Source organism: Cnephaeus nilssonii, assembly GCF_951640355.1.
Source record: "Cnephaeus nilssonii genome assembly, chromosome: 19".
Taxonomy (NCBI): Eukaryota; Metazoa; Chordata; class Mammalia; order Chiroptera; family Vespertilionidae; genus Cnephaeus; species Cnephaeus nilssonii.
Genome location: NC_137090.1, coordinates 42,638,880 through 42,709,935, shown reverse-complemented (window position 1 = coordinate 42,709,935; position 71,056 = coordinate 42,638,880). Strand labels below are relative to the sequence as shown.

At 52.0% G+C, this 71,056-nt stretch overlaps 2 protein-coding genes across 4 annotated transcripts; both read left to right on the top strand.

Moving 5' to 3' along the window:
* The first annotated feature begins 21,295 nt into the window (after positions 1-21,295).
* On the top strand, positions 21,296-39,292 carry PIRT (phosphoinositide interacting regulator of transient receptor potential channels). 3 transcript variants are annotated; one of them, XM_079798335.1, is made up of 2 exons: positions 21,296-21,432; positions 33,789-39,292. In XM_079798335.1, the coding sequence occupies exon 2, from the start codon at positions 33,822-33,824 to the stop codon at positions 34,227-34,229; it is 408 nt and encodes a 135-aa protein (XP_079654461.1). In that variant the 5' UTR covers positions 21,296-21,432; positions 33,789-33,821; the 3' UTR covers positions 34,230-39,292. The 3 variants fall into 3 exon arrangements, with proteins under 3 accessions (XP_079654461.1, XP_079654462.1, XP_079654463.1); XM_079798336.1 differs by having other exon boundaries at positions 21,296-21,436; XM_079798337.1 differs by lacking the exon at positions 21,296-21,432 and adding an exon at positions 21,624-22,139.
* A 7,863-nt stretch (positions 39,293-47,155) lies between these two features.
* TMEM238L (transmembrane protein 238 like) lies at positions 47,156-55,610 on the top strand. The gene is made up of 2 exons (XM_079797042.1): positions 47,156-47,903; positions 54,369-55,610. Exon 1 carries the CDS (start codon positions 47,540-47,542, stop codon positions 47,777-47,779), a length of 240 nt encoding a protein of 79 aa, XP_079653168.1. The 5' UTR covers positions 47,156-47,539; the 3' UTR covers positions 47,780-47,903; positions 54,369-55,610.
* Positions 55,611-71,056: the final 15,446 nt, after the last annotated feature.

Here is a 71,056-nt window from a genome sequence, read left to right as displayed (position 1 = left end):
AAGTGGGGAGGACCTAGCAGAAGGGGAGGAAGGAGGGGGGAGGGGGCACAGGGCTTCCCTGGAGCCAGGGCAGGGAGTGTGGTCGACTTCAGGGTAATCCAGGGAGCCGGGTTCAAGTCCAGACGCTGCCCGAGATTGGGAGGTAGGCTTAATGCTAAACCCAGGCAAGTGGAGGTGCGGGAGCTACTGACGAAATGTGTAGGGCCTCCGTTAAAGCTGGGACAGGATAAACATTTGCGTTATGACTTTTGTAAATATAAACACACATGTATGTGTATGTATTTAGCAAATGTGGGTCATTCTACACTTCCCATTGTTTAGTAAACTGTGTTACTTTTTTTATTTAACAGCATATCATGAACCTCTCCCCATACCGATGTTTTTTGTCACCTGGTGGCTGTATAATCTTAAAGTGCATTGCATTAGTTTCCCATTGTGGGACCTTTGTTTCATGTTTTCACTGTAATAACACGGGTGGGCTGATCACCCGCCTTCCCCCCTGCCTGACCCCCTGCTGTGATCGCCACCGCATCCCGCATCCCCATGCACACCCGGGCTTGTTCTATTGCCTTGGGCCCTCAGGCTCCTTAAACATCAATCCCGTGTTGTTCCCATTATTATAACTTTGTTATGTATTCTCCGCCCCTCTAAACTGCTGATTCCACTTTTAAAATGTCTAGGCTGTTTTTGTATATTTTTTTATTCCAGATGAACTTCTTCCTTCGGCTTGGAAAATTCCGGCTTTCGGCTTGGAAAGCTCTGAGGGCTCTTACCGGAATTTCTTTGTATTTATGGATTAATTTTATAGAATTGACCTGTTAACAACACTGGGACTCCCCACCAGGGACACAGCGCGTCTTTGCTGAGTCATGGCTTCCTTTGTGTCCTTCTGAGCCTCTTCCAGCTCCTCCTTATTGAAAGCCTGGCGTTTCCTAATTGCTTGCCCCTAGTCTGTGAGGCCCATTTTGAATTTTAATGTTGCTTTTTTTGTCCTTCCTCGGTTGTTTCTATTAGAGTGTTTATCTTTTCATATTGGTTCGTGAATTAACTGGGCTTCCTCGGGGTCCAAAGAAGCAGTCATTTTAAACACGTGGATCTAATGGGAGGAAAGAAATCGACAGAGAACTCAAAATTCCAGGTAATTCAAACGACCCAATTAAATGATTTTCCCCCAGCGGTAGGTTCCGTAACTGAGTCTCGCTCCTCGCCACCATCATGTGGCTCTGGTCCTCCCTGACACCCCCAGCTCCCCTGCCCCTGTGTGGAGCGTGGGCTCCACACAGCACTCGCTTCCCAAGGCTTTCTCTTACTTCCCACTTAGGAGGCCCTGGCACCGTAACTGCGAAGTTTCTCTGTGTGTTCTGCAGCCCTGCGTGTTCTGGGAGAAGGCCACCGGCTTTGTTTAATCATGAGGCTCCCTATGGAGACATCACATCCCACACTCAGTTGTTATTCGGCCTAAGGATGGGCCGCCCCAAAGCCATCGCTGGGACCAGGGCTTCTCAGGCAAGGAAGCCACCCCAGGCCTCCAGGTGTCCTGTGCAAATGCAGATTCTGGTTGGGTGGGTCCGGGATGGGGCCTGAGACCCTAGGATTTTTACAAATTCCCAGGCAAGGCCTGCAGGACTGGGCCAGTGCCCACACTCGGAGTTGCTGGACGTAGAACAGGGTTTTCTCGCCCTCAGCAAAATTGACATTATCAGCCAGATAACTGTTTGCTGTGGGCATTGTCCTATGATTGTAGGATGTTTGGCACAATCCCTACGCTGTGCCCACTAGATGCTGGTACCACCTCCACCCCAAGTTGTGACAATTAAACTGTCTTCTGAAATTGTCAAATGTCCCCTGGGAGCAAACTCACCCCTGGCGTGGAGCATGCGTGCTCGAGGTAAGATACAGCCTAGAAAGGGGCTCTCGGCGTGGCAGGCTTTCCAATGGCCACCCAGTGCCCAGCAGGCAGCCTGCCGGTCCCGAGTAACTTATTAGACCCCTTCACACATGAAGCATTTCAAGTCTTCGCTTCTACATACATTTCAAATTCTTCCCTCTGTAACAACCTGCCTTGCATTTATGTGGTGCATTAGTCAGAGGTTAATCGTCCTTCCAAACGCAAAACCAAAACTCTCACTCTAGCAGTGTTACATTTTACCCATAGAACTGTCGTCTACTTGGGAATGTGGGACAGATCATCGTCTGTAATAGAAAAACACAAACTCTTGCTATTGCCTTCATTCAAATGACTGCAAATTGCATCCCCTGAGGTAGCCCGATGGCAGAACTATTTTGAGGGAACATGGGGAATGCCCTTTGCAACAGACTTTAAATCCCATGACGTGATAGCCACCTGCTGCACCTGCACAGGCGAGCACCGGGATGTGGCTTCACCTTTCCCACAGTGATACCTCCCCCTCCCCACGGGGCTGTGAAGACCAACGGGCAAGCACCTTCTTCACCTGCAGTGTCCGTGCAGTAGCCACTTGGGTTAAGCGGCCGCTTAAATTAAAATTAACTAAAATTAAACCAATTAAAAATTTACATGAGCCACATGTGGCGAGTGGCTATGTGCTGGACAGAGCACATGGAAGACATTTTTGTTATCATAGGAAGTTCCAGCCACAGCCATGCTCTCCATGATAACGCCTGATACAAATAAATAATGAGTTGTATTATCATTGCCGCTGCTGGAGTTTGGAATTCAGACACACACACACACACACACACACACGGAGAGGCACTCACGCACAGGTGCCCACACACCAACGTGCACCAGAGTGTGGGTTTCCCTAAGCATTCATATTTCAGCTGCATCGAAAGTAATTACAAGAGCAATAAAAACATAATTAAACCCTTGAAAATTAGAGGCAAGGGTCAAATAATTATGGGTGCACTGTTTTCAACAAATGTCATTGTCTGGGCCACAAATAGATAGCTTCATGAACTTTCTAATTATAGCAGCAAAAAATAGGAGTGCTATTTTCCTATGAAATTACTACGTCAGATTAGCCATTTATAAAAAGCAATGTTGTCTTCTGGATTCTGAGGTCCTTTCCTCATGTCCTACAAGACTAGGACCACGGAGGAGAGCAGGAGAGAGTGGGGAGCAGCTGGAACCATGTGCAGGGACGCCTGGCCAGCTCTGTGACACAAGGAGAGGGTGATCACGAAGAACATGCAGCCCCCGAGGACTCAGAACAGCAAGGACAATAAAATCCAACATGTGTTATGTGCCAAGACTTACACTAAATGCTTTCTATACCTTACTGCATTACTCTTGCCAAAATACCAATGAAGTAGGTATCTAGCAGGGTTCCAACTTTGCAGATGCAGGGGCTAGGCTCAGAGAGGTTGAGTAACTTGCCTGAGGCCACTCAGTAAATATGTATCAGAGTCAAGGATCAAACGTATATGGTCCTCCCCCCCTTATTCCCGGGGGATACATTTCAAGACCCCCAGTAGGTGCTTTTTTTTCTTATATATACATACCTAAGATAAAGTTTAATTTATAAATTAGGCACAGTAAGAGATGAAAACAATAACTAATAAAATAGAACAATTATAATAATACTAGAGGCCCAGTGCATGAATTTCGTGCACGGGGGCAGGGGTGTGTGTCCCTCAGCCCATCCTGCACCCTCTCCAATCTGGGACCCCTCGAGGGATGTCTGACTGCCCGTTTAGGCCTAATCCCAGGGATCAGGCCTAAACGGGCAGTCAGACATCCCTCTCACAATCCAGGACTGCTGTCTCCCAACTGCTGGCCTGCCTGCCTGCCTGATTGCTCCTAACCGCTTCTGCCTGCCAGCCTGATCACCCCCTAACCACTCCCCTGATCGACACCTAACTGCTCCCCTGCTGGCCCAATTGCCCCTAACTGCCCTCCCCTGCTGGCCTGGTCACCCCTAACTGCCCTCCCCTGTTGGCCTGGTCACCCCTAATTGCCCTCCTCTGCCATCCTGGTCGCCCCCAACTGCCCTCCCCTACAGGCCCGGTCACCCCTAACTGTCCTCCCTTGCCAGCCTGGTCACCCCCAACTGCCCTCCCCTGCAGCCCTTGTCCCTCCCAACTGCCCTTCCTTCCCTGCAGGCCTGGTCCCCCGCCCCAACTTCCCTCCCCTGCTGGCCTGATTGCCCACAACTGCCCCCCCCCCCAGCTGGCCATATTGTGTTCACATGGAGGCAGCCATCCTTGACCACATGGGGGCGGCCATCTTGTGTGTTGGAGTGATGGTCAATTTGCATATTACCTCTTTATTATATGGGATACTATAATAAAAGTTCTATGAATGTGGTCTCTCTCAAAATACAGATGTGGCAAAAAGTAGGTTTACAGTTGTGAGTACACGAAACATGGAGCGTATTTTTAAATTATTATTTATTAACTATTGTATTATTTTCCATATGAGCAACTGTAAACCTACTTTTGCCTCACCCTGTATCTTGTTGTACTGTACTCACCCTTCCTCTTATGATGATGTGAGATGATAAAATGCCTTATTTAATTGACTCTCTCCTTTTCCCTTAAAGGAAGCACATTGCAGCTTCGCTGTGGCATTTTCCCAATGGCCAGCCTCAGCCAAGCACTTGGAGCCATTACTAAGTGGAATAAGGGTGACTAAGCACAGCCCTGTGGTGCCGTGGCAGTAGATCTGATGACTGAGGCAGCTATTAAGTGACTGATGGGTAGGAGTTGCTACAGCGTGGAGACCCTGAACAACGGGATGGTTCACGTCCCAGGCGGGATGGAGCGGGACAGCAAGAGATTTCATCACGCTGCTCAGAACGGCGTGCCGTTTAAAACCTATGAACAGTTTACTCATGGAATTTTCCATTTAATATTTTCAGACCACAGTTGATCGCAGGTAACTGAAACCTGGGAAGGTGAAACCACAGGGAAGGAGGGACCACTGCATGCCCCTCGTTGTTTCTGCCTTTGGCCCTCAACAGGGGGGTCCCGAGGAGAGGAAGCAACGCCACCTGCCCCTTAGGGAGGCCTGTTTGGGCTCTGGTGCCAGCCCCTCGGTCCTTCTCAACCCTGGCTCCACCCTGAACTGCAGGGGCTCACATAGTGTGCGGACACCCCAGTCTATGCATCCATGCACTCGCCTTTCCCACGCCCTGTGGATAGGCGCCCGCAGGCCCTGGACACCGGCTCAGGCTGCGTGGACAAGGGGCTCTGAGATCCTGGTACTCGGAGTACAGTCTGGGAGCAAGGAGGATGGGCTTCGGCCCCACGGACTCTTTGCCTGTGGGGAGGGGCCCAGCTGGCAGAGGGTCAGGAGAGGGTCCTCCAGCCCCGGCCGGTGGATCAGGTGCTTGGAGTGTTGTCCTGTACACCAAAAGGTTGCGGGTTTGATTCCCGGTCAGGGCACATACCTAGCTAGGTTTTGGGTGTGCACGAGAGGCAACCAATTAATGTTTCTCTCTTTGTCTCCCTTCCTCCCTCTCTCTCTCTCTTTCTCTCTCTCTCTCTCTCTCTCTCTCTCTCTCTCTCTCTCTCTCTGTCTCTCTCTCTCAAATAAAAAATGAAAACATATCCTCGGATGAGGATTTTTTTAAAAGGGAGAGAAGGTCCTCCAAAGAATCACTGCTCAAAGGGGTGTCCCAGGACCAGCCGCACCAGCATCCCCGGGAGCTTGTAAAAAACGCAAGTCATCAGGCCCCACCCCAGACTGAATCACGCACTCTGGGTGCGGCACCACAAGCCTGTGTTTTAACCGGCCCTCCGGCGGTGCTGATGCTGATGCTGCTGAGGCCTGAGAACACTGGTCCAGGACAGCTCTCCACACCCACTGCGGTCCATGGCCAGCAGCACCTGCCTCACCTGGGAGTTTGCTAGGGATGCAAATTCCGGGCCCACCGCAGCCCGGCTGGATCGGAACTGGTGATTTGCTGCAACATCCCCTCCAGGTGGCTCGTGCACAGGGACGTGGGGGAAGCCTGCTCCAAAGCAGGCTCGTCTGACCCCCACTCTACTGCCATGTTATCCGTAAGGGCTGGACTGTCCCCAGAGACAGAAAGTCCTTTGGTATTGGTTTAAGGGGAAAAAAGGAACTTATTAGCTTATGTCATTGAAAAATTTGTGAGTAGATCTGGCCCCACTGATTTTAGTGGCAAATGATAGTCCTTGGCCGACCCCGCCCACTGCCTGTTTTTATAAATACAGTTTTATGGAATCATGGCCACACCTATTCTTTTAGGTGCCTTCACACTAACTGCAAGAGCAGAGTAGACTAGTTGTGACGGAGACATCGGGGCCCACAGAGCCTAAACCATTTACAGGGAAAGTGTGCTGACTCCCGCTCTCCCTCCTGCCCAGATGTGAAAAGGATGGGGGAGGTGAGTGACACTCAGCCTATGGGCTTAATACCGCCTGTGGGCTGTTATGCCTTGTTTATGAATATATCTACACAAATGTGTGTATATACATGCATACACATATATGTATACACACATGCATACACACATGTATATGTGTATATAAATACTTATTATATATGATTAAATGTATACTAAAACATCCCTCTATGCTCCGTTAATGAATCTTCTGGGGCAGATTTATGTAGCAATATTTGAAGCACTTTACCACCCCTGGAGTGTGGACTCCTAATTAAGGGGTGTGGCATAGTAAGAAATAAAGATTTGGTCTTTTCCACAGTTCCTGGCACACAGCTCCTAAAACCCTTGGGATCTCCACAGTGATGAAAGGATCTTTTGTATGCTAATGAGATGACTGTGGATGTTCTTCCCCTCCCCGACTCCCACCTGCCACCCCAGCTTCAGGATGAGGGCTGGTCTCCAGAAAGAGCCTGGCATGGTTCGAGGATTGGAACTCCCTGACCTCCCGGGAGGGAAGAAGGGCTGAAAGTTGAGGTGCTGGGGGAGTGGTGCACCTGTGCCCCCCCACCCCTAAACCCTGCCCTGTGCTGTTCCTAAATTGTATCCTTTATAATACACTGGTAAATGAGTTTGTTTCTGTGACTTCTGTGATCCACTCTAACTAATTACTGAGCCTGCGGAGGGCGCTGTGGTTCATCAGAAGTATGGGTGGCTCAAGACTTATGACTGGCATCTAAATTGTGGAGGATCTAGTGGGAATGAGCCTTAAGTCTGTGGAATCTGACGCTCACTCCAGCTAATTAGCGTCAGAATTAATTGAATCGTTGGACACCCAGTTGAGTGTCTAGAGAGTTGGAGAATTGGTGTTGGAAAACACCTCCGAAGGTGCCTCCAATAGGAATTTTAATCTACATTATCCCAGGGTAATTTACTTATGCACATATCTACATCACGCTGCTAATTGAGAAGTATTTGAGTAAGTTGTAAGGTGCCACCACAGTAGCTAAGGAACGTGTAAGAATGGTCTGAAGTCACCGGCATCGTTCAAGTGTATCCAACTCACTGACACTGTGGGGATGTAAGGTCTGTCCTCTGCTTCGCCAGAGCTCTTCTTGTGGAAGGCGAGAGAGCTGAGTTCACAGCTGCGTTGGTGCAGAGAGGATCAGAGAGAACGTCTACTGGCAAGCACTAACCCCACCAGCTCAGTCAAGGCAATCCCCGGTGGCAGGGGCAACCTGAGATCCTAAGCCACACCCAAGCAGAAACAAAGCAAATAGCAGAAATCGTAGGCAGGGTTTTGAGTTTCCACAGGATTCTAGAATAATCTTACGTGGATTTCAGGGAGCAAGGAGACCCAAGGCCAATTTAGGACTTTCAAAGGGCCTTTAGATTTGGAGGCTCCCGATCTTACATCATATTAAACATATTAAAATAGGCCAAAATTATTTTTAATATATATTATTGATTTTTTACAGAGAGGAGGGGAGAGGGATAGAGAATTAGAAACATCGATGAGAGAGAAACATTGATCAGCTGCCACCTGAACACACCCTCTGGGGATGGGCCCACAACCAAGGTACATGCCCTTGACCGGAATCGAACCTGGGAACTTTCAGTCCGCAGGCCAATGCTCTATCCACTGAGCCAAACCGGTTAGGGCCTAAATTAATTTTAAGTGATTAACATCATTTGTATATAGCAATCTAAGTGTTGAGTTGTGTTTTAGTGGACTCGATGGAGCATTGTTATCCTGGCAAGGCTTTAATTAACGTTTTCCTTTCTGTGTGTGGAGGCATTTATTGAACCCCAGTTATTTCTGCAGACCCGGCGAACCTTGCAGGGTCCTGACTCTGAGGAAGGCCGTGGGCATCTGTCCCAATGCCAAGTCCACCTGTCTAGACTGGATGGAAAGGGACAGTGTGTGACAATTGCTGACTTGGCAAATGCAGGGGTCGGGCTCCAAGGTTGTGTCCTCTGTAACTTTAGGGGGGAGAAGCAGGACATCATAGCTATTTTATTTCATCCTTATTCTTAGGACAGGGGCTAGGATGCTACAAACACTGGCTGAAATTGCGCAATCCATTCGAGAACCTCAACAGAGAGGACAGCTGGAGCCAAACAGGCCTACATAGAAATGAGTGTGAAGGGACAAGTGAGTGTCAATTAAAACCAGCAATTGGCATTGCAGAGCTTGATGGGGCCTCTATGCCCTACACAGAAACGTCCCTCCTTTGGGGGTACCATCCTCTGCAAGGCCCTCCTCAAAGGCCTTGGTGAGATTCTCAACAAAACAAATGACCTCATTAATTAAATGGGTTAATGCTCTCCCCTGCCTTCTTTAATTGCTGCTCTGACTTTTGGGAGAGGCATTTTCAAGCCAAATTGAGCACTCGGAGCCTCCAGTAATCCGCGCCACAATAAGGCCTGTGTGCTTTGAAAGTGATTACAAAGATGACTGCGCAGGATGTGCTGCCCACCCTGCCTCCACCTCCCGGGTGCCTGTGTGCCCGGGTCCCTGTGCCCTGCCTCATTGCTTTGTCTTTCAACCCACCTAGAAATCCAAGAAGTCCATCACCATCCTCTCTCTACAGAAAGTTTCTTTTCATTTGAAAACATGCTCTATTTCATTGAATATGTTATTATTTTAATACCCTTGGTTCTGTTCTAAGTACTGCTTATGTTCTAAGCAGTAAACGTAATAGGCCAAACCAAGGCTCCATGGGCTACATTCCACTTGGTGAGTTTCTTCTGTAACCTTGTTTGAGTGTTGCCTGTTTTGTATGAGGAACTGTCCCTTTTCTGTCCATGCCACCCAGCACTTCTCCCTGTCAAACTTGAGGACAGGAACCCTTTCTCATTCTAATGTGTTTCTCCAGAACCTAGGGCAGTACCTGGCATATGTAAGTTGCATCAATTAGCAATTTTGTTGTAACAGAGACACCTCCTGCCCCACCCCACCCCCACACACAAAATACACTGGTTTAAAACAGATAATTATTTATTTTTCCCCATTCTGGAGTCCAGAAATAGAAAGTCCAGGGCTGTTGTAGTCTCCACATATCGTCAATGTCCAAGCTCCTTTTGTTTCTGTTCCAGTCTTTACTGCTGTTCCCTCCTCACGCCTCTCCATTGCCCCTGGACCGCCGCTGCAGCAATAACAGTCCTGTTCACAGCTAGTCATAGAGAGGAAGGTGGGAGGGCAAACAAGCAAGTGTGCCCACCCTTCAAGGAAGATCTCCTGGAAGTCCCACTACAGGTCTTCTCCGTATTCCATTAGCCTGGACTCTGTCTCAGGGCCACACCTTTCTTTTAGGGTGTAGTAACTTTAAAATTCAGCAAGCCCACACTTAATGTCAGTGATAGGTTCTGCAACTTTAAGCAAACTGACATATAACAACCAATTTTATCAATGGCTAATTGACATAAGAATTAAATTCCTACATCATCTCATCATGTTATAACCAAATAATATTGAATGAAACAACATCATTCAAAGACCTGCTATATGTCCACAAATTTTTGATAAATCTCCTTTGGAGAAGTAGAGGCTAATTTCTCTTCCCCTGAGTAGATACTATAGTTAGAGATTTATTTCCAATAAATAGAATGTGACAGAAATTATGGTGATTTCTGAGACTAGGTCATATATGGGGTTATGGCTTCTCTCTGGGATCATTCATTCTGGGGGAAGTAAATAGCCATGTTGTGAGGACCAATAAGCGGCCCTAAGGAGAAGTTCATGTGTGGAGGAGCTGAAGTCTCCAGCCAACAACCAGCATTGATTTCCTAGGTCCTTTGGAGCTAGAAGCGAACTGCTCTGGACCCACATCCTCCTGCCTCAGGCAAGCCTTCAGATAACTTGCTGACATCTTGACCATGACCTCATGAGTGGCCCAGAGTCAGAAACATCCAACTAAACTCCCAAATTTCTGACTCACAGAAACTCTTTATTGTGCTAATCTGCTAAGTGTTGGGATGCTTTGTTACACGGCAATAGATAAGTAACACAGAGGGAGACTATTATAGAATGTAGACTTGGGCCAGCACTGTAGCAGAGGTGCTAGTGTTCCACCAGAATCTAGTTAGTGCTTCTGTGAACACATGGCTAGACTACATTTCTCATCCTCTCTTGCAGTTAGATGCAGCCATGTGACCAAGTGCTATCCATTGGAATGTGAAAGGAAGTGATATACACTTAGAAAGGAAATCATTATCCTGACAGAATAAGTTAATAGAATATTTTTGTGTTGCTGTTGCTTGGTGGCTGAATGAAGCCTGCCCCTGGCACTACATTGCAGGGCTCCAGAAGAGGGTGGGCACATTTATTTCCACTGCAAGCTACAGAAATGCTCTTTTGAGTGGCTTAAACAATAAGAACAAGAAATCCAGGGGTAAGTTGGCTCCGGGCCAGTATGATCTGCCTCCCACTCCACTTTTTTGTAATTCTCTGGGCTCTGCCCAGCACTGGGTATCACTTCTTCCTTGCCCAAGCTCCTCTGCGGTCACTGACTGGTCCTCACACATGGCAGTTTCAAGAGTTACCAAGGTCTAAGATCTTTCCACAGCTAAGATCCTGGTCCATAGCTTTGCTTAAGTGAAAGAGAATAACACTGTTTCTTTTGCAAATGCAAGGCCACAATGCCCCACAGAGTGAATGCTGTGTTCATCTCAGACCAACAAGGATCAAAACTCACTGTAGTACTCCTCTACTGATGTGACTCTTCCAGGGGTGTGTCCACTGTGTGGTTAAAATCTGTCTTGGCTAACAACCGTCGGCCCTGCCAAGAAAGGTGGACATTAGTCCATGGACAATGGCAAATCACCAAGGGACACTGTTCATGACTTAAGAACAAATACTTTCTTAAGAGAATAAAAAGATTAGCTATAAATTGGGAGAAAAAAACTTGCAAACTATATATCCAGGAAAATACTTGTATTCACAATATATAAAGAAATCTCAAAACTCAACAATGAGAGGCCAAACTATCCAATTTAGATATGGGCAAAAGACATCAGCAGACATTTCACCAGAGAGGATACATAGATGCCAAATAACCACATGAAAGATACCCAGCATCATTTGTCATGAGGAAATCTATACTAACAAAAGGGTAATATGCAAATGGTTGGGACGCCCTCAGGCGTAACGACCGATCAGCAGGCTGAGTGTGCAGCAGGCACGGGTGGGCGGGGACTTGCAGTATCGGGAACTTGTGTCATGCCATCATAATCCATCACCAGGAGGCCTGGGGCCTGGCAGAGGCCTCCGCACGCCTGTGCTGGGGGTCCCTTGGCTCTGCATGGCAAGGCCTGGGGATCCCACGGCTCCGCATAGCATGGAGGCGGGACCCCTGGCTCCAGCCTACCACTTGGGGAAATCCATTGAGGAGCCCTGGATGGGTGGACGGGGCCTACCTCTTTGAGGCGATGGATCGCGGGGCTCCCACACTGTGACAGGGCACAGGCCAGGCTGGGGGACCCCCTCCCCAAGTGCATGAATTTCGTGCACCGGGCCACTAGTGCAAAATAAAAACACAATGAGATACTACACACCTGTTTGATTGGCTAAAACTAAAAAAGAAGCTGATAATACAAAGTGCTGATCCGGATGCAGAGCAATGGGAAGTCTCACCATTGCTGGTGGAAATGCACATGGTACAGCTCCCACCGAAACTGGTTAGCATTTATAGTTCATTATGCATTGACCATAAACTCCAGAAGTGCCACTCTGAGAGGAAAGAAATGTACGTTAACACAAAAACCTGCACCATAGTATTTCTAGCAGCTCTGCACAGTTGCCAAACCCTGGAAACAACTCCAATGCCCTTCAACAGGTGAATGGCTAAACAAACTGGTACATCTTCCCAATGGAATGCTATTCAGCAATGAAAAGGACAAAACTACTGATATATGCAACAACTCGGATGAATCTTGAAATCATTATGCTCAGTAAATGGAACCAGTGTCAAAAGTCTGTATTCTGTCTGATTCCATTTAAACGACATACTTGAAAGGGATTGCTGGGGGAAAGAGAATAACTGTCAAAATGGTAGCACCAGGGAACCCCTTGTGGTGAAGGGATTGGTCTGTATCCTGATGATGGTGTTGGTGAAACAAACCTATCTATGTGTGAAAAGTCACAGGCCTGTACATCAAAAAAGAAAAAAATAGCCAATTTTATCATATAATTTGTTTTTAATGCAGATACACTTGGAAAGGGGTTAGCCTTCTTTGTCAGCCCAGCTTGTGTTTAAGAAAATTGTTTTGAATCAGAAAAACAAACACTCAATTAAGTGGTTCCCTGCCTGGAAATCCTTTGCTCCCTCAAGCTTGGAGTAGTTTTCTATAAAACTCACGCGCCCTGTTGGTGGAGCTTTGGGAGTGACCAGCAGCAGACTAGAGGCCAGAGCTGGACCTGAGACAAAGGGAGGTGGAGCCAGAGTGCAGCAAAGGGGAGCAAGGACTGGCCAGCTCGGGAGCCCTCTCCCCAAATATTCTAGCGCAGTGGTTCTCAACCTTCCTAATGCCGTGACCCTTTCATACAGTTCCTCATGTTGTGGTGACCCCCAACCATAAAACTATTTTTGTTGCTACTTCATAACTGTAATTTTGCTACTAGAGGGAGGTGACTCCGGAAAGAGGAGGGTAAAAGACTAGATCCTTCTGTTACCTGATCCTTCTGTTGACAATTGTTCACACCTACTTACCTGTCAGCCTCCTGAGGACAGGAACAGAATCTTATTCATATTTGAATCACCAATATGCCCAGCCTGGCATATAGTAGGTAGATACAACAATTTATTAAAAAATAAATAAATAAAAATAAAGGAAACAAGGAGTAAAAAAGGAAGGAATGGAGAAAGGAAGGAAGGAAGTAAATCTGGTTCTTCATGTGTAATGAGGTCAGATGAGGGAGCCAAGGCTGGGAGGCCTTTGGGCAGGCTGTTACACAGGTCCACACTAGACTTCACCCAGGCTCCATCCTAATTGCCCAAGGCACAGGAAGGCACTGCGTTTTACCAAGAAAAACTGGGACTCATTATACATAGTAACAGAAAAATTGCTTAAACACATTAGACATAATATCTTTGCAATCCCTTCCAGTTCTAAAGTCTATAATGCCAGTACTATTAAATTGGATTCCTTCTATTTACACATAAATGCTTGGAAATCATTAAAGGAGAAACTGAAAAGTTTCTGCTTCCTTATGGTCTGTTTTCCGCTGACTCCTGATCAACGGCACCATCACCAACTTTGCCTCTTAAACCAGCATTACCCCCACAACCATCTCCACCACCACCACCACCATCTCCACCACCATCTCCACCACCACCACCACCATCACTACCATCTCCACCACCACCATCTCTACCACTATCACCACCATCTCCACCACCACCAGCACCATCTCCACCACTACCTCCACCATCACCACCACCACCTCCACCACTACCACCACCACCATCTCCACCATCTTCTCCACCACCACCACCTCCACCACTACCACCACCACCATCTCCACCATCTCTACCACCACCATCTTCACCACTACCACCACCACCATCTCCACCATCTCCACCACCACCACCTCCACCACTACCACCACCACCATCTCCACCATCTCCACCACCACCATCTCCACCACCACCATCTTCACCACTACCACCACCACTATCACCACCATCTCCACCACCTCCACCACTACCACCACCACCATCTCCACCATCTCCACCACCACCACCACTAACACCACCACCAAAACCTCCACCCCCTCCAGCATATTTTTTCGGGCTCCATTTTCCTTTCAAGGCTCATTGTTGCCATCCCTTCTTCAGGAAGCCTCTCCCTTCCATCCCAGCTACCAGTCTAGGTCAATCTGTTTTTAAAATGACCTTCCTTTATGGTCTCAAAGTATAGCACAGACGTATCTGTATTGAAGATCATTTCCTTCTGCATGGAAATTGTTAGTTTCGTTGCCTTTCGTTGGCCACAGAAATTATATACTTCATCCAGGTCATCACTTTTCCCAGGGCCTAGACTAAATCTGTGCCTGGCATATAAATATTTGATGATGTGTTGAATACACAAATCTTTTAAATTATTCAAAATATAATCGTAATTCCTTGAAATCTCAAAACTGTGGTGACTATTTTTGTGAGATTTTATTTATCAGCAAACATTGTGAAGTTGACTTTTCCATCTTAAGGTCCAGTGTTAATTACCAGGCCAGAGCCTGATTATTGGGCAAGGAGCACTGAGAAATAATTGAAGTAAACTTCAGATAGCAACGCTACCTACATTTTTCCACTAGGTGGCAGCCATATCCAAGGAGCAGGCCACCTGTGCCCTGTGACCACACCCCCTGCCCAAGCAGTTGGGTCCTGGACTGAAGACCATCCCTCCACCCAGCCCTGGTCCAGCTCCTTTGAAGGACACAGACCACCCAAAAAGGAGGCAGGTCCTGGCAGGTATTGCTCACCCTGGGAATATAAAAAAGATGTTCCTTCCTCCCTGCTCCACTCTGACCTGTTCTTGTAAACTCTACCAGTCCCTTCACCCTTCATGCCCTGCACTCCCCCATCTCCTACCAACCCCCAACCCCCATTATAAAATTCCCCATTCCCCATGCAGGACCCAGCCCAGCTGCCATCTCCATAACATCTGCTCAATTAATATGTAGGAAGACAGAAAAGGGCAGTATCTCCTTACATGTCCCCCAAGGAAATTAGGACATCTTGAGAGCTGTCATGTATGTGAGGCACAAGTAGACAAGGAGGAAGATAGACAGAGACAAGACAAAAGCTCATCAGGAGAGACAAGAAGAAAGGGAAAAACAAAGACAGAGGTGGCTGGAGGAAATGGCCTTAAGGACATAGCTTTGGCCCCATGTGGCTTGGAGAGGAGATGCTCCACCCAGCCAGAGAGAAAGGCTAGGGAGAAGCCTTTACTTAACTGAGTTTCTCAAAATGAACACGCAAGGAGACACTTAGGGCCGGAGAGTCCTATCTCCTTGGCATAACACCCCTCCTTGATGGGAAAGGAAGGAGACAAAGATTAACAGGGGAGAAGAGCAGGTGGCCGGTGGTGGCTCCTCCCTGGGGCTGCTGATTTGAGTAATTGCTTTGCATGACTCTCTTGGGCCGTGGAAACAAACAGCTTCTCATCCGCCTTAGAAGGAGCCTGGGAACTTTGGACCAAGGTGCCTCTTCTCTCCCATATCCACCGGATCCACAGGAGCAGAGCCCTCCCCTCCACGCCTGCCTCCCTTACTTCTGTCTCTGTGGTGAGCTCTGCCCTTGGGCACAGTCTGGGACAGAAGCGTCATTGGGGTGGAAGCAATATGTTCACTCTGAACATATTCTCCAAGGGTGGTGGTGTTTTGGGGGTTTTGTGATTTTTGTTTTGTTTGTTGATGGTGTTTGTTTTTTGTGTTTTTTTTTTTGTTTGTTTTTTTCAGATTATAAGCTGCCAATGGCATTTTTTAGGCTATGACAAAAAGTCATAGGAGCAAACACCGTGAAAGACAAGCGTGTCGATGTAAACACCTCTTTATTAGACCTGTAGCCCCACAGCCAATAGCAACGCCTCTGCTCACTCCCTTGCTGGTAGCCAGGCCCAGACCCCCTCTCCACAGTTAGAACTGGCCTTGGGAAGAGATACCCAGGGCCCTGTGGAAACTCCTGCTCAGGGAGACCTCCTCTGAAGAGGACTCAGAGATCTACAGTTCATCTGAGAGTCCCTGTTTGTGAATTCCCATGACTAGACATTGGAGGCAGAGAGGGGAAGACAGGCATGATCCCTGCATGTAAGTCTTTAGTCCTAGTGACCTGTCCCAGCAGTACAACTGAGAAGCATAACAAAGGATGGCCCTGCCTGTGTCACAAGGCTTTCCTGAGGAGCAAATGGCATGCAGGCAAACGGCTTCTGTTACTTGTAAGGTAGCTAGTGAATGTGCACTTGGCCACTCATTCCACATCAACTGGGTACCTCTTCTGGCCCAAGCACTGGCCCAGAATCCCAGGCTACAGTGGAAATCCAGGCACGACAAGGTCCTTGCTAAAGAGAGAAAAATGTAAAATGATCCATGAGGAAGCAGACAACCAAATCCATAATGTGGGAAGCAGCCAACCAAGTCCAGAATGTGGGAAGCAGCCAACCAAGTCCAGAATGTCCTAAGGCATTATCAGTGACTAAATAGTGTGAACAGTGGAGGGAGTGGCTACCACAGATGAAACGAAACTTAAATGTGGCTACTAGGAGGAAGGGCTAGTACTTGTAAGGATCCTGTTTTATGGAAACCTTGAGACAATCAGGAACATGTAAATCATGTATAATGATTATGGTGATTATGATGGGGCTGTGGTTGCTTTTTCCGAAAAGAGAAGAAAGGAGTCCTTATCTGTTAGAGATACACGTCTTCACTTGCAAGGTTGAGCTAAACATCTCATGTTTTGGGGTTTGCTTTTGTGAACTCTGAGAAGAAGAAAAAAAAACAAAGACACCTACTAAGAAGGGCTCCTGGTGGCTAACTGAGCTCAAAGTTTTAAAAATAGAGCAGCCATTTTTGCACAGGGACCTCTCCTGAAAACTGCACTTCACAGAGAAGCCTGCATTGAATTGCCTGCCTCTGCACTGAACTGCTGGCCTTTGTGCTATATTGCCTGCCTCTACTCTGTTTCTGCCATCTGAGCTGGCCCTTATCAGGGTTTCCTGGAATCCTATTTCAACCAATGGGATTGAAGCTTTCCCCATGCAATCAGAGCTATGTAGTTCTAGCCAATCAAAGTGGCTCTATTCTAACCAATCAGGCCAGTGCCTTTTGGGCCAATCAAACTGCAAGGATTCGGAGCCCTCATTTGCATGAGGACAGACCAATCAGGGATCAGGGCCAGAGACTTCTGTCCATATCAGCCAGCTGCCCTCTGGCTAGCAGAGCACATTGTCCCTTTTCACCAAAGAAGGAAGTCTGCATCTCCCTGGCTGAGCTGAATCTACCCAGGGCAGAGTGAAGGAGACCACCAAAGAGCAGAGCAAGGCTGTCTAGCCAGAGAGGGGCCTGGCCCCAGGGCCGCTTGGCCCCAGAGCTGTTTTCACAGCTGTGCTGTATTACTGTTGAGCTGTGCACTAAGTAAAATCTCCTTCTTCATCACAACCCAAATTGGGGATTTCTCTTGGCATTGAATTGGCACCAATGACCATTGGTTGACACTTTAAAATGCTAAAAAATAAAAATGTAGTATGGGGGGCACGGGGGAGACAAATGAAAAAGAATAAGCATTGATAATTACTGAAGCTGGATTGTGGTTATATGAAGGTTGATTAAATATTTTTTTTCGGGGCAGACAATCATTGGGAAGTGTAATAGAGCAGAAGAACAACCAGACTGCCTAGGGAGGAGCATTGAACTCAGCCGGCCCAGGGGAGGGTGCAGAAGGCGGAAGGCATGATCGGGCGGGTCAGCGAGACATGAAGAGGGCAGAAAGGGCAGTCCAGGCAGAGAGAGCCGGAGTGCAGAGGTGTGGATGCTCCACAGTTTTTATGAAAGTAACCAGTTCCCCTGGGTTCACTTGGAACTGGCCTGGTTTTACCACCAAAAGTCCTGTGTCATGTCCCAGGAAACCCATTCGTCGTGGGCTAACCCAGATGGCTGGTCACCCAGCCCTTCCATTGGGGCATAAAACATTGGACTAGCGGGTAAGGGGAGCAGAGCTGAGCTGGAGCGGCTGTGGCACTCTGAATAAGAGGCCAGGAGTCCCCCCCAGGCAGTTCTCATGCTTGCTCACTTCAATACCCCCACTGCAGCAGCAGCCCTTCCTCCCAGGACATTCAGAGTCCACTGCCCAGGGACCCAGCAGGCTTCTCATGCCCCCTGCTCTGTCCTGCTGGAGAGAAGCCTGAAAGCATCTACCCTGGACACTTTCTCCTGGGCCCCAACCCCTCTAATTTGCATATATACTTATATATGTATATATATATACACACATGTGTACATATGTACATGTATAATATATACATACATACATACATACATACATACACTACATATATGTATAGTTGTCTCTCAGTGCCCTCAGGAGATTGGTTCCAGGACCCTTGGATGCTCAAGTCCTTTATATAAAACTAGAAGTCTAGTGCATGAAATTCATGCACAGGTGGGGTTCCTAGGCCTGGCCAGTGATCAAGGCCGATCGGGGCCAGGCCAAACGGGGTTGGGCTGATAGGGGCCCAAAGGCCCCAGCAGGGTGGGGAGAGGAGGTTATTGTCTCCAGGCCAGGCGTGGAAGGAACAGATGCCAGATGCCAACGCCGCCATCGTTGGTGCCCTGCCACCATGCGGTTCTCCGCCTTCCCCCTTCCCCCCCCCCCCCCCGCTTCCTTCCCTCACCACCGCACTGCCACCACGGCAGGCAGCCGGTGGGCCGATTGGAGCCTGCTGGCCAGGGGGAGGGACGGGGCACAGGAGGTTAGCTGCTGGTCCCAGGGAGGGAGCCAGCCCTTGGCCCACCTGGGAAAGGGGCCGCATCCACCACCACCCACCTCCAGTTCCCCATTCCAGCCTAGGGCCTGGCCCCAATCAGGCAATCAGGGCCTGCCGGCCAGGGGAAGGGACCGCGGGAGGTTGGCCAGCTGGGGGAGGTTGGCTGTGGGAGCGTACTGACCACCAGGGGCCAGCTCCTGCATTGAGCGTCTGCCCCTGGATGGTCAGTGCACATCATAGTGACCGGTCATTCCAGTCATTCTGGTCATTCTAGTTGTTTGGTCGTAAGGGTAACTTAGGCTTTTATATATATAGATAGATGATGCAATATTTGCATGTAGCCTATGCACACTCTCCAGTATACTTTAAACATCTCTAGATTACTCAGAAAACTTAACACAATGCAAATGCTACATACATAGTTGGTATACTACATTGTTTAGCGAATAAGGGCAAGACAAATGTCTGTACATGTTCAGCACAGATGCAACCATCGTGGGCCTAGCTCTGCACAGCACATGTCAGCACATGTCATACACCTTTTAAAAATATTTTCATCTGTGGTTGGCTGAACTCACAAATGCAGAAACTGGATATGAAGCGTCACTTCCTACCACTGCAGTGATTTACATACAATATATAATATATAGAATATAAATATACTCATTAAGCACTTACTGTCCTCATAAAAAAACCTTCATTTTATTAAGTGGATGTGGTCATTAAGGCTCAGAGAAGTTAATTTGTTTAAAGCCAAATATGAGGATAGCAATCTACCTCACATACCCATCTCATAGGGTTTCTGGGGGAATGAATGAAGTATCTATAATAATAAAAGCATAATATGCTAATTAGACTGGACGACCTTCCGGATGAAGCCAGGGCTGCAAGAGAAGCCCGGGTTCCAGGTGCCAGAGGGAAGCCGGTGCCGGCAGCCGGGGGAAAGGAAGGCCTACTCTTGCACGAATTTCGTGCATCCGGCCTGTAGTTATGCATATAAAGTGCTTAGACTAGTGCGCGCTCTGGAGGAAGTGCTACATAAGGCTTTGTCTCACTGATGGCTACTTCTAGACCAGCCTGCCACACCCTGCAGAGTGGGGAAAGCACAGAAGTCTAAACAAAGGAGAAAATAAATGATTTGATTATTTGCATTGCAAAATAATTCACCCCAGGTTCCTTCACAAGCCAGCCCATGGGTTTGACAAACTGAGTGAGCATAAAGGCTGAGGCACCTACAGCAAAGCAAGCAACATCTTCGAAGCTTCCAGCCACAGTCTCTGGACTCGAGCCCCTGAGCAGAGGAGGCTCAGGCTCCGCTTTCACAGAGGAGGACACAAGAAAACCACTCAGCTTGACCCCTCACGGCAGCTCAGTGGACAGGCCGGGCCTGTTAGCTGTCTGCTTCTCTGGCCATTTATCACACATCAGCCTCTGCAGAGCCTTCCCAGTCTGGAAATTTCCTGTTTGCTTCATAGACATGGAAATCAAGATGCCAGAGATGGAAGCAGCTCTCTCCCTCCATAGCCCCTGGTTCCCCAATCACTCCTGGGGGAACCTCCCCTACAGACCACAGGGAAGCCCCCAGTGACTGTCCCCACAGCCAGGACCTCCCTTGCCCCTGGCTCACAGCCAGTGAGCAGCCACAGCTCCTCCCTTTCCCCAGTTACCATGGAGAAGGGCAGAGCCAGCCTGGTGCAGGATCTTGGACAATTTTGTTGGCTTCAGGGTACCCATCAGCATCTTGAGAATGGGCAACTCAACCCCTCGCACGCAGCTCTACAAGCACAGCTCGAGAACTGTTCATAGAGATGGGAGTCCCTTCCCTACCTGGGCAGCGATGACCTTATTCTCTGTCACCATGATATGAAACCCCACGGGGGAAATCGGGATGGCTGGGAGAAGCAAGGGGAGCATGCGCTGTGCCCCAGGTCAGAGCTGTCTGGGCGTGGGGTCTGAGGGGCCCTGTGCGCTCACCTTCCCTCCTGCTGTGGACCCCTGGTATTTGTCACTTGTGGTGCCCACCTATCGCATTGGGAAGTTCCCGGGGTTGCCACCTGGGAACCAAGGGTGTCTAATATATCTACACTGTCCTCTCCAACATCCAGAACCAACAGAGCGCCTGACCCCATTGTCAAGGCCACCTGGGCAGCGCCGCATAGCCTCTGAGTAGCCCACCCCTGCCCCACCATGCCCACCACACACTCCACCGGCCCGGAGGCTCCGGGGCTCCCGGTCTCTGAGCCGGGTCAGGAAAAGCAGCCCTGCCGGCATCGCCCTGATGCGCACTCCCCAAAACTCGAAGACACACTGCAGAGATGCTTCATTAATTTTTCACAAGATTCCTCTAAGAGTGGCTGAGCAGAGCTGAGCGAAGCCACATCCCCGGTGCCCGTGCCAGCAGCCCGCAAAGGGTTAAGCCATTAGCCCATATCCTGGTGAGCTCATCCCCGCCGGAGCCTGCTCAGTGGCTGGACTCGCTGCACACCAGCTCCTGGGCCGGCCCAGGGAGGCTTTCTCGGCTGGGATGAAGAACTTGAACAGAAACTCATTGCTGGCTTCCTCCCCGTGCGAGCCGCGTGCGACTCCCCGGTCCCCCATCCTCCCCGGGGACAGCAGGACAGTAAGTAAGGAGGGATTCGCCCCTCTGCCCTTCCTCCCGCATCCCAAAGGAAGCTGGTTTTCACTTTGCTTTAGAATGTGTTGTCTTTGAACCGGAGTCAGAAGGCAAAGTGAACGACAGGCGGAGGAGAGGGGCCCTGGGAGGGGGAGCGGCTGCCAGCGGGCAGAGGGGACGGCCCAGTGAGAGTCCTGGCAGAGCGGTGGCAAGGGAGGGGCTGCCTGGCCGTGCACCTGGCAGAGGGGAGCAGGGTGGTGTGGCATCCAGCCTCCACCCTTGGCCGGCACTGAACACATTCCCAAACCTGGTCAGAGGCAGGAGCAAAACAGGCAGACACTGACGTGCAAGATCACCCTCAGATCCCAGAGTGCACGGCGGGACTCAGACCCGGACAGCCTCCTGGGCATCCCACCTCAGACCTCAGCATCTGCCCACCCTCCCGCTGCAGGTGCCAGGCGCCCGGGAGGCGCCGGGAGAACAAAGTGCAGCGCTGGCTGGGGCATCCCCATCACAGAAAAGCGAGACAGGCGGGAGCTTATAAACACGTGTAGGTGAGCGTGCTGGGACCAGACACCCGGTGGAGCAGACATCGCCACCTGAGCTAGCTTCCCACCTCGTTACCTGGCAGGGCCTGGGCGCGGCCGCTTGGAGACGGAGGTGAGCGGCACTGTCTAGGCTGAGTGGCCTTTGGCGAAGGTGCTTCCAAGAAGGTCTGTGAGCAGGTGACAGATGGTGGCTGTGCCCTGGTGCCAGGCAGTGCATTCAGAAATGCCCTGGCCTCTGTTTTATCAGCGCAGGCACCGGGCCCCACTCACCTTTATCAGAGAGCGGCGGTCACCACTGCACGTCCTGTTGAGGGCAGGGCAGACACCAGCTGGGACAGCCTGCGGGGCGCCGTGGGGACTCCACGGGGACATCTCAGGAATTAAAACAAAACGACCTTGGGTCTCCCTCAGGAATAATAAGTCATGTGACTTCCACCCCAGCATCTGTGGCCACCCTGCCTTCTCCAGCAGCTGACCTGGGAAGCAGGGTGTCCCACCCACCCCCCTGCTCCAGTCCTTGCAATTCCCAGAATAGTCCAGCCGCTATCGGGGAGGGAAGCTTGGAAGGGGCAGATAACGCGGCCCCAGCACAACAGGGACTCTCGGATATCGGCCGCCAGAGACATGACAAGGAGGCCAGTTAAATGTGAATTTCTCATCAACAACAACTAAGCTTTAACATAAGTGTGTCCCGGGCTTTGTCTGGAATGTTCTCACACGAGAAAAGCATTCGTTGTTTATTTGAAACGCAAATTTAACTGGGCATTTTGTCATTTTATTGGCCAAATCCGGCAACCTGTTAATATTGATGGTGTTTCATCAGATTCAAGGGAGGATGAGCTCAAGACGTGCAGACAGGGGGTGGCGGGACGCTAGGAAGGAGGGAGTGGATAAAAAGAGAGGGAAGGCAGAGCTCCACCCTTGAGAGAGCATGGTAGATACGGTGTGTAAAAGCCCAGGATTCGGCCGCTCCGAGCCTCAGTTTCCTTATCTGGGAAATGGGAATGATCGTAAGAAGACCGCCCTCTTAGAGCTCTGAGGGTCACAAGAGATGCGCCACGTGAAGGGGCTGCTGTGTGGGGCTCTGTGCGCTCCGCGGGGTGGAGGCACTCAGGCCGCTCCGTCCAGGCCTGCTGCTGCTCCTCTGGCGTCAGCTCCAGGCTGCAGCGTCAGCCCTCGCATCTTTGGCAGCTCCACGCAGCAGCGCTAGGCCTAACCCCACCCAAGGGGTTCCGTTCCGTTCACGGCCAGGGCCTGTCCCAAGTGTGTTCTCCATTTTCTTTGATTTGAAAAGAAAATCAAAACCGTCCCACAGGGGAGCAGGATAAACTGGAACAGACAGGCTCCAAAACTCCCCTCAGATCCTGGCTCGCTACTCACCTGCTGAGTAGCTCTGGGCAAGTCACTTAACCTCTCTGATCCTCAGTTTCCAAGCCTGCAAAATGGGGTACTAACCCTCCCTTCCTCGGCGCCTAAAGATTAGACGAGGCCACTCGGAAAAAGCAGGCAGCATGGCTCCCAGCCCATAATAAGAGTCTGACAAGTGGCAGTTATTATTATTGTGGGACATGTCAGCCCTCCCCAGTACACTGTGTCTTCTGCTCACGAAGGGCTGCTCGGGTAGTTGGAGACTTCGAGAATGTCAGGCAGAAGGCAGCCATTCTTGGCGAGGTGTCAGTCCATTAGAGGCCAAGGAGGGGAAGAGGAGGGGGCTGGCCAGAGGGTTCCTCCTGGCTCCTTACAGCTGCCTCTCACACCCCCTGGATAGCCAGCCCCTTCCTACCACCCTCACTCGAGAACAAAGGGCATCGTGGACAACTGGGTGAGAAGAAACAGGAGAGGTGGCGCTGACAGTGGCATTGATGAGCCCTCCTGCCACAGCCCCCTGGTTATTGACTCATTTAACAAGCGTTTGCTGAGTCCTGGCCTCAGGAAGGCACGGAGCTGCCTGCTGCAGAGCCTGGGAAGACGAGAAAGCCAGCCCGGCCCACCAGCCCAGCCCCTTGAGGAGTCTGGGAGGGAACGAGGGCTTCTGGTCCTGTGAGGACAGACAGACACCAGACACACACGGTCACCTCCAGGGCAACAGTTCACTTACTGCACTTCCAACTGCCATTTCCATGAAGTGGTGCCTTTCAGACACTCAAGAACCTACCAGAGGGAAAGTGTTCCCTCCTCATTATCTCCGACACTCACTGTGGCTCACCAGCTTGCATGCTCCACACACCACCAGACCCTGTGTTGGAGGATGAATATATGAGTGCGTGAGAAAAAGCCAGGTCCCCTGCCAGCTCTCTCCCTTCTCATTTGAGACATCTCATCGCCTCATTTCTCAGAGACCCCGGTGGGTGAGTGAATGTGGCTGAGCGAGGACGTGTGCACGCCTCGAGCTCCCCTGTGGAGAAGGACGCTGTCCGGCTTGCCTGTGAGTCTGTGTCCGGCAGAGGCACACGGGCGTTGCTTGACAAGTGTCTGTGGCCGCGCTGGTGAATGCTCTTAGCTGGGAGCAGAATAGCGACCTGGAGACACAAACACTAAACCGATATAAGTAGGCAGGCTCTCCAAGTAAGCCAGCAATTACAAACACGTAGATAAGTAGACCAGTGATAACAAGATTAAGGGACCGTTCCAGGGGTTCCTCCCTTTGGATGTGTTTCTTTGCCTACCAAACCCAGTCTTTGCTCTGGCCAGACCCCTCTGGCTCCCTGAAAGTCTGTGTTTTCCTTCAAGGGATGGAATCTGTCCAGATTCAAGATAGAAAAGGTAAAATTCTTGTCGTTCTTGCCCCTCTTTCCTCCCCCTCTGCCTCGCTCTCTCCTCTGTCCATTTCCATCTTCATCCCATCCCCATTCCCACCTCCATTTCCATCTCTATCTCCATCCCCATCCTCAACCCAAACCTACCCCTTCTCCACCCCCACCTCCATCTCAATCTCTACCTCTATCTTCATCTCCACCTCCATCCCATCCCCAGCCATAGCCCCGTCCCCAGCCCGCCTCCATCCCCATCTCTATCTTTATCCCCCTTCCATCCATCTCTATCCCATCCCCATCCCCACCTCTATCTCCATCTCCATCTCCATCTTTTATCCTCTGTCCCCAATTCCCAATTTCTACAAGATGCATCTCTCTTCCTTTCAGAATCTACTCAGAATCAGTTACACAGTCTTTCCCATAAGAGCCAGGTGACTCCTCACCCTACAGATTTCCCTTTAATGCCTCGACCTTATTCTGAGGTCACTTCACCCCTACCCATACCCTTACTTTCCTTTTCTGGGTTAAGATGTTCCGTGCCAACACCCCTACCCTGGATCCCCATGTTTCATCATATGGCTTCAACCATTATCAACATTCTGCCATCTTGGTGTAGCTAGCTATACTTCCACCTGCTCCCCAGCCTGACCCACTCGACTATTAAGACTTTTACAGTTATTTTTTCTGGGGTGTAATTTACACCCATAGAAATGCACAAATTTTAGTGTTTCACATTGACAAATAGCTCCTCCATGTATCCCACATCAATATCAGGAGATAAAACATTTTCACTCACCTCAGAAAATCCCAGTGAGTTCTTCCCCACATTTACAACCATTGTTTTGAGTTTTGTCATCTTAGATTAGTTCTTAGAAGGTTCTAGGATGTTGTATAAATGAAAACATCTATAATAATAAAAGCATAATATGCTAATTAGACCAGTCAGCTGAACAACCTTCCGGATGACCTTCCGGACTAAGCTGGTGCTGCAAGGGCCAACCCCCTTGCACAAATTTTGTGCATCGGATCTCTAGTATAATATATGTACTCTTATATGTCTGACTTCTTTCATCCAGCATGAGACTCATCCATGTTATGTGTGTCCCAAATGAGCTCCTTTTTGTTGCTTAGTAATATCCTATTGCATTGTTTATCTTTTGTGTGTGTGTGTGCATACACATGCGGGTTGTTTTCTGGTTTGGGCTATTATGGGTAAAGCTGCTATGAATGCTTAAACTAGTCTTTAACGGACATAGGTTTTCATTTCTCTTGGATAAATAAAAATTTAGCAGTGGAATTGCAGGATTAATGGGTAGGTGGATGTTTAACTTCATAAGAAACTTCCAATCTTTTTCCAAAGTGGCTGTGCCATTTACATCCCCACCAGCAGTGCACGAGACCTCTCACACCACCGCTCACTGTTTGGTATTGTGAGGTTTTAAGTTTTAATTCCTCCAGTGAACGTGTGGCTATATCTCATTGTCATTTTAATTTGCATTTTTTCTGTTGAATATCAATTTCAAGCACTTTTTCTTGTTCATTTATTTGTCTTCTTTTGAAATGGGCTTGTCCAAACCTTTTGCCCATTTTTTAAATTAGGCTGTTTGTGTTTTTATTAATCAAATGTAGTAGTTCTTATATATTCCAGACACAAATCCTTAAACAAATACATATTTTGCAAAAATTTCCTCCGAGTCCATAACTTGCCTATTCATTTTCTTTTTAGTTGCTTTTGAGGAGCAGTTTTCAATTATGCTGAAATCTAAATTATTGATTTTTTTTTCTTTCTTGGTTATTGCCTTCTCTGTCCTGTCTAAGGAATTTTGCCTGCCACCAGGTCACGAAGATATTTTCCTATATTTTCTCCTAAGAGTTTATAGTTTTACATTTATGTTCAAGTCATGTTTGTGATTCATCTTGATTAATATTTGCTGGTCGTGTGAGGTGGAGTTTTCCCATTTCTTCCCATGTGAACATCCCGTCGTTCTAGCACATTTGCTGAAGTGACTTTCCTTTCCCCATTGAATTGCTTTGGTGCATTTGTCAAAAGTCAGTTGTCCTCGGTTACTGTTTGGTTTGCTGGGCTGGTTGCTAGAGACAGCAGCCTGGCTTCCTACAGGTCTGACTACGGACAGAGGCTGGCTTCCTACAGGTCTGACTATGGACAGAGGCTGGCTTCCTACAGGTCTGACTATGGACAGAGCCTGGCTTCCTACAGGTCTGACTACGGACAGAGGCTGGCTTCCTACAGGTCTGACTATGGACAGCAGCCTGGCTTCCTACAGGTCTGACTATGGACAGAGGCTGGCTTCCTACAGGTCTGACTACGGACAGAGCCTGGCTTCCTACAGGTCTGACTATGGACAGAGCCTGGCTTCCTACAGGTCTGACTATGGACAGAGGCTGGCTTCCTACAGGTCTGACTATGGACAGAGCCTGGCTTCCTACAGGTCTGACTATGGACAGAGGCTGGCTTCCTACAGGTCTGACTATGGACAGCAGCCTGGCTTCCTACAGGTCTGACTATGGACAGAGGCTGGCTTCCTACAGGTCTGACTATGGACAGAGCCTGGCTTCCTACAGGTCTGACTATGGACAGAGGCTGGCTTCCTACAGGTCTGACTACGGACAGAGCCTGGCTTCCTACAGGTCTGACTATGGACAGAGCCTGGCTTCCTACAGGTCTGACTATGGACAGAGGCTGGCTTCCTACAGGTCTGACTATGGACAGAGGCTGGCTTCCTACAGGTCTGACTACGGACAGAGCCTGGCTTCCTGCTCTGGTGTCTGTAGAGTAGGAGTTGGTTTCCTGGGCTGGTTGCTGCAAATTGTGGGTCAGAATCCTATTTTTATATATAGTTTGACCATCATCTATTTGTATATTCAGCCTCTAATTAATATAAACATTTACAAACGGACATAAAAGTAGAGATAGTAATATAGTGAACTTCCATACATATATCATCTAGATTTAATAATTTTATTTTGTCATATTTGATTTAAAGTTTGGTTTTTTTTTTCATGTGGATCATAGCATCACAATATGTCATCCCTATATTTTGTTTCAAGATGCATCTCAATATTTATAAAGATGTTTTCTTATGTGTCCAAATATCATTATCATACTGAATACAAATTTTAAATCCTTAATGTCATCCAATTCCCAATCCATATTCAAACTTTCCTAAAAATATCCCAAAATGTCTTTGTACCATTGGCTTGTTTTAGTCATAATCTAAAGAAAGGGAAATGTTGCATTAAATCATATCTTTTAATTATCTTTGTTTAAACATTTTATTGATGTTTAACATACAGAGAGGAAAGCAGTCAATTAAAAGTCTGCAGCTCAAATAGAACACACCCATGTCACCAGCTACTATCAGATCAATAGTCAGACCTGCACCCCAAAAGTCTCTGTGCACCCCTGCTTTCAGACACTGCCCCACCCGCCAAGGGTAACTATGATCCTAACCTCCAATAGCATCCATCGTCTTATAGCTTTTTGAATTTTATTTAAATGAAATCTCATTTTATGTAAATGAAAATGTGTCTGGCTTGTCTTGGTCAGCCTCCTGTTTGGAGATTCCTGCATGGTTTTCTGTAGGGAGATTGTCATTCTTTCCTACCTATGGCTGCATAGTCCCAGACCAGCCCACCCGCTGCAGGTGCCCATTCCTGGTTGTGTGCGACAAATAAGTTCCACCACTGATCTTCCTCCTGACCCTCCAACTGTGGCCTCCAGGGGAGTAGGACCTATTCTCCCTTTGGAAATTGATGCCCAAAGGGCCGAGCCAACATTCAAATCTGTGGTTAGTCCAGGAGGCCCCAAGTCTTTGGCCTTCCACTGTCTCTCACCTGGAAATCCTTACCTTAATTACACCTGCAGAGACCCTTATTCCAAATTAAGGTCACATGCTGAGGCTCAGGTGGTTAGGGACTCATTCAATCCAAGGCCCCAAAACTTAATCCAAACCTGAAAGCGTGGTTCTTCCCAGGGGACCAGCTCCCAGGTGTTGCCAGGTCCCTCACAGAGCAGCAGCGTCAAGGCCAAATCCTCTAGCACCTGCCAAGTGCCAGGCTGTGCTCCGTGAGACACTGTTGGGTGGAGGGTGAGGAAACTCAGCCTTACAGTTTGCAAGCGATGAGGCTGGGAGGGAGGGAAGGCCAACCTGTGGCACTGGTTCTTCACCAGCTTGGTTTTGCCCCCCAGGGGCACTTGGCAGTGCCTGGAGATGTGTTCAATTATCATGACTGAAGGGGGAACCGCTGCTGAAAGGTGGGTAGAGGCCAGAATGTTACTAACTGCCCTGCAATGCACAGGACAGCCACACCACAAAGAGTTATTGGGCCCAAACATCAACAGTGCCACTGTTGAGAATCCCTGGTATCAGAAAAAATAAAATAAAATAAGGAATCTTTTAGGGTTTTAATAAAAAGTTATAAGGCACATACTGCCCCCCAGGGGGTGATTTCCAGGGAGCCTGCATTCTCAGAATTCGCGTGTGATTCACCACCCGGGGGCCTGTCTAAAACAGCTTTGGAAGTCTCTCAGCCCAACCTCTTCTCGAGACCGATGAGGAAACAGGGACCAAGAAAGACAATACTTTTATTAGCAACAGGGCCTTCTCTTAGACGCAGGGATGTGTCACACACACAGCAGGGTTTTGTGAGTTGATAGTCACTCCACCCCTGGGAGACAGGTACTCTGTTATCTGTATCTCAAGCATGGCGCTCGTAAGCCTCAGGGTGGTAAGTAACCTGCCCAAAGTCCCAGTGCTCAGGAAGGCAAACTGGGTTCAAACGCAGTCTTTCCAGATCTTTCTTTCACATGCAGACCCTGCAAGTAAGTTAAGTGCTTGCTGGGCCTGCGAAGGAGTGATTCTTCCCAGTACAGTGTTCATCCACGGCCACACCCTGCCTGCCCTTCACTATCCACGGCTCACCTCTTCCTGAGTGAGTCCCCTAGGTTTATTTTCAATCCTCACCTGACTCCCGAGGGCATGTTTTTCATTGATTTTTTTTCTTTTAAGAGAGAGAGGAAGAGGAGGGGGAGAGAGAGAGAGAGAGAAACATCACTGGGCTGCCTCCCATACATGTCCCAACCTGGGATCAAACCCACAACCTACGTTTGTATCCTGACTGGGAATCAAACCCCCAACCTTTTGGTATACGGGAGGACGCTCCAACCAACTGAACCGCCCGGCCAGGGCAGTAAGTAAACTAAGTCAAAGGTTCCCATTTGGGGGGTTTCATGGGCCATAAGAATTTAGATGATAGATGATAGCTAAATAAATGTAGATAGATGATAGATGATAGATAGATAGATGATAGATAGATAGATAGATAGATAGATAGATAGATAGATAGAGAGATAGATAGAGAGATAGAATAGATAGGCAGACATCTGCACAGGCTAGCCAACCTTCTACCTTGGCAAATACAGATACTAACAAAACCAATGATCATCTTCCATCATAGTCATTTCATAAAATGAAGCAGTGCCCAACAAGGAAGGAAGAACAGAATCTCAGAGTAAAAATAGTCCTTTAAATTAAATGAATGCAACACTATGAAAAACAACAGTGACCTTATTTCCCTGCTGTATGCTGAGTCAGTATTCAATTACTTATCTACGGCACTCATCTTCAGGAAGAGGTAGTTTACTGCGGAAAGAAGCCCCAAAGTGAAAAACTCAGACGTTGTCAGCGTTGAAGGACCCTCCGGACTCATCCAGACCAGTGTGCTCTGTGCAAGGAGCTCTGAGTCCAAAGACGGTGGCCTGAGTCCCAGCACAGCCGCAGAGGAAGCGGGGGGCTTCGGCCTCCCCCCTGAACCTCTCTGGGCCTCAGTCTGCTGTTAAAAACTGGGAATACTTCAATGAGCTCCTCACAGGGATAAAGAGCGTGTGTGAGGTGCTTCCAGCAAGGCCAGGCAGTCCCTCCAACTCCCTCAGAGTCCAGGAACCCGCTGTCCCTGGCAGGGGTCTCACCTTCAGTTGCCCACTTCCTGTTCATGATGCAGTGGCCACCTCACACCCCGAGGGTAGCTCAGGGGAGCAGTCCTTCCTCCTCCAGCCCAGCTGTCCTCCGGCACAGAGGAGAGCGGCCAGATTCCCCACTATAACCCCTGCAGCGTCTGAGCAGCGAGCCCTTCAGCCCTGGGCCTTCCCCGCCAAGTGGTGGAAATGGCGACCCAGAGAAAAGCCCGTGAAGGTGTCAGACTGCCCGCCTAAGGAACCGGGTGGCAATGACCAACGCAAGGTTCCCGGCTAAGATGTCCTCATAGCCTGTGACCCCTTTCCTGCCTCCAGCCCACGGGGGAAGAGGTCACTTTAAAATGACTGCTTAGCCTAGCTGGTTTGGCTCAGTGGATAGAGCATCAGCCTGCAGACTTGAAGGGTCCCAGGTTCGGTTCCAGTCAAGGGCACATGCCTGGGTTCTGGGCTTGATCCCCATTGCGGGGCATGCAGGAGGCAGCCGATCCATGATTCTCTCTCATCATGGATGTTTCTCTCTCTCTCTCTCTCTCTCTCTCTCTCTCTCTCTCTCTCTCTCTCTCCCCCTTCCTCTCTGAAATCAATAAAAATATTTAAATAAATAAATAAGAATAAAATGACTGCTTAGCTTTGCAAGTACTCCGCAGGGCTGGAGGGAGTGAGCACCTGCCTGCACTTCCGAAGCACGTCAGCACACTTCTCAGTCTCTGGAGGCAGCAGCCCCCGCTCCTCCTCCAGAGGAGAGTGTAGGAGTGAATACCGCGTGCTGAAGGCCCGGCAATGCTATCATTCCCCTTCCTCCCTGTCTCAGAAGGCGCCTACACTGCTGCTCTGGACAGTGGGAACATGTGCTTTGGGGGGGGGGGGGGGGGGGGGACACTGCCCTGTGGTGGCTCAGGGGGTGGATGTTGAGGCGATTTGTCTGAAATTAACATTGTGGGAAGTGTTGAAGGACAACCCAGTCACTAAAGGGACCTTCTATGGAAGTGCCTTGGTAAAGAAGAAACTGCAGGTGCAGAGGGTTGGGGCTGCAGACACCATCTCCTTTATCCCAAGCTGTCTTTCACCAGGGCTGGCGCCACAGTTTCCAAAAATGCACCCCCCTCCATATGTGGGTCTGGCTCTCACTCTGTTTGGGGTGGGTCAGGGGGACCCATTGTAACTGGGAAGAATAGCCTACTTCAGTGGTCGGCAAACTCATTAGTCAATAGAGCAGCAAACCCAAGCTGCAGTTTGCCGACCACTAGCCTACTTTCTCTCCCAATAAACTTTTTGCTGTGATGAGAAATCTCTCCCATCCCCCTCACACGAGGGATATTAGTAGCTGCTGGTTTGAGTGGGGCCGATGGGGTCAGAGGCACCTGGGAAACCTGGAGGAGGAGGGAAGACACCAAGGACCAAAGGCAGCTGATCGGAGGAGGGAGAAGAGCAGAGGCTTGGGAGAGCGCTGCTTGGGGAGCTCCCCCCAGGCAGGCGGGGGTCCTGCAGAAAGCAGTGAGAGAGGCTGTGGATCCAGGATACAGAGGGGAGAGTGGCCAGCCTGGTACCCCAGCCAGAGCATGCGCAGGGAGGCACCAGGCTCCTCCGGGAAGAAGGGCGTAGGTCTAAGCAGTGCTGTAAGGAAAGCTGGACTTACTGTTGGTGACCAGTGGACAGGAAGGAGGGAGGGAGAAAAAGGAGAGAGGGAGGGGTTCAGTGGGGGTGCGGGCAGAAAGGAAGTTACTCATTCTCTCCCTCGTTTGACTAAAGCTGCAGGAATCTCAGTCTAGGGCACAGTGCTGTCCGGGATCCTCTGGAGATAATGCAAAGAGGAGTGAGGGCGATCACTTGGCGATGACCTCCGGACGGGTGCCTGGACTCTGCTGACCTCCTTCCTCCCCCACACAGAGAGTATCTAATACCAGGGGAGCGTCTAAAATCATTCATCTCTTACTGACTTGCAAACATATAGGCATTTGCACTTGAACCCATCATTTCTGATCATGGAATGAAAGGTTTTAATCCCCCTTAACGGTGATTGAGCCAGCGTGGCTCTGGGGGAGTATTTGGGAGGTGAGTGTTGCCTCTCAGCAGCTGGCATTGCTCTGCACAGGTGACCACCTGCCTCCCCATGGGACTGGGGGATGAGAGAGCTCTGGTGCGTGCGAGGTACACTGATGGGCTCTAGGTGAGAAACTGGAATAGGCAGTTGGGCTCAATCTATACCCTTACGGGCCTAAGAACAGGAAGGTGGGAATCTGATGTGATTCACGTGGGCAGTGGGAAAAGGGGTCATTTAGATATTAAAGGTCACACCAAACCTGAGGCATCACTGTCCTGTGCTGACAAAGCACATAAAATCCCAGGCTGCACTAAAAGATGGGCCCCAGCTCGTCCGTAGCCCGTGGTGTAAGAGAAGGACAGACTGGATTTAATCCAGCCTTGTGGTAATTTGCCTCACCTCTCTGAGCCTTGGCTTTCTCATCTGTAAAATAGGATGCACCTCACAGGGGTACTGTGAGGTTCCAATTTGATGAAAGAGTGTTTAGTGCAGCACATAGCACACACTGCACCTGTGCGTGCACACACACAGTTATGTATTAAGTATCACTACTCTAATTGACAAATGATACCCTTTATGGAGTGCTTGCGATATTCTAGACATTGTTCCAATGCATTGAGCCCTTTTGAAAACCCTACAAGTGGTAGTATTATCCCATTTTATAGATAAGAAAATTGAGGCACAGAGACATTAAGTAACTCACTCAAGATCACAGAGCTAGAAAGCTATTGAGTCTGAAAGTCAGATGCCAATCAGTAAACTGTTGATTTTGTTGTTCAATGGGCACTGCTGTTCCCAGTTTTGAATACTAAAAACTTGATTAGATGATGTAGTATTTATCTCTTACAAGAACACATACCAGCTTGAGTGGTTTCTATTTTATGTGGCTCTCATCTGATTTTCCTTTGGCTTCAGCACAAAAGCCCTGCCTGACCCTCCACTAAGGCCGGGCTGGAGGCGGATGCTGAGAGCAGGAAGGTGTGTGAGGAACCCTTTGGCTTTGCCCTTGCTTCTAACTGCTGCAGGTCCCACATGCCGGGTCCTGAGGAGCTGTGACGATGGAGGCTCTCCCCAAAGCCCTGGAGGTCGATGAGAAGTCTCCTGAATCCAAGGACCTGCTGCCCAGCCAGACTGCCAGCTCCCTGTGCATCAGCTCCAGAAGTGAGTCTGTCTGGACCGAAGCCCCCAGGAGTAACTGGGAGATCTACCGCAAGCCCATCGTCATCATGTCCGTGGGAGGTGCCATCCTTCTCTTCGGCGTGGCCATCACCTGCTTGGCCTACACCCTGTCTCTGGGTGAGATGAGCGTTAAGGTCCTTAAGATGACAGGGCCTGCGTTTCTGTCCCTGGGACTCATGATGATGGTGTGTGGGCTGGTGTGGGTGCCTATCATCAAGAAGAAACAGAAGCAGAGGCAGAAGTCCATGTTCTTCCAGAGCATCAGGTCCTTCTTCTTAAATCGCTGATGGTGGCCTCCCCTGCTGGCCTCCCCTCGCCCTGCATCTCAACCAGGAGAAGGAGATCTGATGACCAACATCCAACATCCCATCACCTTGGTGGTGGGGTTTGCCATAAAAGTGATCCAGGCAAGCCCACTTCCAGGATCTGTGGGAAAGAGAGAGCTCAGGACTCCGCCCTCCATGTAGTTGGGGCACATTGCTGGATGCATCTCATTTAGTGTCTTATCACCACTGCTCCTCTTGATCCTGCCCGCAGCCACCCCCTTTCATGGTTCTCATTCCCTGTTATACATTCAGGGGTCACTCAGCTAACTCTCTCTGCCAAGTGCTATGCATGTTGGGAAATTCCTTGGGGTAGGCTATGCCCCATGGAGAGCCTCATGTTTACATAGCTGAGTGCCTGAGCTATATCCACATTTGCATCCTTCTAGAATGAAATTGACCAACAGTGGTCCTTCAGAGAGGGGAGGTAGGGCTGACTTCTGACCCCTGGGTTTGCCAGCCCGGCTCGTGGGTGAAATATTGACTTGCATTTCAAGAGACCAGACAAGTCACAAGTATCAAACATTCCAAAGAGTGAACAGTGAAGGGGCTGGGGAAGCCATGACCCCCTTGGACAAGCTGGGTCAGCCAGCCGAGGAAGTTAAGTCTCAGTTACGCAGTATTTACAGAGTCAGTGGGGTGTGCTAGGGGTGTCACAGTTTCTCAACCTTCTAACTCCTTCTCCTTGTCTACTCTCCCCTCTGAGTTTGCCAACTAGCCAAGGACAAGTGCATGTGGCCCTAACATCCTCTTTGTCCCTACCCTTGATTCTAGAACAGCAACAATGAGCTTCAGAGGGATTCTATAAGATTGCTCTCTCCTTCACCGCCATTTAGAATCAAAACTAAGAGGACAGAATTCCACATTTGAATGGCCTGGAGGTTTCCAGAGATGGAATTCAGTTTCAAAAATCTGTCTCCCTGCCTCCACCCACCCACCAAACAAACAAACATATATTATGGGCCAAGCCCTGGGCTGGGAGCAGACAGACACGTTCCTGCTCTCGTCTTCTGCCCAAAATGCAAGATATAGCCCAGCCAGCAGGCACTGCAATACCCTGGGCTGTGTACTTCATGGAGAAAGGTGGGTGGGTGTGGCAGCAGGAGGGGGCATCTAACCCCTACTTGAGAGAGGACATAGAGGTCACTGGAGTCCCCATCATTCAATCTGGGAACAAAAGGAAAATGAGAGCTAGCAAAGAGGAGGAAGGAGAGGCATCTGGGGCAGCAGGAGCTGTCTGTGCAAGCTGGATGGGGGAGGGAGCATGATAACACTTAGGAAACTGCATAGAAACTCTTCTAACCTCCCAGATGTTGCACTTCACCCTCCCCTGTGGCTGCTTCTCCCCCAAGTGCCTCAGGACAGCTTTTCCTGGGCCACACCGAGGGCCTCTGGGGTGTGTGGGAGATTGGAAGGGGGTGTCCTGAGGGCCTCCCAAACAGAGAGCACCCATGTGGAAGGTGCTCCCAAGGCCAGAGACCCTCGGGTGACAGACGAGGAGGGGTACATGAGACAGGTTGCCACCACGCCGCCCTAGGTCAGTGGGAGCATCTGATAAGGAGCTGGGGGAGAGATGTGTCCTGCCCTGCACGCACCCTGGGCTTGAGCTGACTCCCTTCACTCCTTAGTCTTCTGGCCTCCTGGTCACCATGGCAACCTTTTTCTCAACAGCCCTCCAGGCATCTCCATCTGGTTCCCTCTGCATCATGGGAAATTCCATAAAGGCAGGTACCTGTGACATGAAGGCATCCCATACCCTTCCTCCCTAAGGAGCCAGAGTTCAGGGAGCTGGTGGCCTTTGAGCTTCAGCCAGAATGATCATGTCATTCAATCAGTGTGGCCGGGTCCTTTAGCCCACCTGCCCCTGCACACAGGGAGTCAGGATCAACCCTGGGGTTTTGCAAGTGCTATGTCACTAACTAGTTCCGGTGTCCCCAGTGACCGGCTTGCAGATCATTTTCTTTCTCTGACGTGAAGGCAGGTTCCGTATCGGCCCTGTGATGTCATTCCTACATTCCTTGATGCTTTCTCGCAGGGGAGCAAATGGGGTGGTCTCCCAGTTAGCGCAATGGAATCCACACTCCCTGTGTCTTGATTCATCTGCCGGAAAGCTGGTCGTCTGGGCAGAGCTGTGGGAGGGGCCCGAGGTGGATGTCACTACCACCCCGTCTTAGTGGAATGAAGTTTGGGGGCAGCCAGGACTCTAGAAAGTGTCCAAGCTCTGGACTCCCCTTGCAGGCTGCAGCGATACTTGCCCACATTCCCTGCTCCTCAAGCTAGTTTTTCAGACAGGAAAGTTAGGAAAGCTCTGAGGAGAGCTCCCCAAGCATCATGCAACCCCCTTGAGGTCCCCTATACGGATGTGGGCCTAGGAGCACGCCAGCGTTGCACTAAAGGGTTTTGCCAAAGCCTCACCCCGTGGAAGCCTGAGGTGTGGGTGTGCCTGGCCTGTGAATGCAGCCCAGGTCAGATGCCCCGTCTCTGACAAAAGCTCCACCACATGACTGTGTTCATGCCTGAGGGTCAGGGACAGGGCCAGCATCCCCGGGCTCAGCCAGCTGGATTGCATTATCCCCCATCACTATTCTCTCTGGAGAGTGCAATTGAATCTGAGGCCTAAAGGAATTGATGTCATGTTGAATTGTATTCAACTTGCTACTTACCAGTGAATTCTACTGCTATTTAACAGTGTCTGCTGTTTCATTCTGCTCTACCAGAATTCCCGGGTCTGGATCCACTCATTCATTCCTCTAAGCTGCCCCTCTCATCATCACATGTCTGCTCCCCCACCCGGGAGCTGCCCAGGAGAAAGGGGGTGGGGTGGGTTTCATGCATGGTTCCTTGGGGCCTCACAGGAGCTGATGACCCCACTCTCCATCCCATCCGTCCAGGAGGGAGGCCACAATAGATGCAGAAAAGGCAGCTTCCGAATGAGTCAGTGGTCTGGGGCCGGGGCGGGGGGGAAGGGGGGCAGGCAGCACCCAGACCAGCCTGTCACTGTCCCCAGGAACTAGCACAAGGGTGGCAGTTCAGCTCCCGGGCCCTTCATGGCCTCCTTCTTCCTCCTAAGCCCTCCTTTCTCCCGGCCCAGCCTCTCTGCCCCTCTAGGTCTGCATCCCGACTCTCTTCACTGGGCTCCCACCAGATTCCCGTGTCCTTGACTTTCTGCTTGTCCCAGCTTGCTCTGTCCTCTGAGGGAAAGCGAGAGGGTGGTGCTAGGTGTGCACTGGCCGGCGAGCAGTGTGTTATTCCTGCTTCCACTCCTGCAGCACCGTCAGTCGTGACGCCCCACCCGCCTGCCCTCCACACCCACCCATCGTCACTATCTCCACCCGCCACGACCAGAGGCCCCTGGAAAACTAACCCCCGAGCCCCAAGCGTGTCTGTACTAATTGTGGGCCAGGGAGCTGCCTGAGCATGGCGAGGCCTCTGGGCGACACCTCTGAGATCCGGGGGCTTGGGTAGTGGGGAAGGCGGTGTGAGGGGCTGTGAGAAGGGGCAGGAGGAGAGAGGTAAGAGGCACCTGGCAGAGACATTCTGCAGTGGAGTTGGAAGAACAGGGTAGGGGCCCGGCTGGAAAGAATAAACATTCCGAGAGTGTTTACAGCATGCAAGGGGCTGCTCTGAGCACTCTATGCATGAACTCACTTAATCCTTTCCAAATGCCCAGGCCTAGGGTACTACTGCTATCACCCACCCTTGACAGGTGAGTAAGTGAGGCACCCCGAGCTAGGACAACACCCAGCCAGGACTGAATCTAGGCAGCCTGGCTCCACAGGCCACACCCATGGCCCCACCCAGTCAGCCCTCCAAAGGCCTCTGAGGGGGAGCAGAAGCGCTAGGGTCATGGCAGGACAGGACAAGTAAGAATGGAGCTGGGGTTGGGGGACAGGCTGGGAGGATGAAGCAATCGGGGGCCCAGAACACTACCGGGAAAGGGGCCAGGAGCCAGGGGGACACAAGGAGGCAGCAGCCAGGCAGACCCAGCATTCTGAGGGGCCAGCACCCAGCTGGGGGCATTCACATAGGTTTCGCTTCCCCCCACATCCAGTCCTTTTTAGCACATTTTACAGAGAAACAACCACGGCTTAGAAAAGTAAGGAGCTTGTCCCAGCTCTCACAGCCCATAAGCTACCAACCAGAGGTTTAGGCCCAAAGCTGCCCTGAGGTCCCACGTTCTCATCCCCTGAACTCCTGGTTTTCTGCCACGTGAATGGTCAGAGGCAGGAATGGGGGTCTAACCACCAGCACGAGTGATACTGTCAGAGCAGGCGGCCTTGGTCCGCCTTGGTCCCACAGGCCAGACTCTCCTGCTAACCAGCAGGAGGCTTTGGAACTGCCTGGCCCTGGCTACTGTGCCTTTCCATCACATTGTAGGCCAAGTTCATAACCCCTCAGAAGTTCAAGGTCACCTCCCGCGGGAGTACCCAGAACCAGACAGCAGTCAAGATCCAGTATCATTTCTCAAGGGCTTGGAGCTGCTAGACTCCAAGTCTTCCCGCAGGGAGATGTGCTGTGGGACATTGGTCCTGTTCCCATTTTTCAAAAGACCCTCCCTGCCCCATTCAAGACGAGAGAGGAGTCACTGATGAGCCTTGGACCTGGCCTCCTAGACCCTGCTACACCAGGTCATCTCATAGCCAGGTTCTACCTCCTGCCCCATCAGGACCCTGAGTCTGTTCCCTCAGCGCTCACTGGGAGCGGCCAGCTCCTGTCTGAGGTTTCCATCTACGCAGACTGCACACCACTCCAGGGGCCACACCGGCCACCCAGCCCCTGGCACACGTCTGTCCGGAGACCCTGCCATCGAGAAGCAGCAGTGTGGTCTGTCCTTTCCTGGACGTGTCTCCCCGCGGGTCCTTGCCTAGACCCCTCTCTCCTCCCTGCTCTTCTGCTCCAAATGGTTCCTTCCGGACCAGGGCTCCAGTTATTCTGCGCGCTGGTGACTCCCCATTGATCCTCAATGTCTAGATGCCTGTTAGAAAATGTGTCAGCTTCCTGTGGCTGCTGGAAAAAAAATCATCATCAACGTAGTCGTTCAAATTAAAAAATAAATTCAGAAGTTTATTTAAAATTTAGTATGCAATTTATTACCTTATTATTCTGAAAGTCAGACGTCCAAAATGGATCTCACAGGAGGCACTCAAATCAAGCTGTGGGCGGGGCTGCCCTCCTGCTGGGGCTCCTGGGAAACTCGGCTCCTTGCTTTTCCAGCTTCTAGGCTGCCACACTGCTTGGCGTGGGTGCGGCCCCCTCCTCCACCTTCCGAGCCAGCAACCACATCAGCCCAACCTTTGCTTCTGTCACTGTGTCTCCTTCTCTGACTCTCCTGCTTCCCTCTGTCCCTTAGGAGGACCTGGTGGTCCTGCTGGGCCACCTAAATGGCCCACACCTACCTCCCCATTTTAAGAGCCTGGTGTTAGTTTGCCAGGGCTGCCACAACAATGTGTCACAGACTACCAAGGAAAGGCCACGTGAGCCCACAGGGAAATGGGAGGACACAGCCAAGAGGGTCCTCACCAGACACCACATCTGCCGCCTCCCGCCTCCAGGACTGTGGGCAATGTCTGTTGCCGAAGCCCCTGCCCATGGTGTTTTGTTACAGCCGCCTGAGCTGACTATGACAGTTAGGAAAGCCCCACGGAGACCAGGACATGACATTGGACTAGTACATAAGCTAGAAGCAAACTTCTACTTTGTGTAGCTACCAGAATGGTGGGTTTGCTTGTTACAGCAACTACATGAGCAACATTGTCACTGTCACTGCTCTCACTGGAGCCGGAGTAGCCCATCGACCTGGTTACTCTGACTGGGCATGTCCTGCTCTAACCCATTCTGCGTCCTGCACCAGAGTGATCTTTTCCCCAAAGGTGAGGTCTTACCGAGCTTTCTTCCCATGTGGTCCCTTGGCACAGTCTGAGCTCCCCTCTCCTGAGCACTCATCTCTTCCCACGCCCTCCCCGCAGCAAGAAGCCCAATCCCCACGGAACGTGGTTGTCTCCTCCGACGTATGGTAGCTAGTTTCACAATGGGCTTTTCATGTCCGTCAAAGCCGGCTTGAAAAGTAAGCACTTATTTAATTAAAAGCAGTTACAGTCATGGAAAAATCGGAGGCTTTTGCACTAGACAGACTTGGGTTCAAAATCTGACTATACTAGCTAATGTCTCTACCACGTGACCTTTTTTGCATTTCTACCTCAGGGTTCCAGTTATGTGTGAGAGTGGAAATTACCTCAGCAGGTCCTTTTCAGGATTAAAGAAGGCAATAGTGCTAATAGTGCAGAGTAGGTGTTCACTAAAAGGCAGAAGTTCTACTATCTTTGTCACAGGGAGAGAGAATTTTAAGCTACAGGCATAGTACGGAAATTCCCAATCCTCCGTTAAAATAGATTCATGCTTCAGTGTGTAAAGCCATGAATAGACTCTTCAGGTAGGACCTAGAGATCTGATTTTGAACAAAGAAATGAAGCATTTTTGCAAAGAGTGCAGGCTGTCCCTGTGGCATTGCTGTAATTATGAGGGAGCCTCTTCCCAGACTAGTTCACATGGACACATTTTCGCTTAGAATCCAGGTCAGAACCTCATAAAATTCAGCTCAGAATCCCAAGTGGATACCTCTGGGAGCACTTGCCAAACACCCCACTGGCGCCCGTGCACTGGGAGAGAGAACAGCCCCACGTCATACGCCTGCGGGGGCTGCCCATCCTTGGGGAGCGGGCGTGGCTGCTTTCAGGGCTGTGCCGAGCAAGCAGACTAATGAGTGGCTCCGAATGTGTGTGCCACGGTCAAGGCCAGAGCAGCCGCTGGCAGGTTCACCCCAACAACAGGATGAAAGGGAGTGAGGAAAGTGGGTGCTGGCTCCTGGGAAAGCGGGTGCTGGTGAGAAGAGACAGGCTGGGGTGGATGTGGCTGCCACGTGGCCAGACAGGCTGCTGCAGAAGGAGGCGAGCCTGAGTGGCAGTGGAAGGGAGGTCCAGAGGCTGAGGCCAGACTGGACAGGACTGGGATGGCTCACACAGCCCGTTCCCAGTTGGGCTGTGAAAGACAACATTGTTCCATTCATTTATTCAACCAACAGCTACTGAGCACCTCCCGAAAGCTGCACCGGGCGCTGGGGAGAAGGGAGTAACAAAATGGACACACTGTCCTGCTCTCTGGAGCTTTCCTTCAGGGAGGGGCAGCCAGGCCATAAACAAGGACATCATCCAATGGACAAGATGGTGTCAGAGAGTCAAGAAACAAGGCGAGGGCATGGAGAAGGGGGAGGGATGGTGGCACTTGAGCATGTAGTTGCAGGAGGGCCTTCTGGGGCAGACGTCCCAGCAGAGAGAGGGCAGAGGGAAGAGGCTGGTGTGTGGGAAATGCCCCCTTTCCTCTTCCCCTGCTCTCCCTCCTCCCCACACGGGAGTGACTTCCACACCAGCCTGCCTGAAGGGGGCCGTGTGGGGACACGTGGGGCCCGGCCTACATCGCCTTGTAGGATTTCCGTCTTCAAGGGTCAGCCCTCCCGCAGGGCCAGCACCCAGGTCTCTGTGAACCAGGCTCTTCTCGGGGTCTCTGGGCTTTTTATTCTTGACCTGGAGTGTCCATCATGGACTCCCCAGCTCTCCTCCATCCTACGGTAACACTTCCCAGCCGGTTTCCCTGGCCAGTCTCATAAGAGTCCAGCTACTTGCTCAAACCCTTGGACCCAGCTGCTTGCAGTCCCAACAGCCATGGGCTGGGAGGAGCAATGGGCAGGTAGATTGCAGAAGGGAGGGGAAGCCAAAGGCCACTTGCTGAGAACCCTGCCCCCCACCTTTGCTCTAGCCCTGGGAAGATATGTTAGCAGACTTGGCCTCTCAATAGCATTGAACACAATTGACCACTCAATTCTCTCTGAAACGTCCTCTCTCTTCCTTAGGGTTCAAGATACAACCAGCTTGCGGTTTCCTCCTCTCTGTAGATGTTCTTTTTCTGTCTCTTGCTGGCTCATGCTACTCGACCCAGCGGTTCCGGGAGATCCTCAGGGACCCGTCCCAGGTCCTCTTCTCTTCCTGTGCTCTGTCTCAAGGACACTTGAGCAATCTCATCCTTACCACCAGTTTGTTGCTGACTCACAAGTTCATGTCTCTAGCTCAGTGCTAGAGCTTCCAATGGATGTATCCAAAGCATTATGTGCAAAACTGAACTCGTGGTTTTACGACCACACCAGGCTCTCTTCTACTTTTTTTCTTTTTTTAAAATATGCTTTTATTGATTTTTAGAGAGAGAGGAAGGGAGAGGGATAGAGAGATAGAAACATCGATCAGAGAGAGAGATATCAACATCAATCCGCTGCCTCCTGCACACCCCTACTAGGGACTGAGCCCACAACTTGGGCACGTGCCCTGACCAGGAATAGAACCATAACCTCTTGGTTCCTGGGTCGATGTTCAACCACTGAGCCACACAGGCAAGGCCAGGCTCTCTTCTAGTATGTTCTGTCTCAGCAGGCACCATTGGCACCCAGCTTTGCAAAACACAAACCTGGCATTCAGCAATGAACCCTCACTTTCCCTCATCTTCATATTGAACTTGTCACCAGGTCCTGTCCGTTTCACACCCTGGTTATCTCTCAGCTGGATCCACTTCCGTCCATCACCACTGTCACCAGCTCCGCCTCTTTCCCTGGTCTACTGCAACCAGGCGTATTGCCTGGCACATGCCAATTCTCGCCCCTCCAGTCTGCTCTTACACAGCAGCCAGGCTCCTCTTCATAATATGGAGCACGTTGGAAACTCTCCAGCAGCTTCCCAGTGCTCTATGGAGGAAGATGCTAACCTGGCTCTGTACTCCTTTCTTCCTCTTGTCCCAGCCACACCAGCAGTGCCACCCGCCACCACGCAGCTTTGGCATATGTTCCTGCCTCTGCCTGAGAAGCTGCCTCCTCCTCTTCACCCCTCCTCACCCAGCCTCGCCTGCACACCCTTTGGATCTCAACTCAAACATCAGTTTCTCAGGGAAGCCTTGGCCCACGTCTTCCTTTTGATGATCTCATCGGATGGTCGCCCTTCACCACGGACCACTCATGTTTATCATATGTTTACATGCATTCACGTGGTTAACTGTTCCTTTCCCCTCCTCCCTCTCCACTGTGAGCTCCCTGAAGGCAGGTGCTGTATTTCTCTTGCTCATTTATAGCTGACTTTCTGGGCAGCTCTAGAGAGCGGAGCCCGAGCTGCCAGCGGAGCCCCCGGGGTTAGTCCTGCAGCTCTGGCCCTGGAGCCAGTGCACGGGGGCCCCCAGCAGAGGCCGTGGGGCTGGGCCCTGGCCTGGCTGGGACAGGAACAGGATCACAGACATGGACACGGAGCCTTGAGCAACTCAACCTTGGGACCTTGCAAACAGGCTCGCAGCCGATTGCTCCTGAGGCAAGTGAGTGATGGCAAGAAAAATGGCCAGAGATAGATTTGAGCACCAGGCCCAGCAGGAATCCTGGTGGCGATGCCTAGGAGTGGTAGCCCTGGTGCCTCCACTGTGTGCCCAGCAGTGAGTTTAGAGCCGAGAGCCAGCAGAAACAGATGACAAAGCCAAATGGGTGTGGCAACACAATCCAGACGTGCAGTAACCACTTCCCTGAGTGACAGGACTTCAAGGTGTTATCTGGAAGCGATTTACTTTGGAGCAGGAGTTGGGAGGGGGCTGCTTCCTCAGAACCGGGCCAAGAAAGAAAAGACACAGAGGGGCTTTGCGAGTATCTGGGCGGAGATGGGGGACCCTGGCGAGACAGCCTGGGCTCTCAGGAAGCTGGGGGGCGCCAGGAGTTATCAAATGAATCCAGTGAGTGAACACTGGGTGTTGGGTTACAAGGAGAAGGCAGAACCACTCACTGAGACCTACACCCAGCCTAGTGGGGAGACGAACTCAACGAAGTACCTCCGTAAATATAATGGGCACATTGTAAAGGTAACTATCGACTTAAACAGGAATCTGCTTCTCACCCATTAGGATGGCTGTTGTCAGAAGACCAGAGACCATTCCGGCCTCCAGAGCTGGTCAGCAGCCACTTCTTGGGGTCCGTCCTCCAGGACCATAAATGCCCCCTTTCTGTCTTACAGAACTGGCTGCCGTGTGCCGCCTGCAGCCTGCCCTGCCCTCTCACCGCATGGCCATGCTCCGGTATGGCTGACCGTGGCCCCTGGGAGGCAGTCCCGGCTGCCGGGAGCCCTCCACGCCTGCCCGATGGGCACTGGAAAAGCATTTCATGTGAAAAAGGGATTTGTATGTATGAAAGGATGGTCCGTACCCATCACGGGTGGAGAGCGGGCTTGGCATGTCCTAATTGGACCTAGGGGCGGTCAGGGGAGGCAAGGGGACAGGGAGCTGTAACCAGGTGAAGCCAAGATTGATAAAGGGGAGAAAATGATGGTGCAGAAGCAGTGGCTGGTCATTTCCAGCCTGGTTTCCCCCACAGTGGCACCGTGGCAGGAAGGACGTGAAGGTGCCAGTGACGAGCACAATAGTAACACTGTCCATGTGACAGAGTACAGCTTCTAAGCACTTCACACCTGTGAACTCACTTAACCTTCACAGGAACCCTGTGGAGTGAGGGACTGTCTTACAACGAGGAAATTGAGGCACAGGGAGGGCAAGTGACTTGCCCAAGGTCACACAGCGAGTGAGTGGCACAGGCTGGTGTGGCTAGACTCGCCCAGCATCTGAGCCTGGGTGACTGGGCCTTGTCATACATACAGGCAGGCCTAGAAACTGTGACTCTGGGTCAGCTGAGCACCTGCCCTTAGGATCTGGGTCATGGAGAGGCTGTCATCCTTGGGACGTCACAGGGAAATGACAGATCAGGATGCTTTTGCAAAGGGAGTGACAAGGTCTCAACTTCCAGGAGGCAGAGCTCTGAGGCAGCAGCAGCAGGACACACCTCCCTGAGCCTCGGTGGACACAGCCCCAGCAGCCCCGAGGAGTCTCCGGGGCAGAGGGGCAGAGGGGCAGAGGGGTGCTAAGGGGCCAAACCTGGAAGTCCCAGGCTGGGACTGGGTGTCCAACTGTGCCCCACACACCGTGTACATGGTTCAAAAGGCATAACCGATGCCTCCTGTCTCACATTTCCTCCTTTCTGTAGTATCTTCATTTTTAAAAAACTTTAATTTCATTTTTCCACCACCATTTATCTTCCCATATGTAGTATTTTCCATTGCATATAGGGAAATACATAATCTGAAATCATCTATAATAACAAAAGCATAATATGCTAATTAGACCAGATGAGTCGGGGCTGTGAGGGCGGAGCCCCTTGCATGAATTTCATGCATCCGGCCTCTAGTATAATATGATTGGAAAACACATCAGTTATGTATAAATTATTTGTCTCCCACTTCGAGGGTTTGCTCTATGATGTCAGCACAACCTCAGCTCACCAGTGACACCTGCAATGATCCTACTGCCAAGGTTCTGTATGATGCTATTCCCTGCTCCTGACATGGAACAGGTGCTCAGTTGGTCTAATTTAAATCCCACTTGTCTAAATGTGTGGGCGTCACTCAGGGTGACCAGGTGCGGAAGGGACACCCCCGGCCGGGATGAGCGGTGAGCACCGGCCGAGCCCAGGGGAGGAAGGCCCTGCCTCCTTGGCTTGTCTCCCGTGACACAGACAGAGCCAAGGGCGTCTCAGTGCTCCTGGGCTCGAAGCCCTCCTGGTGCCCGGTGGCACGCTGGGCCACCTTCAATGGGGCGCTGAGTTTGTCATAACGTTGTTTCTGAAAGATTGGTTTGAGTCTAAATTTTCTATCTGCACTACAGCTAAAGTAGAAGGATATCCAACAACAAACCAACAACCCTTTTAGCTATTGGTATGCGTCACATTGTGTCCCCAAATTCATTTATTGAAATCCTGACCCCTAGCACCTCGGAAGGCGACCTTACTTGGCAATAGGATCATTGTGGGTGTCACTGGTGAGCTGAGGTTGAGCTGGAGCGGGCTGCCCGTATGTGCACCATCACTGGGGTCCTCATGCAGAGGGGAAATCAGGGCACAGGGGTGCGCACCAGGAGACTGGTGCTTGGGTACGAAGGCCGTGCCCCTGCAAGCCAAGGAATGCCAAGCCCAGTGAATGGTTCTTACCAGTGACCGGCCTGTGGTCTGGGCAAGCCTCCCCCGCCCCACTACCTTTATCTGCAAGCGTCCATTCATCCCAGCTTATCTCATAGGTAGGAAACTGAATTTCAACCACTTGCTTATTCGCACCCACGGGGGAAGGCAAAGAAAGAGTGGAAATGCTTTCTTCCGGTGGTGTGGGGAAACTGAGTCCCAGGAAGGTTTGGTGCCCAGTTCAAGGCAGTGAACTGGGGCGGGGGCGGGGGCAGCCGTCTGTGGGCCTGCGGAGGTGGCTGAAGGCTGTGGCTCCCTCTTCCTCCGTTGACGTTCACTCTGAACACCCAGTGAGTGGCCACAGTGGTACGACCCCCTAACCCCTCAGGGGCGCATGCAGGGTTCCTGAGACAGACAGCAAATGTGCACTTGGTCCTTCCAGCAAACACAGAGCCAGGTAAACAGTCTGACTTTTGCTTTTGCCTGGAGTTGCCTTTCGGTCCACGCCCAGTGTAGCACAGACAGAGCCAGCAGCCCCTCTCACCCTATGCCCCCTCTGTCATCCCGGCCTCTTAGCTCTCTGTGATGAGCCTCATTGGAGGAGGCGCAGGTCCTTGGTCTGCAGAGCAGAGAATCTACAAGACACATCCCACTTCTCTGGCTAATACTGACCCACTCTTACAGCACATTTCAAAGTCTCTTTATATCAGTAAACTATCTTCCACGCCTTTCACACACACCCTCCGGGCCCACCTGAAGGAGCGGGGCAGAGTGGGAAGGCGGTGAGCACCCCACCCCACCACACGAGCTGGAGAAACCGTGTCCCGAAACCTAGCAGGACTTGGCCAGGATGCGAGAGTCAGAGAGTAAGACCCAGGCAGGCCTCTGCCAGCCCCAGGCTCCGTGCTCCTGGTCCCCAGACATGGCAAAGCCGGCCCCGGGCACCCTGACTCCTCCCGTGCCCGTAACTTGCTTGGCTTCGGTCCATAAACCGTGATGTCAGGATCATTGCTGAGCCGTGAAACAGTTAAGAAACATCCTGCCCCACTGGCTGCCGCGCTCACAAAGGTAGATCCACGTGTACTTCCTTGTGGCTCCAGACAGAGGCTCGCTCATTTGCCCACACCCAGCGGAGAGAGAGGCAGCAGCAGGCAGGACCGCCACCCTCCCATGCAAATCAGGCCTGGGAGTGCAGCTGGGCTCCGGGGCCATGCTCCTGGGGGCGCCCTGGGGAAGATGCAGCCCCGGGCGCTGTGCGCTCCTCCTCGTCTTGGCCCTCCTGCTCGACGCCCTGGGCCTGGTGCTCCTGCTCCTGGGCATCTTTGCGTCGCTGGATTACTGGGACTTCTTTGTCTACTCAGGGTCCCTGATCCTGGCTTTCAGCCTCCTGTTCTGGATCACCTGGTACTCCCTCAACATCGAGCTGCCTCTTGAGAAACTGGACTTGTAGTTCGCCTGTCGGCAGAGGAGAGGGGACACAGGCTTCCTGTGAACCTGGGGCTGCTGGCCGTCAGAGGAGCAGGGACTTGCTGCTCCCACCCAGAATGCCCCCCCACAGCCCCTCCAGGGAGCAGGTGAGTGCACAGGAGACCTGCCCGGAGGAGTGGCGGGGCTTGGATGAGCTGGGACAGGTTTGGGTCTTTGGAGGCTGAATGGGCAAGCAGCTGGGGGATGACAATGACAGGGTTCTGCCCACCTGGGCCCCGGACCAGGAGGTCACGGGGCAGGTATTTATCCCCTGAGCACCCTTGTCCTTGAGGAAGCCAGAGGAGGGTCCCCACGGCCCTCTCCCTCCAGGGGGGGTTCTGCCACCAGAACAGGAAGTTGACCCTCAGCTCAGAATGTGGAAGAAAGGGGCCCATCTTGCTGGTCTGCTGGTCTGGCCCCAAACCCTGCTGGGGAGAAAAGCCTTCGGCACTGGGAGAGCATGGAGAGTTCCCCACGGCTGCCTGTGCGCTTGCTGGGTGCAGGGGGGGGAGACAGAGCAGAACCCCCAGAGCGGCCCCTCTCACCTGCTTCCTCCCTGCACCTGCCCAGGTGGACATACAGGGGGGCCAGGAGCTGCTGCACGTCCACTCTCAGTGCGCCCTGCCTCCTCATGCACCCTCCCATGCAGTCAGCGCCCCGAGCCGGCCGGGAAGACCCCAACATCAAGAGACCAGGGATGGTCATTTCATTGTTCGAGCTGCACTTTCCAGCCAGGCCAGCGGCTCCGTTGACCACATGTCACCCGAGGCAGATACTTGTAAGATTTCTCACAGGGACATGGAACCCCACAGGTAGAGCTGGTCTGGCCCCCAAACCCTGAATTAGAGAGGGGGAGCTGTTCCCAGGGGACTGCAGTCAAAGCCCTGGTTGGTTGGAGATTGTTATCCACCCCCCAACCCCACCCCCAGGGGGACAGGGACCTGCACTCAGGCACAGCTGGGCACTCCCTTCTGCGTTCCGGGTGTAAGCGCAAAGGTCACTGCTGGTTGGAAGGAGGAAATAAGCCTCATGTCTTTTCTGGGGATTCCATCTGACCCTCAGAACTGAGAGACAGGAGCAGCAGTTCGAAGAGGTTTCAGAGGGTGGGGTGGTCCCGCCCTGGCAGATGAAAGGAAATGAGAAGTCACTGCGCCTGGGTCCCGCTCTGAGCAGCGCTGGGTCACTGGGTGACGTCGAGCAGGTTGCATGATGCTCTGAGCCTCAGTATTCTCACCTGTAAAATGAGGCTAGTCCCTGCCCTGTTTTTGCAAAGATGGGAAATAGGGAAGGCAGGACTAGGCTCTTTGCAATGTGGTTCTCACCCAGATCAAACGTTGTTAGTGAGCATGTAATATGGGGTGAATGAACTCACCCAGAGTCCCAACTAGGAGTACTTTGGCGCACCTCAAACTGGCAGGGTGGGGTCACCTCACGGTGAGCATTATGAAACAGGAGGGCTCCCTGACTAGTTCGCTCCTTCACAGGGACGCGCCAGGCACTGTGCCAGGCACCGGGCTGCTGCGGAGCGTCAGACACACAAGGTCTCTACCGCGGGGAGCCCCCCGTCGGGTGAGAGAGAGGCAGACAGTAACCCGTGTTCTCACTGACGGATACAGCAACAGGGGCAGGCGAGGACCGGGGAGAAACGCAGCTCCTCTGCATGGGAACGCGCACAGAAACTGGCGAGGAAGGGGCGGCCTTTCAGGGAGAGGCGCTGGCTGGAGCAAAGGTCCTGGCGAGGAGGAAGTGGAGAGCGCAGGGCAGAGGGCGAGGGCACCCGAGGTCAGCGCCTGCGTGGCCAGACGGCATGGCATAGCCGGGAAGGCCCTCTGAAGGGTTTTGGTCTTTATCTGAAGAAGAATTAGAAGCTATCGGAGATGTGAGCAGGATGATGACGACAGTGATGATGACCAGGTCAAGGCCATGTGGGGAGCGAAGTCACTTGCCCCAACAACCAGGGGCCACAGCGTGGGGCTCCTTGCCCTGCACGTCCTTCTCTCCTTAAAAAGACACGCTCAGTAGCCAGCGGGGAAGAGCATGGGCCAAGACCCAGCTGTCTAGTTTGCATCCAGTTTTATTCCTTACTAACTGTGTGACCTGGAGCAAGTGACTCCACCTCTCTGTGCCCTGGTTTCCAAATCAGCGAAACAGAGATGGAGCTGATAATAACCCCTGGGTCAGAGATGACGTTAGTAACAGCGTGCAGCTCACAGGCATGCTGCCCACAGCACCCTACCATGCTGGCTAAGTAAACCTCCGTCACGATGCCGGTGGCTGGGGTGTTCTTACAGAGGGAGACCTCTCTGAGGCATGTGGTCATTGTTAGGAGAGTGGATGGCGTTAAGATTTTCAGTAGATCCGAGAGTGAGAGCCGCCCCGGACCGCCGGGCTTTGTCTAGGTGCAAAGGGCCTTCTGAAGTTGTGAGATCCACTGCATTCTCCATGGAACACAATCATGCAAACATCACTTTCACCTTTTCAGTCCCCAAACTCCGTGTTCCCCGGGACCCTCAAAGCCAGCGGCCCATTGATCTCGCCTCCCTCAGACCCTCCATCCCTTGTGACGTCTGTGACAGGTTAATGTGGGCTGGGCCCTGCCATTCAGGAGCCTGCTCACTTAGGGGAGTTGCCCACCACCGGCTGGATGGCCCTGGGCAAGTCCTTTTACTTCCCTTTCGAGCAGGAGATGGTCCGAGGAGAGGTTTCAAACTGTGCTCTGCAGAGTGAGCGGGGGAAGGGCTGCACCCACCCCCAAGCTGGCTCTTATCTACTGAACTTTCACTGGAGGCTTCCTGGGAACTCAGCTCTGAGGCTAAAAGATATTCCTGATAACGGCACCTCTCAATCCCCTCACGCTGTGACCTTTGGCCAGGGCGTAATCTACGCCCACAGTCCTGATTTACGGCAGTTTGTGACTGTCCTCAGTGGAGAAGAACGCAGAGCGGGGAGGGTGGGGGGGGTTCCTTTACTCAGAACGCAAGTGAGGACAGGGCAGGGCATGGGCCCCACAGCCCTCGCCTGCAGATTGTAGGGGCTGCAGACCACCTGGCCGCTAGCGCTCAAAGGCCCCGGGAGTTTCAGGGGTGAGCGGCACATTGTTTTGTTTTGTTTTGTTTTGTTTTGTTTTTAAATATATTTTATTGGTGTTTTACAGAGAGGAAGAGAGAGGGATAGAGAGTTAGAAACATCGATGAGAGAGAAACATCGATCAGCTGCCTCTTGCACACCCCCTACTGGGGATGTGCCCGCAACCAACGTACATGCCCTTGACGGGAATCGAACCTGGGACCCTTGAGTCCGCAGGCCGACGCTCTGTCCACTGAGCCAAACCGGTTTCGGCATGAGCGGCTCATTGTTATGGCCCAACTGTAACCAAGCGAGACGTCATCAGTGGTCGGTCAGCGCATCCCTAAAGCTTTGTGTGCGCCATGTCCCACCTGCTGGGCACTTCCTGTAGATTCCCAGGGGATGACTCCTGTCCTTTTGTTATTTTTTTAAATTATTATATTTTTTAATCCTCATCCAAGAACATGCTTTCATTGATTTTAGGGAGAGAAAGGGAGAGGGAGAGAAACATCGATGTGAGAGAGAAACATCCATTGGCTGCCTTCTGCACGCACCTTGACTGGGAATCGAACCCAAAACCTTTGGGTGCATGGGCCAGTGCTTCAACCAACAGAGCCACACCAGCCAGGGCAAGACTCTTATCCTTTTATAAGAGGGGGTAAGGTTACACTCCCCACAAATACACACACTCACACCATACACATATGTCAGCACTTTCTTCCTCCACACACATCCTCATGTGACACCCCCATATTCCCCATATATACCTCAGGAACATGTGCACACTCCCACAAACACACACCCTCAGGTGACACCCCCATATGCCCCATACACACCTCAAGAACACGTGCACACTCCCACAAACACACACCCTCAGGTGACACCCCCATATTCTCCATATACACCTCAGGAACACATGCACGCACCCACAAACACACACACCCTCATGCGCACCTACCTCTCCCATTGCCCACACACATCCACACACCTCCACTCTGCACAGATCCACTCTCCCCACACACCCATAGTCTCACCTACCCCTACATACACGTCAACACCCCCCACACTGCACACGATCCCTCCTCCACTGCCCACACATACACACCAACACACCCCTACATAAAAACATCACACCACATCCACCCTATTCACACACACACATACACAGACACACACAGCCCCTCACCCCTGCCACACACATGCCAAACACAAACCCACACAAACACACCATCCCAGCAACCAAAGCTGAGCAGCGTGGTGGGCTCAGAGCCCTGGGCTATGAGGGAGGCTTGCTCCTGGCCCCGACTCTTCCCACACCGAGGGGAGGGGCCGGGGCCGCTGCCAAGTCTGCCCAGAGGAGAGCGGGTGAAAGGCCTGCGTGCTGGGGCTGCGAGGCCCACGTGTCTCCCTGGAGGGAGAGATAAAGCAGGTATGCAACACCTCACAAAGTACACAGAAAGTGGAAAGTGCGCGCCACGAGATAAGCACGGTCTTGCACGGGCTCTGAGAGCCCAGCCAGGAACAGCCTCCTGCCAGGTGGGGAGGGGCCGCCTGGGGCTTCAGAGGCCTGGCCTGGTCCTGAGGTGACAGGCAGAGGTGGCGTCTGGGCCCATGAGGAAGGGGAAGGCTTAGAGTGTCCTGGGAGAGTGAGCAGGCGTGACTGGGGGTGGGGGGCTCCCTGGAGGACGAGATGTGGATCCTGACACTGGGAAAGCAAGGAGGAGCCTTCGCTAACTTGAGGGGCTGGAGAGGGACGGGGCTAGGCTTTGCCGGAGGGAGAGTAGCTTGGTGTCAAGTGCAGAACGGGCTGGAGAGGAGAGGCAGGGAGAGAGGGAGACCGTGGGACGCTCAGGTGGCAGGTGAGAGAGTGGCCTGAAGTGCTGGCGTGGGAAGGAGATGAGACGCAGGGACAGCGTGAGCAGAGGACAGGCAGGACCCGCAGGCGACGGTGCCCTCAAAGCTGCAGACAGCATCGCCGCCCGCAGACGAGGGGGTCAGGAGAAGGCACGGGTTTGGTTAAAATGACGCGTTTTCCTTGGCACATGCGGAGTTGGAGATGGAAGTGGTATTTGTGAACAGAACTACCTAATTGGCATCGACTGCGCAGATTTTAAACTCAGGAGGGAGAATAGGATTGGAGATGGACGTCGGGGCTGCAGGCATGGATGTGGATGAGATGGTAGAGGGTGAGGAGGAGAGAGAAACAGGAAGAAAACGTGTTTTGGGGAGTGGGGGTGGAAAGCAGGAACCCTGAGATTTCCCTGAAAGAGGCACGTTATCCTGGCTCACCCTATCGACAACACTGAGAGGAAAGTTATCGTTCCCCCTTTACAGATAAGCTATGAAGAGCTCAGAGGCTAAATAACGTGTCCAACATAATGGACCGAGTGAGCCATGGAGAATGGGTGCATCTGTGAACCCAGGTGCATCTGACCCTATTGTTCCCACTCTTTCCGCACACGGGGTTGGCAAGCTGGCCCTCTGTGTCTGTGGGTAGAGTGGGTTTTACTGGTACACAGTTGGGATCCTCGGCTCCTGCGTGGCTGCTTTATGCTGTAACGATAGAGTCGAGGAGACCGTTTGCCTGCAACACGTACTACCTGGCCTTTTTCAGAGATCGTTGGCTGCCCTGAACTAGCCATGGCTACTACCCATAGGAGCCGAGGTCAGAACCCTGAGCCAGGTTTGCTTTTGGGGACTGGGAGAAGGAAGGCAGGTGGGGAGCCCAGAGGGAATTCCCAGGAGTAATAAAGGGGCAATACGGGGTGGGTGGCAAAGAGGATGAAGGTGGACAAGAGACCAAGATAGGGGGCTGACCACCCAACGCCTCAGAGCTGTCGGGAAGGGCGTGTCCTGAGGAAAGGTGGTTGGACTTGGCAATGAGACTTTATCAGTAGAAGGTGGGGACAAAAATGAGAGCAGCTGCTCAGCTGTCTAAGGACTGAGTGCAGATTAGTCTACAAATATTTGGTGATGAAATGACGGGGGCCAGGCTATGGTGGCATAGCCCGTTTGAAGCATGAGTTTTCCAGAGGAAGAGATACGGAAAATTGAGTAGGATGTTAAATGGAGGAGAGGAGCCAATGGAGAGGAAAAGAGGACGTTAAAGTTACAAAGAAAAACAGGGGGTGTCTGGCCATGTCCAAGGTGGAGGTGGGGGGCAGGATTCAGAACCCAGAGAGAGAGATCAGCTTTGCCTGAAAGGAATGGGTGGGAGAGGGAGCTAAGATTTGATGAGCACCTCAACATTTATTGGGCCACTTTCTCTATTTTCATCATCTCATTTGATGCTCACAGCTCTTGAGAGCAGGGCACAAATCCCCACGACACAGGAGGGAACTGAGTCTCAGCGAGGTGTCACGACTGGCCCGTGAAATGGTGCTGTCGGAGGGCAGCTGCAGAGGGGCCCAGGCCAGCTGACGCCGCGCACAGGCTCGCTTCACACACACAGGCCTGAAAGGACGTACTCGGGTCTCAGGCTGATCCATTTTGTCTTCGTTCCTCAGCACAGGTCCCCTCTGATGGAGACGCCTCAGAGCACCAAGGTGCCCCTCTTGGCGGCCCGTCGTGTGCCAGGGTACGGGGAGAGCCAGAGCTGCGTGGAGAAGCTTTTCAGCAGCCACCGGGTTGCTCATGAACAGCCATGATGCCAGGCTCCATCCAGACTCTGGCGCCCTGTGCCAGGCTACTGATGCCCCTGCCATGTCCCACCTGCCCCAGAAGGGCCCGGCAGCCTTCAAGTTCTCCCACTGGAGTTCCTATGGCAGCAACCCTGCTGAGGACTTGGACACCCACAGAGAAGTCCCGTCCCCGCTGCTCCTCCGGCCAATGTCCTTTTAAAGACTAGTGAGTGGAACCAAGCACCGATGTCCACCTGGGATCCCACGAGCATCACTCACACTGCACCCCTGCACTCCTCCTCGGCTCTGACTGCTGAGCCAGAGGCCCCCCTCATCCATCTCTTGGTCCCATCCAGTTGGCACAGGGCAGCAGATGTCAGCATGTTGCTTGCAGAGGCAGATGCACAGCCGGCGCTGGGTGAGAGGCCACGCCTCACGGTGCTGGACGCTGGTGCTATGACACAGCCCCACCCGCACGCACAGCCCGGCCACACGGTTGGCCCACGTGGAGCTCAGCATCTGAAACCCTCGGGGCGTTTTCTGATAAGCAAGCTAGGCCTCCGCTATGCTGTCCGGGTATTATTTATTTCTTGATCCCAAGAGCAGGACTTTATTTTTATCTTAATCCAATTTCGCCTAGTCAGATGCAGCCCAACCTCAGCGGCTTGGGGACCGCCCTCCGGAGGCTGATGGGCTGTGCTCCGCTCATCACTGTGCTCCACCCGCTCCATAATTTATGTTTCCTGGCCTACTTTTGTACCTTTTATTTATATTTCACCCCAAAAGTGTATGTGTTTCCTATAAGCTGCCTCAGCCCTCCTATGGTATGATCTGAATAAAGAAGTTGATGTGGCCTTTTTTGGTAAAACATGCGATGAGAGGTTTCCCATCCGCGTGGTCTCCTGACGAGGCTCAAACCCAGCCCTGTCACCCTCTCCCCAGTAGCTTCACCGCCTCTGTGCAGGCCTTGGAGGCTGCACTCGGCGCAGCACCTCCTGGAAGGCGTGCAGAGAGCCCGGCGTGATGGAGACGGGTTATCCTGACCCCCTGGAATCTTCTGGAAGTTCTATGCTCAGCCATCACCTGGCGCCTCAGAATCCGGCTGGTCTCAAAGCACAGTGCCTGGCCCATATTTGAACCTCAATAAATATTTGTTAAGTGAGTGAGTAATTTAAAAAAAAAAATGGGGATTAGGCTGGTCTCAGACACCTGAAGAGATATCATGAAAGAACATTCTAGATACGACATTAAGGGAAAGGAAGATTAGAACCCGCCTGGACTCTCTTTACTTGTTGATTTCCCCAGTTCACTATTCTCCGTGTGTCCCACTGCCCACGCGCAGGGAGGAAGCAATTCCTCTCCCGCTCTAGCGTCACCCAGAGGGAAAAGTCACCTATAACCAGTCACTCCCGCGGTTCCTTAGGAAGACACTGTGTCCGAGGCCACATACCTTCTTTTCACGAGACCCACCCAGTTGTTTTTTCATTCTAGAAACGGAACGCGTTTGTTTCCTTGCTGGGAACAAATGCAATAGTTGGCTTTCATTTTGCAGCAGCCACATGGTTCAAAATATGCAAATCCTGAAGAACTAGGCGCGCACTCAGCCTGAGCGCACGTTCCCGTCTGCGAGGCTGGGGAACTGAGCTGAGCTGAGCAGCAGCTGCAGATTCCGACCCCCCACATCACACTCCCCCCAGGGAGTGTCTCACGTTACTTACATCTCCCTCTCCTTCTTCCGCCCGGCTGTCAGCGTGCAATCTACATGCACGTGTGGCGGTTCTCCGTCTAGTGCGCTTGTCCAGCTCCTGAACTATCTCCCAAATCACAGGGCACGCTTGTAGGGTGGGCACCTCTGGGCACCCTGATTAAGGGCCAGGACTGAGAAGTCACACTTAGGCTATGCATTGGGAATCGGGGGCATTCCCTCTGGGACCTGGTTTGGTCTGCAACTGACTGGCTGCCAGAACGATGCCCAGGGACCCCTATGGCACAGACTGAGGCCACAAGTACTGGACTCACTCTTAGAGACCATGAGAGCGGCGCTACTCACACTGTGCGCAGATCACCTGGGGGTCCTGCTGAATGCTGCTTCTGACTCAGTAAGTCTGAGGAGGGGCCTGAGACTCTGCATTTCTGATAAGCTCCTAGGTGGTACCTAGTCCCAGGACATTTAAAAGACCAAGGATCATAAGCAACCTGCTATTTCAGAGACGGGGAAACTGAAGCCAGCGATGAAGTGACCTTTCCAAGTTCAAGCAGCTGAAAAGCAGCAGGTCCAGGGCTGGGGCCCAGGCCTCCAGGCCTCCAGGCTGCCAGGCCTCCAGACTGCCAGGAAAGTCCTCTTTCCCGTCCATAAGCTGCTGACTGGCCTCCCCAGAGCCCTGCTGAGCCTCAGGCAGAGCAAGCAAGGTAGTGGCAGGCGGAGGCGTGCCCGAGGGAGGTGATGCACGCTCATGCGGCAGGTGAGTCATGAACCATCGTGCCTCAGGCCTCAACCTGGCTGTGCCGTGTGCCTGGGAATGCGCTCCTGACCAACCTCCACGCTTCTCTGCGTCACTTTGGATGCCAGAGCCGTGAGGGCATGAATGCCCATCACACAGGCAAGGCAGGGTGCAGAGGGAGGAGGGCACGTCTCCACTGGGCAGGCCACATGCAGCTGAGCCAGAGCAGATCTGGACTTGTCCTCCCAGACAGTTCTCCCAGGAGGCTCGGCCCAGGGAGCCTCCGACGCCACTCCAGGGCCACCTCTGGGGCCCCTCGTCCTATCTGGTCCTTGGAAGGCATTTGGGGTTTTTCAGTGCCCGACCTCAGTCAACTTTGCCACTTCCAGGCAAAGTGACCTTCTAGGTGGGCCTTGTATTAGAGGATCACAGTAAAGTCCTCCCCATCGCAAGGGCCAGTGGATTCGGCATGGCCATCTCAGACCCCCCGGCCTCCTACGTGGGCACATCCCTCACAGCGGCTTGTTCTCCTTTGCAGAGATCAAAACATGGAGCTGTACACTTAGGTCATCCCTTCAGACTCCTAATGACCCAGGACTGTAGGACCTTTGTCATCTACGGCTATTTAAAGTCAAGTCCTGCCACTAATGAAGTCCACACATCACACTACCTCATTCCCACGATTTACCACAGAGGTGACTGAGCGGGACCCACAAACCCAGGGGAAGGTGGGCATTCAGGGGGAGGGGGAGTCCAGCCAGGCCCTGCAGCCCACTCCCAATCATTAGAGCCTTAAAGCCTCTAGAATTCAACTCATTTCTCGGTGAAATTAAAGTGGGTGGGAAAGAGGGGGCCCATCCTGGCTGAGTCTATCACTGCTGAGGTCGGCCCAGAAACTCATTTGCAAGCGGGACCCAAGAGCCTTCTGGGTAAAAACCAACGCGAAGGGAAATGGGAGTCAGACAGACAAGTTTGGCCTGGTTACCGAGACAACACCGTATGTTCAGCTTCCTCCATCTTATAACAACCCCATCTGTTCTCAGGGAAAAGGGGCTATAGGAAGGATTAGGCGGCTTTTTGGAAAAAAAAAATCTGTATGTGGTACTGGGGGCCCTTGTCTCAACGCTTGGAAGCATCCAGCGTAAAGTTGGGTTGCACTAGTTCCTGGTAGACAGAATGATATCTGGAAGGAGAAAGAATGAAATAGTAAATCACTCCTATTTGGATGAAAGGTTCAGACTGTTAGAAACTAAATACAGTTATACCCTGTGTTATATGGGGGGGGGGGGGGGGGAGAAGTGGAGGGGAGGGGAAAGGCAAAAATATCGCTCAGTGTCGGGTGTGCAGTGAGCTGGCAGCCACCCTGAGCAGCGGCAGGAGCGGCCCGCCCTGGGAACACCCTCTGCATCTCAGCATCAAGCCGGGAGGCTTTGACCTGAGTCTGCGAGCAGCTGAGCATTATCTCAATTACCTGTGCCTGCTTAGCAAGATGCGCCCTAAGGTAGTGGTCGGCAAACTCGTTAGTCAACAGAGCCAAATATCAACAGGACAACGATTGAAATTTCTTTTGAGAGTCAATTTTTTTAAACTTAAACTTCTTCTAACGCCACTTCTTCAAAATAGACTCGCCCAGGCTGTGGTATTTTGTGGAAGAGCCACACTCAAGGGGCCCAAGGGCCGGATGTGGCTCGCGAGCCGCAGTTTGCCGACCACTGCCCTAAGGTATCAGAAAAGCCGAGTGGGCGCATAGGAGAGTGATGCTCAGCATAAAACGGAATGGAATTAGGTGTTTCAATTGTGCACGCGTTGCATTTTGGGTCTGGGACACTGAAACATGTTTTCCGTATAAGTTCATGGTAATCGCATCTTCACTTAATGACATTCGGTTGACGAGAGGTTTTACAGGAACGCTGTTTCCTGTCCCGGCCTGGGAAGGCCAGGCTCCCTGGGTGAGGGTGGTCCCTGGCCAAGGACTCCACAGCAGCCTCACGGTCTCCTTCCTCCCTTCATTCCTTTCTTCAACAAACACTCGTCTCCAGCCTCGGACTCCCTGATCCCAGACACTGCCCCTGCTGCAGCTCCTTGAGCGTTTGCAGCTGGTAACTTTCAGGAACGTCCTGGGTTCTATCCTAGATCTACCTGATGAGAGGCTCCGGGGCGGGGGGGGGGGGGGGGGGGGGGGAATTTAGTGGTGCTCAGGGAACTCCGAGGCACCCCTCCCGAGTCTGAAACTACCAGAAGGACCTTTTCAGCTGAACCTGTGCTTGGACGCTGCCCTCTGGGTGACCCCTCTCTCCCACTGTCTCCCAGGGCGCAGGGAGTCTGGCTGCGCTGCCCAGCCCCAGGCGGCTCTGTCAGCTGTGAGGAACCCTGCGTGCTGCCAGCCCGCACTGTCCCATCGCCTGCAGGCAGTGCCCTGCCAGCGTTGGGGGGAGGGGAGGGTAGATTGGGGGTCGGGGGAGCACACTGGCTTTCCTCCTGTCTCACCCGCACTTCGTTGTCAAGAAAACCAAGGTTGCCATGGTTTAGGGAGACGGTCAGGAGGCTGTCGGAGCTGGTGTGGGGAAAGGGGGAAGGAGCCAGGGGAGCCCGGGGCAGGGGCATTGAGGGGTGAGACGGTGGGGGACACGGTGATGGTGACAGGAACGGCACGGAAGTGAGAAACTGAGGTGGGAGAATGGGGGACATGTGTGGCCCCTGGTCCAGCGGCAGCAGCCGAGTCATGTGGGGCCGTGTTAGACGTGAACATCCGTGGTCTCAGCCCTGACCTTCGGAACCAGGGACTCGGAAAGTTGAGCCCGTTTGTGTGCTTAAAAGCTCCCCCAGGGATTCTGGGGTGCATTCTGTCGTTTGAGACCCACTGGGCTGAAAAGCTGTTATTTTAAGCAGGCATGCTGCCCTCCATCCGGGGTTTTTCCAATGTTTTTGAAATTCTGCCTTGGGCATAGGGACCCAGAAGAGAGGGACTGGGATCTCTAGTGTGACTCTCACACAGACCGCCGCTTGCTCTTGACCCGGGGCGTCCGAACCTTCCCTGCAGAGACGGGAGGAAGTGGCTGTCGCCTCTGCTCTCTCCTCCGCCGCCCCCTGGGCCATGGGCACCGCGGCCGCTGGCCCCTCTGGGCCGCGCACCTTTTGCTGGGGGGGCTGTGGGGCTGGAGAGCACCCTAAGGCGCCTCCGACCTGTGTTCCTTCCCAACTGATTCAACACCGAGATGCTCCTTTATTATTTTTCTATCAAACATCCCTTATCTTGGGATACGTTTCTGCCAAAGAGACTAATCATTAAGGAATAATTAATTCATTTCCCCATGATTTATTAATCAAACACATCCATAACTGGGTAGGCAAAAAGCAGAAACAGATGGAGTATGACTTCCATTAGAGTTTCGAAACTTTTAAAACAATCCATTACTACGGCCACGACCCTAGAGACCTGGGAGGACCAGGTGGAAGGAGCGAGTGCAGCTCTCAGCCCCTGTGTGAACAGAGGGGAGGGACACGGTAAAACAATGACCGACATGCTCGAAGGCTCTTGCCACGCTCCCCCACCTCAGCCCACTCAGGACTCGGCCCCTTCCACACGCCCCTCCCTCCCTCTGTCCTGGGATTCCCAGAGGCGTCCCCTAGGCCCGGACCAGAGCAGGCGAGGCCTGAGGGCCGGCCGCACTGCTGCTGCTCCTCCAGCTGCTGCTCTCCCAGCACGTCTGTCCCTGCAGACCCCCCTCCTCCTCTCGCAAACACTACCATCTGTCTTCAGTCCTCACCCCTGAATGCGCCAGAGCCCCTGGGAGGCCTGGCGAACAGGGGTCTGCGGCCGAGTGGGCAGTGAGCCCCGATTCCCACAGCATCCTGGAAGGCACGGCTCGGCCACAGTGGGGTGCAGGGCTGAGAAAGGACTTCTCCCAGTGCAGCCTGCAAAGCTGTCAGACAGATTCGGGGAGAGTGAGGCTGAGGCAGATCGGGCGATGGGTCCCTCTGCCCCTCCAGTGCCTAAGGCTTTGCGACTGCTTTAGGCTGATGGGCCTCGGTTGCTTAAGATACTTGTCAGCCAAGGCATTTCAAGGCCAAGGAGCGAAGGAGCGGGAGGGGGAGATGGGGAGGATGGTGTGTGTGGAGCTGGGAGAGACCTGCCACAAACAAGGAATTTCCTGAAGACCTCTTTATTTTTATTTTTTAAAATGTATCTTTATAGTTCAAAGTATGGCACATGCCTCTTTTGTTTCCCCTTTATTTTAAAATGTGTATGAATGTCGCCTTTTGCTCCATGTGCTTGTTCGCTACTGTTAAAATGTCTCCAAATCTCCCAGTAAAACTGGCGGCATTCCTGTGGGTTTGCTTCACACCCCGCCCCCCCCCCCCCCCCCCGCACGATGGCTGGCACGAGCCCCACGCGGCACAGCGGAGGAGTTCTCGGGGCTGTAGTGACTCTCGCCCGGGACTGCTCAGCCCACCAGCTGTGGACATCTGCCAGGCCCACCCTGGCCCTGGCCCAGCAAGCCCAGCCCCGGCTGAACATCCCCGCTCCCGGTCAGAGGGCACTGCCTGTCCAGGCTCTGCTTCCACGGGAGAAGCCGGAGGCCCCGCGATGTTCAACGGCTCACCCGGGGCCTCACCGTCTGTGACTGGCGAGGCCTGGGCTGGAGCCCACCTTTCCTGACTCCCAGCCTGCTGCCGGCTGCCGGCTGCCACCTCACTCCTCCGCTCGGGGTGAAGGCCAAGGGCTGGCAGCGCCAGGGACCTGCTCCGGTGGAGCTGAAGTGCCCGGTCAGGAAGCCAGGAGGGTGGGATTGTGTCCGGGCACCATTCTGTGCCTCTTCTATCACATGGGACTGTGAGTGCCCGCACTGCACGCTCCCGAGCGTTGTTTAAGGGGCATGCTGGGCCTCATACATGAAGGGGCAGCCACGTGGGGTGGCTCTGGGCAGACTTGGGTGAAGCTTAGTTCGTCCCGGGCTCCCTCTCTCACCCCGTTTGCAGCATCCCAGCACACAGGGGTGGGGGAGGGTGGGTATCCCTGGAAGCTGACTCCGTAACAGTGACGGCAAACCTGGCCCGTGACCCACATCCCCCGGCACATTCCTCCGGAGCCGAGGGGAGTCAGACATCAGGGCTCACGTCACCGAGCTGCTGGGCGTGCCCTGGCCTCCACCAGGCTCGGCCAGAGCCACCGCCGGCCCAGGGAGGTGGCTCCTGAGGTGAAACCCACCTATTGCTCCCATCACTTACCTCCACCTAAAAGTCACGGCCCCGGTGCCCTGTGCATCAAGTGACTCAAGCTAGCAGGAGCCCTGATGAAGTACAAGCTTACTCATCAATGTCATTCTACATTAAATCCATAACACTTGTACTGCCACTGTCCTTTATTCCAAAGCCCTACTCGACACGGTGAAAAGCTTCATGCTTTTTATGTATAACTTTTTTTTTAATATATTTTATTGATTTTTTGCAGAGAGAGGAAGGGAGAGGGATAGAGAGTTAGAAACATCGATGAGAGAGAAACATCGATCAGCTGCCTCCTGCACACCCCCTACTGGGGATGTGCCCGCAATCAAGGTACATGCCCTCAACCGGAATCGAACCTGGGACCCTTCAGTCCACAGGTCGATGCTCTATCCACTGAGCCAAACTGGTTAGGGCTATGTATAACTTTTGAAATGGGTTTGGTAGACATGGAATCAAACAGAAAAGGGGGGGGGGGGGATGGGGAAAGAAACAGGAAAAAAATACTCTACTTCCCATAAAGCAAAGACGCTTACAAAGAGAACTCAGGTAAGGTCTGGAGGTGGAATGAAAGCATAAAAGCAAGAAAGGGTCATGGAAGGGGTGGGTTACTTGAAGTGAGCAGTTCAGCACTTCTAGCCTGACCCCAACAAGCCGGCTGAGTGGCCTGAGGTTGTGTCTTGTTACTCGCCTTCTCCATAAATAGGTCCGACACGATTATAAATAGCTTCACCCTTGAAGAGTTTCTGGATGTGCTGTACCAGAGTAGACGGGAGGGTGGGACGGAGGGAGGTCGCAAGGAACCAGCTCACAGAACCAGAGTCCTGCCTCCCCACGCAGCTCACTTTCAGGCCCCTGAACGTGGGCAGCGGAATGGGAGGTTCAGAGGAGACGCCACGGATGGAACTCCGGCAACAGGGTGTTAATTTGGAGTGTAGTCTAGGACTTAGCGTAATATGAAACACCACGGTTTGATGGTAACCCCCACAAAGTATGATTTGACCCTCATACAAAATGTAATTCAAAGTTCCCCCTCATTATTGCAAGCACACGCATGCATACACACTCACACATTCATACATACATCCCCTCAAACACACACACATACTACACCTATTCATACTCTCGTGTGGTCCCTCTCTCCTCATGTATGTCAGACTCAGTGAGGGAGAGAGGGCATTGCACTAGAAGCCAGACATGGGCTCCTGTTTTGACTTTGCAGCCTGCTGGCTAACTGGCTTGGTCACCAACCCTCCTTTGGAGACACCAGTTTCATCTGTAAAATGGGTTCTTACAACCATCGAGTGAGAGCACACGTACAGTGATACCTAGCGAGGATTGAGTGTTCGCTAGGTGCCAGCACTTGCCATGGTGTGTCCTCTGTAGAACTCACTATAACCCTGCGAGGCTGTCATGCACGTGACCCAGAGAGGTTGCGGCACTAGTTCAAGGTTACAGTTAGTGACCCATGGATGTCAGACTGGAACGAAGCAACCCGAGTCCGGAGCATTTGAGCTTTGAGACCCGTGGAGCGCACTGCAGTTGCGGGAGGAAGGTGGGAGGAAGTTGAAAGCGGGTGCTTCCGGAAGTGTGGTCAGTGTGCTGCACTAACAGACTCTTCGCTCCCTCCTCAGGTCCCGTGAGAAACCCCCTGCAGGAGCGTCTGCACTTTAGTATTAGCTCTGCCACGCGAGTCCTTCATAGCCCAGCGTTCCAGACCCTCCTTATTAAGAGGAAACCATAAAGTTCCACTCTGGCCAGGATGGCGTGGCAGGGACTGCATTTATCCTCCCGCCTGAAACAACCCAAAACAAACAAAGCATAGGAAGCGACAGCTTCTAAGACAGTGGGCATCTGGCAATGGAAGGCAGTAATACACAGCGTATCAGCCAGGGTGCAGGGAGGAGGAATTCAGGGAGGGCTGTCAGACCCCCAGAGCTGAGGATGTGACGGTAAGAATCCAAGCAGAACAGAACAGCTGGAGTTCAAAGAACAAAGTCTCAGAGAGAAGAGAGCTGTGCAGAGAGTCCAGCAGAGCACTGGTTGGCCTGCGTGTGTGAAAAAACAATCCCAAGGCCGGGGAGCGGGGCGGGGGGGAGGGGGAATCATCAGAGAAAATTAGAGACCACAATGCAATGATAAACCTAAATCTAGTACACAAATTTAAGAGATTGTGTCAATAGATTTTTTTAAAATTATCCAATTATATGTTGTCTACAAAAAAACTCACTTCAAATATTATATTGGGCCCAGGCAGTGTGGCTCAGTGGTTGAGCATCAACCTATGAACCAGGAGGTCACAGTTTGATTTCCAGTCGGGGCACATACCTGGGTTGCAGGCTCAGTCCCCAGTAGGGGGCATGAGAGAGGCAGCCAATCAATGATTCTCATCATTGATGTTTCTATCTCTCCCTCTCTCTTCCTCTCTGAAGTCGATAAAAATATTTTGTAATATATATATGATATATATTTCATATCCTATATAATAAAGAGCTAATATGCAAATGGTCATTACGCCCTTCTGCTGTCATGCCTTAATGGCTCAGACACTCAACACTGGGGAGAGAGGAATGGGGACCAGCCAGGCTGCAGCCCAGGAGAGGGACAAGCCGCCCGCCCAAGGTCCCCTGTGGCTGCAGCCGGCCCAGGCGAAGCCGGCCCAGGTCCTGGGTGCCTGCAGCCAGCCAGAGGGAGGGAAGCCTGAGTCCCAGGTCTCTGCAACCAGCCAGAGGAGGAAATCCTGGGTCCCAGGTGCGGGGCAAGGCAGAGGCAGTTAGGGACGATCAGGCCAGCAGGGGAGCAGTTAGGGGCAATCAGGCAGGCAGGCAGAGGTGGTTAGGGGTGATCAGGCAGGCAGAGGGGTTAGGGGTGATCAGGCGGGCAGGCACGTGAGTGGTTAGGAGCCAGTGGTCCCAGATTGCAAGAGGCAGTCGAACATCCCCTGAGGGGTCCCGGATTGGAGAGGGTGCAGGCCAGGCTGAGGGACTCCCCACCCCCTCTCCCAGTGCACAAAATTCGTGCACCAGGCCTCTAGTTCTTTAATATTGGCATAGACATGCCCAATGTCAAATACTATATTTTCAAGTTCCCCACCACCAACCATTTCAGCAGCCCTCAGCTTTCCCCATGTGGAGGTCCTGGGGCAGGTTATAGCCCTCACACTCCCTTCTCTGCCTTTGCTTCCCAGTCTGCATTACAAAGCTCAAAACAATCCTTTTGAAAGGCAGGACCTGCAATGACAGTGGGGAGGCAAACTGGGCTAAGCCAGCATCCTCTTCAAATGACAAGGAGAAGGCAGAGTCTGGAATCCACCACACCCGCATCCAAATGAGTCCTTCAAAGTAGCCAAGCTGGGAGGATGCAAGCTTGACAAACCCCTGCTGCTGTGCGGCTGGAGCCAGCACGGCTGTGCTTGAACTCTAATCATAACGATGAGGATTCGAGGCCTTTGTGTGTGTTTAATGTATTTAATCCTCACAACAACTCTGCGGCAGTAAGTAACTGTGTGATCCCATTTCACGGATCAGAAAATAAGCCCAAGTGCAAGCAACTTGGCCGAGTTTGCGGGGCTAGGAAGTGGTGGAACATCCAGAATCCATGCTCCTCACCACTAAGCTGTGCCCCCCATCTGTACATTTCATTATTTTGCATAAATTGTTGGATTTCCCCCAAGTTGTATCAATCTATTTGAATTTTAGTTATTTCTAAAAAGTAACCTATTATCCAAGGAAAATTACCAACACACACTCAATCCAAAGGAATTTGCTGCAGGCTCCCAGGGTTCCACAGCTGCTGGAGGAATGGCAGCCTCCGGGGTCACGAGTTCTACCCAAGTCCTCGCAGCTGTGCGGCTGGGCCGGACATGCTGGTCAACCCCCCGCCACATTCTGAGGTGGTCACACCTCGAAGCAAGCAGGCACATATATGGCAGGTGAGGGGTGCCTCTTCCAGGACCCGGTGCCCCCGTCCTTCGCCAGCGTACTCAGGAAGGTGGCAAACAGAATTTTAAAGACTGCTCCTGCCTCAGACATGGGTGATGGACAACTTCTACCCCACCCAGCTTGCCCACAGCTAGGGATAATATTCCTGCCCAATGTCTTTGGTGGGCTCCAGGTTTGGGGGTGGGAGTGAGGGGCAAACAAAACATAGCTCAGCTATCAGCATCCCTCCCAGCCCCAAGTTGTGCTCACCTCGAGGCCCTGCCCACTCCCCTCACTTGTTTCCAGGTAAAACTATGCCTTTCAGAGACCCTCACGCTGGGACATGGAACACTCAGCGTGCTGGGACCAGGTTGGAAGTTGGGATAGAGGTGAGAAGGGAAGATGTGAGGGGGGTGGGGGCCAGGAGCCCTAGTACCCAGGCGGAAAAGGGTGAGTCCTGGGAGCTTTCACATCTATAGACCCCACCTCAGGCATCCTGGGGTCCAAACTTTCAAATGTATTAAAAGTTCTCCCCAGTGGTTTTAATGTGCAATCAGGGATAAGAAGCTCCCCTAGATCCGAGGTCAGCAAGCTTTTCCCATAAAAGGCCGGATGTGAAACATTTTCTGCTTTGCAGGCACCTGTGACCTCTGCCAGTTCTCCTTCTCCTCCACCTTCCTCTTTCTCTCCTCGTGTCCTCTTAAGCTTTTCCTCGTCTTCCTCCTCCTCCTCCTTCTTCTGCAAACCTTTATAAATGTAAGAACTATTCCCAGCCCGTGGGCAGTACAAGAGCAGGCCGCAGGCTCGGTTTGCTGATCCATCCTAAGCCAACAACTCTCAAATACTAGTTCCTGAGCCAGAGATGAGTGGGCTCTGGGTTGTGGGGAAAACTGGCTCCCGGAAACCCAAACCCTCACCTGTAGCGTTTGCTGAATCCCATGGTGTACATACTCCCACCCACCCAGCCCGATCTTAAACTACCAGCGGGACGTCATTGAGCCAGAGCTGGGAGGAGACACCATAGCAGCGGCCCAGGCAGCTCCAGCGCATTGCTCTGTGGGAATCACCTGGGAAGCTGCTTACCAGCTGCCTGGAGGGTCTGGTGCTGCCACGTATGGGGAGCCCTGCCCTTGTTTCTATGAGGAAACAGTCCATTCATTCAACACATGTTCACCCAAAGCCCCTGGAGGAGGCCACAGCCTGGAGGAGGGACTTCACACACTGACATCTCTCTCATCATTGATGTTTCTATCTCTCTCCCTCTCCTTTCCGCTCTGAAATCAAAAAATATATGAAAAACAAGACAAAACAAAAGCTGATGGTCGCTTTATGATCCCAGCATGTTGGAGTTCTTTATGCGCCACAGCAGGAACGACAGGTGCGCCTTGCCTGGCCTGGTCCCACATCGTAGCCCTGACTCTTTGCTGTACCCTGGACCCCCTAACAAAGTCCATTTACCCTTGACTTCTGCTGTGCTGGTGCCTGAGGATAGGCCGTGACCTTTGGGGTGTGACTACAGTCTGAGAAAATGGATATTTTTCACCAGGAAAAGGCTAAACTTGACAACATTGGTGATTTTGCAGTCTTTTTCTTTAAGTGCTCACCTATACTAATAAAAGAGTAATATGCAAATTGGTCAGGACACCCTCACAGTAACAACCAAACAGCAGGCTGCGTGGGGCAACCAAGCCGGTAGGGGAGGCAGTTGGTGGCAACCAGGCTGGCGGGGGTGGGGGGGGAGGGGCAGTTAGGGGCAATCAGGCCAGCAGGCAGATGCGGTTAGGGGTGATCAGGCTGGCAGGGGGGCAGTTAGGTGCAACCAGGAAGGCAGGCAGGTAAGCAATTAGGAGCCAGTGGTCCTGGATTGTGAGAGGGATCTCCGACTGCCGGTTTAGGCCCAATCCCAAGGATCGGGCCTAAACCAGCAGTCAGACATCCCCCGAGGGGTCCCAGATTGGAGAGGGTGCAGGACAGCCCTTCAGAAACCTACTCCATGATGTTCATTGAAGGTAAACTTGCACTTTCGTTTCCTGAGCACGACCATCTCTGAACCTTTGACAGAGGTGACTCAGGTCACTTTTTATTGCCCTGTTGGATATTAACCAGTTTCACTCTGAATTGGCAGTTTTATCTCAGCATTCATTTCCCATTTACTGCATGAACCCCAGTTTCTCATGTCTTCAGTGAACCAGCTATTTTTCTTTCTGCTGACCTCCTTATGTATCAATTCACTTCAGCTGTGTAACAAAACTCCAAATGCAGTGGCTTCAAACAAGAACCATTTATTTAGCTCCTGATTCTGTTTTGGCTGCGACATGTCTATGGTCTGGGATGGAAGGACTAAGCGTGCAGGTTTGCTTGCACATCGGTAGTTAGTGGCAGAACACTTGGCACATGAATAATCTACAATGGCTTCATTTGCATGCCCAGTGGTTGGCCAGCTGACCAGCAGAGCAAGAGGGACCACTGGACCGTTTGTGTCTCGTCATCCAACAGGCTAGCCTGGGCTTCTTATACAGTAGATCAAGCATGTCAAACTTGCCCGCGGGCCGCATGCCTCGTTTATTTGGCCCACGTTAGCCTTTGAGTTTGACGTGCTTGCAGTAGATGCTGGACTCCTAGGGCAGCCAGCACCAATATGCAAGTATTTTTGGGACCTCTGCATATAGCTCATTTGTTATCATCCGATGGACCAAAGCATGCCATGGCCAAGCCTGGTGGCGCAGTGGAGCAGATACGCGAGGTGTGGATAAATGGAGGACCATTGCTGCGGTAACTTACCACACCTCATTCATGAGTTGAATAAAAGTTTGGCACGTGCGAACAAATAACTGTGTCTGAGGATTAATCTTGCTCCAGAAAGCCGCCCGCAGTGGCTGGAACCAAAGGCAAAGCCAGCATGCCTTGATTGAAACTTCTGTTTTATTCAGATGTGCTTTTATTTAAACATAAGGAGGTGGGCTATCAATGGCCAGACCATTGTAAAATGAAACTTGAACTGTTTTTGCTTCGGCCTTTTGTCTTTGCCCACTGAAAAGGTTGGGAGGTCGGGACCTGCCTGCCCTGGGAGGAGGGAGACCTGGCCTGTGGTTGGTTGAGGATCAGGCCTAACGGGCCATCATGGTCTATGGGGAAAGGACAGGAGGAGAGAGAAGAAAGGACTTACCTCGGGAAAGGAAGGGTTTCTCCAAGATGTAAGGGAGGCACTGGGAAGAAGGAGAGGATGGGGTTATAGAAGGGGGTTGGCAGGGAGTGGGGTGATAATCCCAGAGACATGCCCAGGGCGGGGAAGGACATGCAGCGGGAAGAGCTGGGGTGGGGAACCTGATAAAAGACAGCAGTGAAGACCTTTGTTCTAGAGTCCAGAAGCCTCAGAGAGGTCCACAGCAGAGACACGACGGAGCCTCTGCTTCCACTCAAACCAAGCCGCTCTCCCGCCTCCAGCTCCACCCAGTCCCCACTCAAGCTGGACCTCCCCCAGGGGCCAGTGAGGACGCACTTGGTCAGCGTCCCACAGTTCCCAGGACACTGACCAAGTGCGTGTCCTATCTAAGTGCCTCATCTGGAAAACACACACTCCATCCCCCCAGCTCCCCAAAAGCTAAGAAAAAATCCACGGGGGCCTGGGCTGTCAGTGGGACAGTGAGGTGAGCGGCGACCCCTTCCCTCTGCACCTGCTCTGTAGGGCCTGGTGGCGTGGAATGAGCCTGCAGTGAATCAGCGGGCAGACCGCCGAGCGGCCCTGCGTTGAAGAGTCTGCAGGAGAACATGGACCAGCTCAGACTCCTAACCCCCTCCCCAAGGCAATCTCTGTTGGTTCTTGTGTGTTGCAGTAAAAATTGTGTGTGTGCCGACACACAGTGAGCCGCAGCATCCACAACGGTGTGTATTTCGGATGTGTTTTCAAACAGAGGAAGAGGGGGAACCCCAAACACCCTGGGTTCCTGGAGGAAAACCTGATAACAGTTGCTGGGTTGGTTCTGTGCAAGTGCTGAGTTATTTTATGCAAACAGGGTGAGTCTCAAAGACAGCGGGAACGAATCACTTAGCTTCATTACCAAAGTCACCCTTCCTTCATTGCAAAAGTGTCGTCAGCTTTTCCAGGGACCGCCATGCCATCTCCTTCTCACTCTCCTGGTCACAGAAAGGAAAGAAGGCTGAAGTGACCTGCACAGAATGGGAGCAGAAAACGAGATTCTCTCCTTTAAAGCCAGCGGGAGGGCGGGGCAGAGAAGGCCAGGCTCACAGAAGAGCCGCTCAAAGCTAATTAAGCCGCCCAGGAGCTGAGCAGGCCTCTCCCTGGCTCCCTGCCAGCCGCACCGAGCGTTTGATGTTGCTCTGAAGTCCCAGCGCAGAGCCCACTCCAGGCCCCAGAAGGAGGGTTGATGTTACAGCAGCCAGAAGTGGCAGGAGAGGAGGAACATAAGCATGGAAACCACCATCGATTGTGCAGCGTGAGAGGGCATTTAAATCTTACCTTGTTATATAAATGATTATGTCAGTAAATAATATTTTAATCAAGGGGGCAAAACATGGTCCCCAAATGACACCTTAGCCCAGCGATTTCCAACCCTTTTCATCTGCAGCACACCACGAAATATATGTTTTGCCGATCTGAAAAAAAAAAATAGGCATAATTTTGAATTATTCATACCACATGGCTATTGTTGTGTTGGCTATTGTCATTTTTTCCAAAATTCAACAATCTAAGGGAAAAGAGGCCAGTGCTCTAGCCTAAATAGCCAGGCATTGCAGGTTTTAAAAATTCTTGCGGCACCCGGTTGAAAATCCCTGCCTTACCTGGCCATGTCGTGGATTAGACGCCACCTATTGTCTGATACTGGAACTACAAGCACAGGCATTACTGCATTTGGCTACTTTTGCAAGGCTAAATCATTAAGTAACATTACGACATCACTCATTCACAGAGTCGCCAGGAGTCAGAGCGGACACACAACAACAGAACATGCCTTGCAGCTTTTCCTTCACT

Coding starts and splice junctions, on each gene's coding strand:
- PIRT (XM_079798335.1), top strand. CDS start 33,822: ATGGAGGCTCTCCCCAAAGCCCTGGAGGTCGATGAGAAGTCTCCTGAA.
- TMEM238L (XM_079797042.1), top strand. CDS start 47,540: ATGCTCCTGGGGGCGCCCTGGGGAAGATGCAGCCCCGGGCGCTGTGCG.